Raw genomic sequence first — 72,089 nt, 5'->3', positions numbered from 1 at the left:
CAATGGAATTCTTGTTTCATTCAGAAATGATAAAAGATTTCATTTTTCAGTTCAAATATAAAAGTTATCATCTTTTTTAGTTTACTTGATGTTTTTGTTTTGTATAGAAAATGTGTAATGGAGAGACTTGGTCAAGTTTTACATGATATTGGTAACAGGAAGCACATCCAGAATGCAGTTCAAGAGTTCCTGCAATTGTGAATGCTCTTGAAAAGTTGGAGCTTACTCCAAAGGTATAAAAAATATATATATTTTCAAATCCAATCATTTCAAGACAATATTTTTAGTTTTAACATCTTATGTATGTACAAATTTAAACCAATAGTTTCAATTACTTATAAAAAAATATGGCACCTTTGGGTAGGACAAAAAAAAAACTGCAAAAGTCTTGATTTTTTTTGAACTATCTTTATGCTATTATACATTCTAACTCTATGCAAGATTCCATGATAAAATGAAGATTTATACTAACATGCAATCTTTATGCTTGCAGTTTCGAGGATCTGAAATTGTTCAACTTCAAAATTTTAGAACAGCTACAGCAGAAGATATTGCAAGTGTACATACCAAATCTTATATTTTTGGCCTTGAGAAGGTAATACAGATTTTCTTTTTCTTGACATGAACAAAAGAAAGAAATGAGAGGATTTGCAATTTTAAAACTAAAAATGATGGTGGTTATTGTATAGGCTATGGAGCAGGCTTCAGAACAGGGGATTATACACATTGATGGCTCTGGGCCCACATATGCCACTTCCACAGTAAGAATTTTATAGTTAAGATGTTGTGTATGTGCATAGATGATGTTATTAATTTGTTATTTCATAGGAATTCATCAGGACATTGTTGAATATAATTTTGTTTATAGCACTTATTAGTTAGAATGTTAGATATTTGTTAAGAATGAAGAGTTATTTATTTTGTTTTTTTCTCCATTGACTATGTTTAAAAAAACATTTTAGAAAATGGAATGAAAAAAATGAGGATGAACTTGTATAAAGTTGGGACTTGATGGAGAAAGCCTCGTTTGCCTTGATCATCTGTATCATATTTTATTTTTGTAAATAAAAGGTCATTATTGTAATTATAGTAAATGTATAGAATAGATCATGAAATGTAAAATTTGATATCTTTTCTTATAAAATATAAACAATGCAGACATTCAACGAGTCATTAATTGCTGCTGGAGCAGGCCTATCTTTGGTTGATTCAGTGGTAATGAACTAATAATGACTTAACCATTTGATTTCTTTGAAATTGTAATTTTTTTTAATGATATGAAATTGTAATTTTTTTTAATGATATGAAATTGTAGGTGGAAGCATCAAAAACGAGTGAGAATCCTCCGGTTGGTTTTGCCTTGATAAGGCCACCTGGACATCATGCAGTTCCAAAGGGGCCCATGGGATTTTGTGTGTTTGGCAATGTAGCAATTGCAGCTCGATATGCTCAACGTGTTCATGGATTAAAACGTGTTTTCATCATTGATTTTGATGTGCATCATGGAAATGGGACTAATGATGCTTTTTATGATGATCCTGATATATTCTTTCTTTCAACTCATCAAGTAAGCCAAGAATCCACTACTATTCAATATTCATGCAACAAACTTTCACAATCTATGCAAAAAAAACTGGTTTTTAGACCAAAAGATGCAAACCATGTTTCATTCCATAAATGCCTATGTTCTTTTTTTACCAATTTGTACGACAGTATTTCGCCTTTTTACCATTTTATTCAACAATGTTTAACCTTTTTTTACCAATTTATGTGACAATGTTTTGTTCTTTACCAATTTATGGGATAGAGTAAATTACACGAATGGTCCCTATGGTTTAGGGTAGTTTGCACGTTTGGTCCCTAACTTATTTTTTTAACTCGGAAGGTCCCTACTGTTTGTTTTTGTTACGCGCTAGGTCCCTGTCTTACCTAAAAAGACTATTTTACCCTTGACTTTTGAATTTATTTAAATAAACACATCCTCAACCCCACCCCCATCACCTTACATTACCCATCCCACCATTTTTGCCTATTTAAATAATAGTTTTTTAGGTAAGACAGGGACCAAGTGCGTAACAAAAACAAACAGTAAGGACCAAGCGTGTAACAAAAACAAACAATAGTGACTTTCTGAGTTAAAAAAACAAGTTAGGGACCAAGTGCGCAAATTACCCCAAACCATAGGGACCATTCGTGTAATTTACTCTATGGGATAATATTTCGTTTTGTTTTTACCAAATTATGCAAACCGATACGAATCGTGCAACCATGTTTCGGTAAAATGCTGCTTTAGGATGGAAGCTTCCCCGAAAAGACAAAACGTTGTTGCATAAATTGGTAAAAACATAAAAATCATTGTTGCATAAATATTAAATACCTTTTTATTTATATTTTGAAAATAGGATTTTATGAATTGAAATTGATGTTTTAGGATGGAAGCTACCCTGGCACAGGAAAAATTGATAATATAGGGCATGGAAATGGCGAAGGAGCAACACTTAATTTGCCATTAGCAGGAGGTTCGGGTGATATAGCCATGCGAACTGTCTTCCATCAAGTCATTGTTCCTTCAGCCCAAAGATTTAACCCCGATATAATTCTTGTTTCAGCAGGGTCAGATTTTCTTTCTTTCTTCCAAAATCATATTTATATATTGTTTCATGAATCAAATTTTTTTTTTTCAGATATGATGCACATGTATTGGATCCACTTGCGAATTTCCAATTCACAACAGGAACGTATTACATGCTGGCATCGAGCATCAAACAGCTTGCAAAAGAGCTGTGTGGAGGTCGATGTGTGTTTTTCTTGGAAGGAGGATACAACCTTAAGTCTCTTTCCAATTCTGTTGCAGAATCTTTTCGTGCTTTTATTGGAGAAAAAAGCATGGCAACACAACTTGATGAGTTTGGCTTCTTGTATGATGAACCATCTTTTAAAGTAAAGCAAGCCATTGATAGGATCAAACACTTGCATTCTCTTTAGAACATTTCCATGCCATATTTTCTCTTACTCTTGTATATCTTATGTTTAGATACATATAATTGTCACATTGTCATTTATCTATATGTTTAGATTTGTATAGGCCAATCAAAATATTGTTTTGATTATGTGAAAGATTAAATTACAACTTTTTGGAAAAGCTGTAAAAAAAATGATTACATAGTTGTTTTTTGAATTTGATTCATCATTTATGTATTCATGATCTATTGTGTATTGAGTTTTTTTGAGGGTAAATGGCAAAAAACATTCTTTTTACACAGAAATTCGATTTTGACACCGTGTTTTTTTTTTTGTCAATTTTGACACTATGTTTATTAATTTGTTACAATTCAGACCACTTGACCGGTTAACCAGGTTACATGCTGACGTAACATGATGACGTGACATGCTGATATGATATGCTGACGTGTCAAAATTGAATTTTTTTCTCACAAAAAACATTAAATTTTCATTTTTTTTTTTTTTCAATTTTGACACTAAATTTAATTTGTTCTTTCAACTTTGACACTATGTTTTTTTGTTTCAAATCGAACATCATTTTTTCCAATTTTGTTCAATGTTGACAATTTTTTATTTGAAACTGTAAAAATATTTTTTTAATACATTTAAACCGTATAAATATGTTTTTTTATTCATTTAAAAACCATAGTTTTGTATAAATACATTTTTTTTACACTCAAACCATATTTTTATGTATAAATATGTATTAGTTATATAAAAACTGTATTTTATATTAAATATGCAACTTTAAAATGTGTTTGGAGGTTTGGAGGCGTGTAGTCGATCAAAACTCGGATACCAAATTTGCAACCCATCAAATTTTTACATCTTATTAGAAGCTTATGATTAGTTTGATTCTTATGATATAACTAATGCTTTGAATGTAAGAAAAAAAAAACACCTTGTATTTAAATAAAAATGTGGTTTTTAAACGAAAAAAATATGTTTATACGGTTTAAAATGTAATAAAAAAATATATTTATACGGTTTCAAATGGAAAATAGACAAAATTGAACAAAATTTGATAAATGATGTTCGATTGGAAAAAAAAAAAACATAGTGTCAAAATTGAAATAAAAAATTAAACTTGGTGTCAAAATCGAAAAAAGTGAAAACTTAATGTTTTTTGTGGGAAAAAAAATCAATTTTGACACGTCAGCATATCATGTCAGCATGTCACGTTATCAAAACTGACACGTCATCATGTCACGTCAGCATGTAACCTGGTTAACCGGTCAAGTGGTCAGAATTATAACAAATTGAAAAACACAGTGTCAAAATTGACACAAAAAAACACGGTGTCAAAATCGAATTTCCGTATAAAAAAATGATTTTTTTTGTACTATTTACCTTTTTTTTTTGTTAACCAAAAAACGCATGTAAACGTTCTATTTGGTTATGATATTCTTATTTAAATAATGAGGACATAGAAGTGTGCAGAATATCTATAGACTACTGGATTAAAGAAATGTCAAATGAAGACAAAACAGTTTCAACTAGGTGTAGTTTATATTAAATCCGGTCAAAATTGTTCTAAGATGATAAGAAATGGCCGTCGATGGTCAAGAAATAGAGAAGCGTGGGTATACGATTCGTACAATGCGACAATTGAACCATGTTTTCACATTTTAAATTTCTTAAAAGTTTTAGTTATGTTTTGTAAGTTCAGCAAAAACAGTCCCTGAATTTTACATTTTTTTGTTTAATATATAAAACATAAAATTGAAATTAGGTTAATATCAATGTTTTAAAAACATATTTTTTAATTGAACCGATATGGTGACTGCTTCCCGGTTCACCCAGTTCGATCGCCGGTTTAACCGGTTTCTATAATTTTCATCTTTTTTCCTATTTTCCTACAAACATAGACATCTATACGTTTAAACATTAAAAATACAAGTCGTAGATCAATCAAAATACATTAAAAAAAAACACATAACCATAAATTTTACATCTATCCATGTATATCAAAAAGAAAATATAGTAAAATACGGAAACAAAATATAGCTTTAGATAAATACAAATATATTAAAAAACCTCTAACATTTATCATGTGTTTTTAATCTAAAAAATCTAAATAGATGTGAAAAAACGACAACGTTTGTTATGTAAAATAATTCATTTCCATGCGTTTTTATTTTATTTAACCGGTTCAACCGATTTAATTTAACATGTTCAACCAGGTTTTTGTAAAACCGACCGGTTCATTCCGGTTCAGAAATAGACATAAAACCGGTGCTAGTTGAACCGCTAACTTCTACGGTTCCCGACCCAACCGATTCGACCGCTTGGTTCAAACCGTTTTTTAAAACACTGGTTAATATGCTAAATGACCATTTTTTTCTTGAGTTAGACTTTTTGTATTTAATATAAATGGTTATTAACATAAAAGACCTTATGTAACACCGTAAATTTCAAAACAAATTTTCACATTTTAAAAACATATTTTCATTCATCAATATTATAAAATCTCATTGTTTCACATATCAATCCATAAACACAGCCCAAGATCATAATGTATAAAATCCCCTTATGTGTGTACTGATCATGTCGGCGCCTTTCCGCGATCCTCATTGGTACCTGAACACATAACACAAAACACTGTAAGCATAAATGCTTAGTGAGTTCTCCAAAATACCACATATAACACATATTAGCCACTCGAGGCTATAACTCTGTGGGCCCTCTGGCCGTAACTCTGTGGACCCCTGGCCGTAACTCTGTGGACCTTCCGGTCCTAACTCTGTAAACTTTGGAATACACACAGCATAAATCACATAGAAATAATGCAGTGCAACACATCATATACATAACGTACAAGATACTTTGTCACATAGCTCTAGTTACCACTCAAGGTAAGTATAGTGAGAAGGCTCACCTCGGATACTCGGTAAACCTTGAACTCTGAAATACTGCACTAGCCCCCGCCCAATCACACAAATAGTTACTCTAATTAATACAACTTTTAAAGGCTAGGCTAACCCCTTCCTATAAGTTCTCTAAGAAGGGTAAAAGAACATTCTACCCTTCCAATGGCTCACAAGTCCAAACATTGACTAAGCCCTAAAAGTCAACGAAGTCAACTCTAGTCAACAGTCAAACTTTGACCAGACTCTTTGAGTGTATACTAGCGACTCGGCGAGTCCACTCGGGGTCTCCTGAATCCTTCTAAGCCTCCCTTGGCATGATGTAGCACCTGATTCCTGGTATGTGGAAATTTGTATAAGTGTTTGCATTCTTAGCCTTGTACTCGGCGAGTTGTAGGCCCGACTCGCCGAGTAGAGTCGGGACCCGGGACACGTTTTAAGTTGGCGACTCGGCAAGTCCGTATTCTGGACTCGGCGAGTCACCGCTGTTGGATGAAACCCTAAGTTTCAGGGGTTTGCACCCTATTTAAACCCTCATTCCGCCCCAATCTCGCTCCCATTCTCCCTCAAAGCCCTATATCTCGTTCAAGCTTTGTTTCCTTGTGAGTTTAAAGCTTTTGGTGTGTCCTCTTGAAGTTTTGGAGTGGGAAGAAGAGTAGATCAAGGAGAAGAAGAGGAGGCCAGGCATCTTTGAGCTTTCTCAGTGTGTTTCCTAAGGTATAACTCGTTTTCCCCCTTGTTTTCATGCTTATTGTCCCTTATAGCTCCATTAAAGTCCTCTTTGAACCATTTCCAAGCTTGTGTATGTTTGAGGGTTTGTAATAAGCTGATTGACCTTAAGATCTAGGCATGGTTGAGCTCCAGGAGCTCAGATCTACTGTCTTTTTGGAACCATATTGCATGAAAGCCGTAGATCTACCCCTTTTGGTGCATTTTGGACCTTAAAACCCTCATGGTTGTCTATTTACACGTAAAGTTGGAAACTTTACGTGTTAATCAAGCCCAGGATCACGGATCTATGTATGGCATGAGCTGGATTCAAGCAAAATCGACCATATCGTAATTGCATGGTAACGACTCGGCGAGTCGGTTCGCGAGTCTCCGAGTTTGTCCCCTTTTCGTTGTGTCGAGTAGAGTAGTGAGTCCTGAGTGGACTCGGTGAGTTGGAAGCCGAACTCACCCATGAAGGAACTCGGCGAGTCAATGCCCTGACTCGGCGAGTTCAAGGAAGTCTTCTTAGATCAAGAACAGACTCGACGAGTTGTTCATACAACTCGGCAAGTCACGGCATAAAGTGTTCTTCGGATGAAGATGAACTCGGCGAGTTGTTCATACAACTTGGCGAGTAGGATGGAGGACTTGGACATCAGTTTAGAAGGAGAACTCGTTGAGTCAACGCCTAACTCGACGAGTAGAGACGGGATTCAGGTCAATCGATTGAATAGGAACTCGGCGAGTTGGAGAGCCAACTCGGCGAGTCGGGTCAACTGAAAGTTGACTCTGACCTTGGCTTATGACTTGGTCAGGGGTAAAATGGTCATTTTACCCCAAGGGACAGTTAGTAGTGATTGAATGAGTGTTTAGTGGGAATTATAGCCGGAGGATTTCCGGAGCAGCAGCAGCAATAGCAACAGGCAGTTAATTCCCACACAGATCAGCAGCTACGTCGAGGTGAGTTACCTTCCAGTAGCGGTGGGTCTACGGCCACAATGCCGGCCCACCAGTAGGAGTTGTATGTAGATGATTGTCTCTATGATATTCATCTAGGGATTACTACTACCTGTGTTATGCTTATGTGCTAGTGACAGTAGGGGGAGATAGTCCCCAAGATATCCGGTCGGTAGGGCCGAAGGGGTAGTCATACCCAGCCAAGCTAGATAGATTCGGATATTGTGATACATGTTATGTTGTAGTAGTAGAGGGGAGATATAGTTCCCCAGTATCCGGTCGAGAGGACCGAAGGGGAGGCCAGCACCCAGATATGCCAAGCAGTGTCCGGTCGAGAGGACCGAAGGGGAGGCCAGCACCCAGATATGCTAGGCAGTATCCGGTCGAGAGGACCGAATGGGAGGCCAACACCCAGGTATGCTAGGCAATGTCCGGTCGAGAGGACCGAAGGGGTAGGTCGGGCACCCAGATATGTCTGACAATATATGTATGTTATGTGATTATATGGTATGTGGTACAGTGGGGGAACTCACTAAGCTTCGTGCTTACGGTTTTCAGTTTTGGTTTCAGGTACCTCTTCTTCGAAGGGGAAGGAGCCGGCGCGGTAGCGGTACATCACACACACGCTTTGCTTTCCGCATCATGAGATCCTCCTGGGAATTTGTACTCTGACACTTTAATGTTTTATAAAAATGTTTCTAGACACGCAGTATCTTTTGTGAAATGATATCATCGTCGAGCCTTTTATTTTTAATGTTTTGCCATGTACTTGTTTTAAAATGACCTTTTTGGCTCGTATTTTTGGGGCGTTACACATGATGTACACAACGGGAAGGCTGGTCGAGTCCCTCCTCCACTCGTCGGGTTTCTCCGCAACGAATCGCGGGCCAAACCCGACTCGACTCGTCGAGTGCACTTATGGACTCGGCGAGTTACTCCCATGACAACACTGAAATGACCTTCTGAGGTCAGATCCGCTTCCCTACACTATAGATCTGACTTCCCCACAACCAATAACCACGTAAAGGTCAAATCTTGATCCACATGCAACGTGTACAAGGCTTTCCTTGGTGAAATGGCTTCTAAAATGGCAATCTAGTCTCTTTTTCCTCCATAAACCAACATAAAGCAGAATGGGGAAAGCTCTCTGGACCCCTATGGGTCCAGATCCGAAGTCCAACACAACAAGGGACCATAAACTCAACATTACAAGCTCTAAAAAGGGTATAGAAAACCCTAGATCATAGATCTTAACCCTAAACAAAAAGGAAGTTTGATTTGATACCTCAATAGTGTAGATCTGAACTTGAAAACCATGGATCCACAGCTCCCTTGACCTCCTCTTGCTTGGAACAACTTCTCATTTGCTAAAACACACCAAAATCGATCAATATGGCCTTATCTCACTCTCAACTCGCTCAAGCTCTTAATGGGCACTCTCTCTGGACAGGTAGCCGCACAAGAGGGCTATAAGGTCCTTTAAATAGGGCTCAGGCCAGGGGAATTAGGGTTTCAGCTTAGAGCGCGGACTCGTCGAGTCCCCCCCTTCTGAGTCGCCACGTCCCTTCATTAATCCAGTCATCAATCGCGATCCTACTCGACGAGTCTAAGCGTCAACTCGTCGAGTCCACCCTTTAAACTCAAAAATAAAAGATAAATTATAATACCTGGATATCTGGATGTTAAACCTTAATTTTGATTTTTTGTCGGTTTTGTCCCTGCAATAATTTTAGGTGCGTTAATGCTTAATATTTTGGAAAACTTGTTCATTTTTTCACCTCATCCATTTTTACCTTCTATAGCTGGTCACTGGATTACGTGGCACTGACTGGGAAGCCCTACATGTTGCTGACCGGACAAAGAAGCTGACATGGCAGCCATGTCATCACATTAGACAGTTAAGAAAAATGAAGCTATGTTTGAGAAAATGAGGATGCTAAGAAGCATGTATGTGTGTGTGTGTGTGTATATATATATATATATATATATATATATATATATATATATATATATATATATATATATATATATATATATATATATGGGATGATTAAAACAAAAGTTAAATATCAAGGTGTAAATATTAAATATTTTTTAAAAGTAAAAATTAGAGATAAACACACCTGAAGTGATGAATAAGTAAGTAATTTAATGTATAATAAAAAAAAAACTAATGAGATATTTTAAATAAATGGGTTGAATTACAAATTTCCAAAGATTTCTTTGGATACAAGATTAGATGTCTTATTGGTAAGTTTACCGTACCAGGGGTGGATGCAGAATCTCATAGTAAGGGTGTCACGAGAATGTCAGGGGTTGCACGATCGCAACATTTTTTTTTGAAAACTTTTGGAAAAGTTGAAACTGTGTCTGGAAAAGTCAGGGGTTGCACGGGCCACCGTGTGCCCTATACTAAATCTGTCACTGCTTTTCACTCTTGACAATGCAACATACAACTGCACATGAATGAACACTGATTGTCTAAAAAACAAACTCACCTTCGATAATGAACCAATTGTATCAAATGAATCAGTAATGAGAAGATAGATAAATCTAGTTAATGAACACTAGTTGTCTCAAGACAACCACCTGTCGTTAATGAACCAATTAGCAATCAAACATCTTCATTTTTTGGTTCAAGGATTGCTCTTTCTTGAAAAACAAATCAGATTCTTGACATTTTGAATAATAGAATGATAGAAAAATTCAATTAGTTAACTAATAGGATCAAATGAATCAGTAATGAGAACATCATCCAAGATATCAATAATTCTCTAACCATCATTTAAACCACCGACATTTCCTTGTCATATATTCAAAAACCAGTTTTCAAATGTCGTTTCTTCAATATCAGATGTTTAAACACTTAACCTCGTGTTTTTCGTTAATCTTAGGACAATGTAAAACAACTTTGAAAGTTAATAGACATTATTGTTAATAATATTTTTGCACGCATTTATTTTTTAGAAACCTAGATGTTTTTTCGTAACTAACCACCAAAAAGTGAAATTATCTATGAACCAATGTAATATTAATGCTAAAAATCCCAATAAATTAGAAAATATTATTAAATTAATTTGAGCAAATTTACCAACTCTAGCCAAGAAAAAGAAAGAAGAGTTTTGGTGTATCATCTCAGCTTGCAAGCCTCACCATCATCTTCTCTCACACACTCTAGACCTTTCTGAGTATTCTAGTTCTATGCTTTATGATTCTATGTGCTTAGATATAGGGTTTCATGTGTTTTTATTCATGTTTAGGCTAGTTGGAGTGTTGGGGTTCCATAAAGTTGCCAAATTTATGGATCCATAGAGTCCCTTTATTGTTAGAAGTGATGGATCTAAATTTTGATAGAGTTTTGAACTCTTGCATGGGATCTTGACCCCGTTTTCCACCATTTTGACCTAGCTTGAGTTCAAGACATGCATTGGACATGCATGTCTATAAAGGAACGATTTTTATGATCTTTTAGGAATATAAAAGCCTACTGTAAAGTATGGATGGGTGAGGTAAAAGATTAAGAGCTTAATGAATTAAGCTGGTTTGGGCAGTTCCCACGGCATGGAGGTTTGGTCTCCACGTCGTGACGATTGGCAGATTCTTGACTGTTTTGTCCTACATCCCCAAAACATGGCATAAGCTTTTCCATGTCGTGGAGACTGGCTGAGTGGCTTTGACTATTGACTCTGACCATTGACCGTTGACTTTTTGACCACATTCGACTTTACGTCAAATTAGGGTTTTGGGCTCTAGTTTAAGATGTGGTTCCCTGGTTGCTGTATAGGTAACCTGTAGAGCTGGTTTTTGGATATGTGATCAGTGCTATTTCTACTAGGTTGCGATGTGAGTTTTCTCACTATACTTTGTATTGTAATATGTGTCTTTGTGTGGAGGATGTTTTTATACTGTAATGATATGTTAGATTGGTATATCTGTATGATTACCTGTACTAGATGGTTATTGATTATTTGTTTGCATATGTCGATATAGTATGGTTGGGTTGAGGTGGTACGACTTTATGCTGTAGGCCAAACAAACCCGGGGTAATCCAATCCGAGGACTGTGGGCTCGGGGGCAATCTGGTCCAATGACTGTGGGCCCGGGGTAATCCAATGTTATATTGTGGGCCTGATGTGCATGCATTGTATATGTATTTATATATAGGGTATTTTAGGGGAACTCACTAAGGTTTGACTTATAGTTGTTGATTTCAATGTTTTCAGGTAGTTCTGATGATCGGGGTGAGAATATGACCGAAAATATTAAAATATAGGGGTTGCTTTTCAACCTCCATACTTTGTCTCCCATGCTTCTAAATGCTAGAAATACTTTACTTAGCACCTCAAGTGTGATGCCTCAAATGGTTCACAACAAACCATGAACAAGTGGATGATAATGAGAGAGAGGTTTGGAGACACAAAATCGATTATGGTTCTCTAAGAACACACATAGCCATCATTTTAGGGCTTAGGGAAATACATATATAGTGTAGAATTCCAAGAGTTAAACCCTAATCCACTTTCTTGGGCCTTAATCCAATAATCCATATGATAAGCCCTTTAGACTAACTCTTCATGGACTCTTACATGAACTTAGTCCATTACTAATCAGTATGGATCATTAGCCCAAACTATATATGTATCACTAATTTACTTAATCAGTCCCTGTTAATTTAATTAGTCTCTTTTGATCACTAAATTAATTCCAAATTAATTTCTGATCAATACTAATTAAATAATATGATTTCACAATTAATATATTATACTTATAATATAATAATAAATCATAAATAACCTCTTTCTCAAATATCCATCCTATCAGATTGTTCTGGTGAATGCAACCCAAAATGGACCATGCTACTCTCGGGTCAAGTACATATCAATTATAGTTATGGGCTTAGACACATAATCTAACAGTCTCCCACTCGGATAAGTCTAATAACTATAACTGAAAGTATGACTAAAAACCGACTAGCAATCATAAGTCTTAAAAGCCACTGTCGAACTCTAACGTGTCCATTAGATAAGGGATCATATATTCCTCCATTCAAGATATCGTATGGACTGAGACATGGATTATAATCATTCTCTCTGTCCATATGTCGTTTCCCAATTTCCGATTTATGACGACCGACTAATTGAACAAATCAAATCAATCCAGATTTAGCCAAGCACTTAGGGTTGTCATCACTAAATCATCGATGGGCCAAAAGATATCGCTTTTATCCCTTTAAGGGTATAAGGAATGGATAAACTTCAACTCATATGCTTGCTCTATTTACTCATCAAATCACACACAATAATATGTTTTATAACACCAAGTTACTGGTGCATTTTCATATTATTAATGTGCGACCAACTTGTAAACTGCAACTATATGTCTCCGTTTCAAGAATAAAAGATATTATCCTCTCACAATCACTCGTGATAAAATCCATGAAGTGATTCAGATGTGCATGTGTTTAATTCAATACTCAAATCTTATTATAGGAGTACTCATGAACAGTGCAGCAAACTTGTGCTATGTCTAAAACACCTAGACAATCTACAGTTAGATTCATGACAGTCTTGACTCAAGACCTACTTCCAAAGTATGATCTACTATGGATAGTTTAAATAATCTTATTATTCGGGAAGTCAAAACTGTTGAGTTTTGAGCATTCTAACACTCCTATGGTGTACATGCAACCCTATAAACCTTGGATCTATGTTTTCTCTATTATACATGCAAATAAGAACTTTCCAAGGCTTTAATCCTAACTAGCATATTATGAAGTTCTTATACTACAAAGTTCTAGTTAGATGACATACCTTTTGATGTAGCTTGATGTCTTCAAGCTTTAAGAGCTTAGCCCCAATAGTGTGGAAGCCTCAAATGGAATCACAAATCACCAAAACACCTTGGAAGACTTTTAAGAATATGAATACTTGGTTCTCTCTAGTGAAATCGGCTAGCCCTTCTTAGTGTACCCACACTAGCACCAATTTCACCAACCAAGGACATCTTTATATAGTATGGATACTAGGGTTAAACCCATGATCTTTCATTTCATATGATCCATGGGTTAAACACTCCATGGACTATCCATGAAAGCTTAGCCCAACCTAAATGAACTTGGCCCATTCCATATATATAAGAGTCCATATTTAATTAGTTCATTTTGATCACTTAATTAATTCTAAATTAATTCTTGATCAATACTAATTAAATAATATGATTCCATATTAATATATTAGAACTTAAAATATATTAATATTAAACATAAATATACTATTCTTAAAAGATTATCCATATAAATTGTGCCGGTGAAGTGCAACCCAAATGGACCATGCCCGGTCGGGTCAAGTACATACCAAATATAGTTATGGACTTAGAAATTAATCCAATAGTCTCCCAGTTGGATAAGTCTAAAACTATTATTGAGTATGACTTCAAAACCTAACTGGAAATCGTAGCTCTTAAATCCGCCGTTGAACTCTGATCTTGTCAACGAACTTGTCCATTAGATAAGAGATCATATATTCCTCCATTCCAGATATCATATGGACTGAGACATGGATTATAATCATTCTCTCTGTCCATTTGTTGTTTCCTGATTTCCGATTCATGATGACTGGCTGATTGAACAAATCAAATCAGTCCTGGCTTGGCCAAGCACTCACATGTGTCATCATTAAATCATCGAGGGGCCCACATATATCGCTTTTATCCCGAAGGTAAAAGGAATGGATAAACTTCGACTCATATGGCTTGTTCTACTACTTGTTGAATCATACACAAAGGCACGTTTTATAACACCGAGTTACCAAGTGCGTTTTCATGTAATCAATGTACAATCAACTCATAGTAACAACTCATATCTCTAGGTTTGAAGAATATAAGATATTATCGTCTCATGATCACTCGTGATAAAATCCATGAAGTGATTCCAATGAGCGCGGGTTGAATCCAATACTCAGAACTTATGAGCACTCATGAGTGTTGTAGCCCTTTGTCTAACATCTTAGACCTCTACAAGCCAACCCATGACAGTCTTAATTCATATCTACTTCCAACATATGACCGACTGTGGATGGTTGAATAACTTAGTCATTCCGGAAGAATAACCTAGTTTATTCTGGAAGTCAAAACATGAAAAATGAAACACAAGAATAACTGAATCTAGTATGGTATCAAAAACTATGAATATAAATAAAACACATTTTATTTATCACCATACTGATTACTCATTATTCATGGTTTCAGTTTTATCAACTTTATACTTGAATTAAAAACACTAGTTGTCCCATGCTCCAAGCATGTACACTATGTTTTTCTTAAACAATATCTTTTCCATACACCAAGTATGCACTCTATGTTTGTCTATGATTCTTACTTTGTGACTTAGATCGATTGAACATAAATCCAATGATCATCTTTTCACAGTCCCAAACCCTTACTGCAAATGCAAGAATTCCAAATTCATGCCATTTACCGAAATCTGTTAGATTCTAAACTTATATGCATTGATCCTCTTGTAATGATTATGCACAAATTCACTTGGCAACAATCATTATAGAGTATTCCAAAGGAGATCAACTCCTTGGAAACATCCTTCTTACATTAAGTTTCTTAATCTTACACAGATTGATTGAACAACTTTCTATCTTTGAACCATTTCCATATTCCATTTTGACTATCACTTCTGAACAGGAGTTGCCTCCTTACAGATTATGTCAATATGGTCCTTCCAGAATTAATACTATACTTCCAACTGTCCTTTAGCAACCAATCTTTGGTAAACCCTAGATTGTCCTCAACAATTGCTTAATCATTTTAGTCATATCCAATTCTAGACCTTTTCCCTTTTTAATGCCCCAGGCATTTGGAAAATTTTGGAAAGGATAAATATAGCACATGTAATCGATCCTATATCCGAAGCATATGGGACACGATCCATGATGTCTCACATAAAGACTAAACCAGTCTTTTGCTATAATATTTCCATTTTTATTTGCCAAGTTCTCATAATTTAGATTATAAAAAGGGATGCCGTAATCATAATCGAATTTTAGAACGCAAATAATGAACCCATATATAGAATTTCCTTATGTTAACCCATTCCAACATGAAATTCATATATATTTTTGACTAAATACGATTAAGACCTCAAACTAAGCTTTTATATTTGAGATGAAGTATAATTTCCTCTCCTTTAATTATAGCAAAACAACTTTTTCCCAATTGAGACCTTTTGTTTTTCTATAATTAACATTGCTAACTTGCAACCTTTCATACTCCCACTGACATGATGGTTATTAGCATAACACTTATGCTCCCACTAGCTTTGACATGTACACAGAAATTAGCTGACTTTCTTACCAAAGTTCACATTTCTGATACTAGATTGCTTTGATAAAACTTTATCAAAATCATACACCTTGCCTTAGATAGCACACTTGTGTGTCTAAACAATTATAAAGAGGGATGCCGTAGTCATAATGGTTAGACCTTTTTGCCACTTCTCACAAGTCCAGGTTAGTGTGCCGGTAAACCACACACGCTCCACTAACGACTTTGAGAATGCAAATATTACAATTGCTATCTAGCTAAAAATCTACTTAGTGAAAGTGTTTCCTCACCATCATTTTCATGAATCGGAGAGAAACCTTATGACCCTTAGATTTACTGGTGTATGTGTTCTTATCCATGTGAATTGTCAAAATCATAGTCACAAGACAAGGGTAATGACCAATCCAAACTCATATGGACTGAACTCAATCTCAATTTCTTGCCATCTGGCAGCTCAAGGGCCTGCCATTGCTTCCAAGTTGTTATGCAACCAATTGAGAACTCTAAGAACTCATATGCAAAGTCAACTTTAATTGGAATGGGCACAGAATATGTCAACACGATAGGTTATAAACCTCAAGTCGTGTGCTAGTGAAGAACTTCAGGTTTTATTCTTAATTAGTTCTTGAGGCTTTCAAGACCTTTAGGACTCCTATTGTCCTCTTGACATATAAGACTCCCTTGTCAAATATTCAAGAGATAGTGTGGACTCTAATAAAGACAAACACTTCACACAATTGGCCTTAGTTGGTCTTTGTTTTATCCAACACATCACAACTTACCAATTTCAAATGTCCAAGAGTAGAAAACTGTTACTCTTACATTTGACAAGTGTTTTAAACATTCTTTAAGATATGTCACTCAAATTACAATCTTGGAGTATGACTCTAAGACTTGTATTGGAACGAAGTATGACTCATCTTCTTGATTTAACCATTTCAACAATTCAAGTTCCTCTTCTTAGTCATAAGAATGCACTAAGATTTCCTTAGAGAACTAATTGTGCTATGGTTTCTTAATCATTAAGATGATTACAAAACTGATACTAAAGTACTCTCCCATCTTTTTAGATTTGAGAAACTTTTATCTTTCTGCCTAAGTTGATTCTTCTTATTTGCTCTGCCTTACATTGGAACCTTTTCCAATGTCTCAGAATTACACTTAAGCTTGTAAGTATAATCATATTTACTAAACCTTAGTAAATCATGACGAATAGTCTTATCCATCTTTTGTGGTGGACTTTGACAAGTGCACAAGAAAGTGTACTTGATCCCTTAGTCCTTCTCTTGACTCACACATCCATGTGAACAAGTAGTTAGTCTTAATTTTTCCAATGCTCGAAAGTTCTCATTCATCATACTATACAACTTGCATGATTCCAAGTTTCGGTCCAATTGAAACTTGGGTGATGAGAATCTTTCCTTATTTGGTAAATTTAGACACTACCACAAATGAACGAATCAAATTCATATTTCCAAAATTGCTATAAACATACAAACATCAAGTTTTCATGAATGCCATTGTAAGGAGATAAAAATAAAGTAAAACAAACTTTTATTTATTTTAAAATGCGGAAAAAACTTTTTCCTTACAATGTAACTTGAAATGAAAACTATGTTATTACTTGTTTCCTAGCAATATATCATAACTCCTAAGAGTAGCTCAAGAATCCAATCTTCAATCAAGCGATAGAAATCCATCTTCGCGATTAGATTTAAAATACTCTTTCTTTAAGTTTCCTTCACTTTTCCATTGATTCTTAAACATCAACATGTGGCCCAGTCACATCTTGTAATAAGAATTTCAGAATAGAAACTTAACCGAGTTAGATAGTGGACCTTACCTGAAATAGAGTCAAACTTATTGACTTTTCCATCCTTAGGTAAAACTAGTAGCTTCGCAACCAATGCCCCTTTCTTTGACAATATAAACATATGGACCCTTTGGTAATGGGACTATCTCAGACTTAACTTTTCTATTTACCATTTGGTCAACCGAGTTGACTATGGCCGATCCTTTTCCATTGGGAAGAGAGAGCTTTACTGGATATCCAATGTCATCATTGTCAATGTCCATAAAGTTTTAGGAAGTTGATCTTAGCAAATAGATAAGATCATTAAGGGTCTTGTCATATTCTGGTTCATAGGAGTCCCAAAGGAGCTCACTATGTGACTTAGAAAGTGATTGAACCACCAACTTTCTCAAGACTTTGACACCCAACTCTCCCGGCTTGTCAATATGTGACTACATCTCCAAAATGTGATCACACCTAGACCTTGCCTTGCCAATAGGGCTTGAGTGACCTTGAACTTGTGTGTTAGGGAGAATAATTGGAGAAGGTGGAGGAAGTGAAGTTCCAAGAGATTTGGGAGGATCATAGATGTCTGAACTAGACATATTTTGGGAGATATTCAAGATAGTTGATTAAAAGTCCTTAATATAACACCCAATATGAGATATTAAGGCTAGGACCCAACAAACTATTTTATAACTTGGAAGAGGGATGCCGTAATTCAAGCTATAGAATATTTGAAGGTAGGTGAATGACGATTCACCAATTTCCACCATGAAAACGAAATAATTTATAAGGTTTTAATTTGATTTGAAACTCCTAGATCTTTGAGATTCATTGAACTATTCAATGGCATGTTTCAATCTCGAGTGTGCCCTTCAGGTTTTGTGATTGGGATGCCGAGGATCACAAAAGAAGGTGTGAAGTAACCATGCAAATTACTTGGTACCCTTAAGTGTTTACCCCTCAATCGATGTGCCGGTTAACCACACACACTCCATCGATACTATGATAAACATTAAGTTACCCTTTGCCTACCTTGTTAAATATGAGTTAGTGTGCCGGTTAACCACACACGCTCCACTAACCGACTTAAAAAAAGTGCAAAGTGTAATTTCATGGATTAGCACCTTATTCACATTTTCCTAAGTAACTAAGATTGGGTATTATTAAGAGTTTAGTTACTTAGTATTTATCATTAATACTTTTAATGAAGGGAGAATTATAGTCCTGTCAAACCCGTTCGGCTAACGACCCTCCACCAGTCAAGGAAGCGGTGGGTGAGAATGGATACCCATTAAACTGCCATTTTATAGGCAGTAACCTTATACCCCCCTTATAGACCGGCTTCGTGAATGAGGCCTACTAATGGTAAGACTGACTTTACTCTTATACATATATATATATATATATATATATATATATATATATATATATATATATATATTTATATTATAAACTTATAATATTATAAAGTATAAGGGTTGAATTTTAACTTTTAAAATTGTAAGGGCTAACTTGGAATTAAAGTATTCATAAGTGAAAACTTTTCAAATTCCAAAACTTGAGGGCAAGTTTTGAAACTATTCACAACTAATTAATTCCATAACTTATGTGTTTAAAGTAGTTTTAATCCAAAAACTCTTCAAGTTCCATAACTTGAGGACAAGTTATGGAAGACTTTAAATTATTAAAGAATGTAACTTTTTCTTTATTTTGTAACTTATGGAATTAATTAAGGTTACATATTTTATTACTTAATGAAGTGACTCTTGAACCTCCATAACTTAAGGACATGACTCTTCATCTTTTGTAACCATTGCCAACTTTTATGAGTTTTATGAAACTTAAATGTGACTTTTCATATAACTTGAGGACAAGTTACAAAAACACATTTTAGAATCAACTCTTAGATTAATTTGGATTGAAAACAATAATTTCACATAACTTTCTATTAATCTAAGCAACTCATAAGAACAAGATAATTCAAATCAAAATTTTTTCATGTAATTAGCCTAATCACTAAACTAATACAAAACATGAATCTATTGACAATTATCTTTGAAATTGGATTAGCATAAACATTACCACATCAAAAATAAGTTTATAAGTCCAAAAACATCTTAGGGTAATGTTCCTAGTCCAATTCCAGCCAAAAAGGTCGAATATATGCTGTCTGGGGGTCCAACTCGTCGAGTGCACGAATCAACTCGGCGAGTTGGATGCATTTTGTCTTGGACTCGGCGAGTCTGCTGAGCAGACAACATCAAAACTCGATTTTTCAGCTACTTTTGCAAGTATAACAAGAAAACAAGCCTAGGATCTGATACCACTGTTGAGTTTTGAGCATTCTAACACTCCTATGGTGTACATGCAACCCTATAAACCTTGGATCTATGTTTTCTCTATTATACATGCAAATAAGAACTTTCCAAGGCTTTAATCCTAACTAGCATATTATGAAGTTCTTATACTACAAAGTTCTAGTTAGATGACATACCTTTTGATGTAGCTTGATGTCTTCAAGCTTTAAGAGCTTAGCCCCAATAGTGTGGAAGCCTCAAATGGAATCACAAATCACCAAAACACCTTGGAAGACTTTTGAGAATATGGATACTTGGTTCTCTCTAGTGAAATCGGCTAGCCCTTCTTAGTGTACCCACACTAGCGCCAATTTCACCAACCAAGGACATCTTTATATAGTATGGATACTAGGGTTAAACCCATGACCTTTCATTTCATATGATCCATGGGTTAAACACTCCATGGACTATCCATGAAAGCTTAGCCCAACCTAAATGAACTTGGCATTCCATATATATAAGAGTCCATATTTAATTAGTTCATTTTGATCACTTAATTAATTCTAAATTAATTTTTGATCAATGCTAATTAAATAATATGATTCCATATTAATATATTAGAACTTATAATATATTAATATTAATCATAAATATACTATTCTCAAAATATTATCCATATAAATTGTGTCGGTGAAGTGCAACCCAAATGGACCATGCCGGGTCGGGTCAAGTACATACCAAATATAGTTATGGACTTAGACATTAATCCAACAGTCTCCCACTTGGATAAGTCTAAAACTATTATTGAGTATGACTTCAAAACCTAACTAGCAATCGTAGCTCTTAAAGCCGCTGTTGAACTCTGATCTTGTCAACGAACTTGTCCATTAGATAAGGGATCATATATTCCTCCATTCTAGATATCATATGGACTGAGACACGGATTATAATCATTCTCTCTGTCCATTTGTTGTTTCCTGATTTCCGATTCATGATGACTGACTGATTGAACAAATCAAATCAGTCCTGGCTTGGCTAAGCACTCACATGTGTCATCATTAAATCATCGAGGGGCCCACATATATCGCTTTTATCCCGAAGGTAAAAGGAATGGATAAACTTCGACTCATATGGATTGTTCTACTACTTGTTGAATCATACACAAAGGCACGTTTTATAACACCGAGTTACCAAGTGCGTTTTCATGTAATCAATGTACAATCAACTCATAGTAACAACTCATATCTCTAGGTTTGAAGAATATAAGATATTATCATCTCATGATCACTCGTGATAAAATCCATGAAGTGATTCCAATGAGCGCGGGTTGAATCCAATACTCAGAACTTATGAGCACTCATGAGTGTTGTAGCCCTTTGTCCAACATCTTAGACCTCTACAAGCCAACCCATGACAATCTTAATTCATATCTACTTCCAACATACTGTGGATGGTTGAATAACTTAGTCATTCCAGAAGAATAACCTAGTTTATTCTGGAAGTCAAAACATGCAAAGTGAAACACAAGAATAAATGAATAAAATATGGTATCAAACCCTATGAATATAAATAAACACTTTTATTTATCACCATACTGACTACTCATTATTCATTGTTTCGGTTTTATCAACTTTATACTTGAATTAAAAACACTAGTTGTCCCATGCTTTAAGCATGTACACTATGTTTTTCTTAAACAATATCTTTGCCATACACCAAGTATGCACTCTATGTTTGTCTATGACTCTTACTTTGTGACTTAGATCGATTGAACATAAATCCAATGATCATCTTTTCATAGTCCCAAACTCTTACTGCAAATGCAGGAATTCCAAATTCATGCCATTTACCGAAATCTATTAGATTCTAAACTTATATGCATTGATCCTCTTGTAATGATTATGCACAAATTCACTTGGCAACAGTCATTATAGAGTATTCCAAAGGAGATCAACTCCTTGGAAACATCCTTCTTACATTAAGTTTCTTAATCTTACACAGATTGATTGAACAACTTTCTATCTTTGAACCATTTCCATATTCCATTTTGACTATCACTTCTGAACAGGAGTTGCCTCCTTACAGATTATGTCAATATGGTCCTTCCAAAATTAATACTATACTTCCAACTGTCCTTGAGTAACCAATCTATGGAGATTATCACAAGAAAATTTCCATGGAGATGAAGTCTCAAATTCATAGTACATTCCTTTGAACATCTTTCTTGCATTAAAGTTTCTAATCTACATATAGATTCTTAATTTCCAACTCCCATTTATGGAAACATTTCCATATTTTCCATATGACAACTCATTATTAATAGAAACTTATCTATTTATAATGATGCCAATATGGTCCATTCATTAGTATACTTCCAACTACAAGCGATCAATCCTTAGCAAACCTTAGATCGTCCTTGACAATTGTTTAACTACTTTAGTCATATTCGGTTCTAATCCTTTTTCCCTTTTAATGCCCTAGGCATTTGGAAAATTAGAACACGAGAATATCATAACATATGTAATCGATCCTACACCCAAAGCATATGGGATACGATTCATAAAGTCTTACATAAATACTTGACCAGTCTTTTGCTATAATATTTCCATATAAAATCCCCATGTTGAAACATTCAATATGGTAATCATATATATCCATGACTAAGTCTAATTAGTACTTCAATCTAAACTTTTAGATTCGAAATAAAGTATAAGTATCATCTCCCTTATTATAGCGAAACAACTTTTCAAACTTTGCAACTTTGCAAATTAGATCTTTGTTTCCTATAAATAGTATTGCTAACTTGCAACACTTCACATAATAATCATGCTCCCACTGTCATGATAATTATATTTTTATCAGCATAACACTTATGCTCCCACTAGCTTTGACATGTACTCAGTATTCAGCTGGACTTCTAGAAATCAATACTTGTTGACTTTCTTTCCAAATTTTAGATTTTCTTATACGAGATGCTTCGATAAGCCTTTATCTTAGCTCATACACCTTTTATAAGAAAGCTCACATGTGTGTCTAAACTATCTCAGAACTTACAAAAATAAGTTCTGAATGGTCGGACAATTTGTCATTTCTCACAATTTGAACTATGAAGAAGGATGTTGTAATCATAATCGAATTTGAGAATGCAATTAACACAACTGCTATCTCCTTAAAATCTACTTAGTGAAATCATTTCCTCACAATCATTTTCATGAATTGGAGAGAAACCTTATGACACTTAGATTTTATAGTGTATGTGTTCCTATCCAAAGTCGTGCATTAGTGATTTGTTATATCAGAAGTTTGGTTTATCCTTAAACAGGGTTTTGAGTTCGACTCATAAAGAGAATAGATAAACTCATGAATTGGAGGGGTATGCAAAGGGTTTAATAAAGGAACTACTTCATATATATATTAAACATCTGGAACGTTACATCTTTGTGGTCAGGAAAATTTTGACATATCTAAAGGTCTTCTGATTACAAGGTTAAGGAAAAATAAAAACTTTATCTGAGGTCCTATGCTATGACAAAATTTTGGAAGCCAGACAGGTATTATTTGTGACGTGAGTTGATTACATGGGCCTTAGATTCTGCCAACTGATGCTCCATCTCGAGCATACATAGTTCATGTCTTGCCTGGCGTCCCCGAAGTTCTATCACTTCGGTTTGAGTTGCCGTTAGCTCTCTTTGCAACGTTTCATTTTGATTCACGATTCTCCCATGAGCTAATCCTAATTGTCGGATGTGAACTGTATTGACTCTTGTGTTGGCATCATTCTCCTCAGTTCGATGGATGGTTGTCCTTCCATGTTCATCAATGTGAGAAATCCGGCGAACCAATATAGGAAGGAATCTGTCTGCTGAGCCTCCCTCGCTTAGATTATAGAAGCTTCAATCTCCGTTGAATGGAAGGGGTTGGCCCTGTTCGCGACTCCACCTAATCAGGTAGTTGCCCATAGAGGTGTCGAGCCATGAAATTTCGGTCGAGGATTTGGATTTTGAATTGGAGCCGCTAAGGGTAGGTTATTGTCCTCGGGATCTGAGTCTGATTCTTCTTGCATTTCTTCTTCGGGATCATTCTCTATCCCTTCTCCACTGTCTTGGTTTGGGTAGTAGGGATCTCTCGGTATGTGGAATCCGGCCATTATGTCTGTACGAGAATAGAGGTGTGAAAATTGTCCAAAAGCTAATGCATACAAGTTGGGGCTTTTATACTATTGCATAGAATATTCCTATAGTATTCTAAATATATTTGTTTTGTTCTAAAAGTTGTGTTTTTGGTAAGTTTTAGACTTGTTGTCCACTGCAGATACTCCTTGGCACACGTTAGTCAGCTCTCGGGCAAATATAGTTGATCAGGCTATATCCATCCGAGTTTCGATTACATGTTCCAAGGCATATCTGCACTGTACAACTTGTCTATAATACTTCTCTAACATCGTTATTTATGATACCGACTCTAGTGTGAAATGAATGCATGTATATTTTTATAAAATAAAATATTTTAAAAAGTATGACTCTTAATCAGAGTGTTTTTGCCCAGTTGTGTTTATAGTTGTATATCAAAAATTGGTTTTGATATACTTAGTTCTCTATAAACAAAGCTCTGATACCAATCTGTCACACCCCCAAACCTGAACGGCGGAAACGTTCGGGGGTGGATGACGTCATGTCCGGTATCATAACAGTTGTATAGTAAAGAAAGTACACACCACCATATTACATTGATTGAAAAGTTTACATGATTGTATTAATACAAGTTCAAAAGTTTATTACACAAATCATGATTACAAAATACGCAAGCAACGTCATCGTGTTTAAGCTTCAAAAGATTGCTGACAACCTGCCTTAGTGATTCCCTGAGAACACAAGTTATTTCAAAGAAAAAGTGTCAACAATAAAGTTGGTGAGTTTATAAGTAGTGGTTTGAATAAATGAATGCCATTCGAAAGTTCGTTTATGTATTTTCAGAAAATCCCATTATTTCTTAAATGTATAAATGCAGTCTTTAAATGTTCAAGACCGTAATCTGTAAGCACTAAACCATGCTCAAAATCTTATTATATAGTCTTACAGAGTAAAACTATGTGAAGATCATTAAGATGCGTAAAAGTAATCCATAATACTACTTTTATCGAAAAGATATGATACTTCATTAATCGTATATTCGGTGAGTTCCCATAACCATATTATAATATTTGACTGCATGCGGCGGTCTTCAGGCGTCGAAACGTTATGACACTTGTCACCCCGCTAACTGTAGCTAACAGTCAGGCTGCGGGATTATCAGTCCCGTATAGATCTATACACACTTGCCACGCTCTCCGAACGGGAGACTCTGGTTATAAGACAAGACTTACTGTTAATACCCCCATTGGGTATAGTGAAGTTTTGCCTCACGAATTCTCAATTATGTATCATATGTGTATGTTTGTTTTCGCAAAGTATCGTTTTTCAAAGTATTGTCAAAACCGTTGTAGTAATGTATATTACCGTGAATATAAAATGTTATAGTTGAAATGTTTTACTGTTGGTATGAAATCGTAAGCGTATTTATAAGTAAAACACATTTGTATCCTAAAGTGGGTAAAGTAATGTAAGATGTTTGCATGTTAACTAAACCATTTGGTAGTTGTAAGAACATCATGCAATGTATACTCAAAAGTTCGATGTTTTCATGCAAGTAAGGTTACGTTTGTATTTTTACTTGTATTCTCCCCCGTATAGTGATAAAAGCCTTTTAAAGACATTTAAAAATGGTAGAAAGGGGGGTATGAACTCACTTGTCCGGGTTGAAGAGAGTGAGACGAGAATCAAGCAGAATTTTGACTGCGGAAAGTTGTGTCTTCGGACTTCTCGGGGATCTCGGTAGCGTAAAACCTTCGTCGGGGCTCGGGTATGGAACCGAGGGTGTCGGGATGGCCTCTGGAGCTCACAAGTGAGTAAAAGTGAGAGAGAGTTTGAGAAAAGTGTGCCAAAACCCGAAGCTGATGGTATCGAAACTTCTCGTTTTTACGTCTATCCGTATTGCCGGTTTTGTCGGGAATCTTAGAATGGTCATAACTTCTTCGTTATAAGTCGGATTTTAGTGTTCCTTATATTTTTGGAATCCTTATGAAGAAATCTACTACATGGTATATCCCAATTATTCTTTTATAAAACTTAAAATTTGAACCTAATTTCGCTGGTGTTACATTATCCCCCCGTTAGAGAGAATTTCGTCCCAAAATTCGCATTTTGAATGGGACTCCATTTCTTGTGGGCAGATGTGAGTGCTTCTGGTCCGTTTGTTCTTTTATGAATCGCAATCCTAATGTGGGTGTTTCAGCGGACCTTCATTACTCCGCCTATCACTTCGGCTGATCGAGATCGTGTGGTTTTGGGTTTATTTACTTATGTTCTTCTAAATGTTAGCATATTCACTCGATGCATTAGGGCAGCTTCATTTTGAAGTTCATGGTTGAATTCACTCCTAGTTTTTGAGCTTGGAGTTGACTCGTTGTGCGCGTGGTATTTCTAAATGATCTGTTGGGGGATACAACGGGAAGGTTGCAGAAGGTATGGTACTCCTCACATGAGTACTTCGACATTCTGAACTAGAGAAAATTAGGGAGTTTGTGTCGGATTTGTTGATATTGGGTGAAAGAGTTTCATTATTGGTAGTGCACCCTACATGTGTGCTTTTAGTTTTATCCTTGTCATTCCTTTCGTTAAGCAACTTAATAGTTGGCGGTCGTTCTGATATTTAAATATGATGGACTATCGAAATATATACTTACCCGAAAGGGATTAGGAGATGAAGTGGAATCACTCACCCTTAATCTACAAGGTCTTGATTAATAAAAACCTTAAAGTACACTCGAAAGCCTTATAGCTCACCTACAAGGTGTCTTAGCAAAAGTTTGAGGTTTTTTTCGAACGAAAGGGAAATACAAAATTTATTGACAAAAATTTTTAGTGAACTTTGAATCAGAGTTATTGCTGTTTGGGACGTACCAAAATTGTTAATGGCTTTCCTGGTTGTTTCTTTCTGGCTTGATGCTTAACTCTTCCTACTCCTCTGTTATTCCTCTCTATTGAGCAATCTCGCTTGAAATGTCCTGTCTCACCACATGCATAGCAAGTTTGCTTCGCTCCGGCACTGGTGGTTGCAGTGATGTATTGGATCGGGGTCCTACAATGACTGACGGTGTGTCCTCTCTTGTTGCACTTATTGCAAGACTTTATCTGGCAGACTCCATTATGATGGTAGTTGCACTTGATGCAGTGCGGAAGGTTCCCACGATATGGTGTTGTCGGTGCGGAGGTAATAAGGTATGTAGGGGTATGGGTTGTTGATTGCTTTTTGGCGCTTCTTTGAGTTGACTTGCCTTTCCTCTCGCTCCAGGGTTTTCGTTTCGTGTTCTTCAGTTTGCACCTTGTGGTATTCTTATAGGTAGCTACTGGTAGGTGGCTTCGATTGTTTCTTTGATTAGGATTTTTGATATCATTTCCTCTCCTGCTTGAGTTGACAAAGTTATTGTATGCTATAATGGCTGCCACCATGGCTATAACTGTAGCTTGTAAAGTGGCGGTGTCCAATCACAGGAATGGGGTCACGTTGGTAAGTTGATTACACCCGGTCCTCCCTGCGCCGCTAGAGTTTGCTTGAGACGGTGCATCTGTTATTGCTGCAGTGATTGCAGATTGCACTATGTTGGGGTCATATTGGGGAGGTGGTGGTGGGAGTGTTGGGGTTGCGTTTATGTGTGCTGATCTATGAGGAGGAATTGTAATGATAAAGAAATAACAAGAAAAACTATAAGTTTTAATGATTCCAAAGTCGCGCATTAGTGATTTGTTATATCAGAAGTTTGGTTTATCCTTAAACAGAGTTTTGAGTTCGACTCATAAAGAGAATAGATAAACTCATGAATTGGAGGGGTATGCAAAGGGTTTAATAAAGGAACTACTTCATATATATTAAACATATGGAATGTTACATCTTTGTGGTCAGGAAAATTTTGACCTATCTAAAGGTCTTCCGATTACAAGGTTAAGGAAAAATAAAAACTTTATCCGAGGTCCTATGCTATGACAAAATTTTGGAAGCCAGACAGGTATTATTTGTGACGTGAGTTGATTACATGGCCCTTAGATTCTGCCAACTGACGCTCCATCTCGAGCATACGTAGTTCATGTCTTGCCTGGCGTGCCCGAAGTTCTATCACTTCGGTTTGAGTTGCCGTTAGCTCTCTCTGCAACGCTTCATTTTGATTCACGATTATCCCATGAGCTAATCCTAATTGTCGGATGCGAACTGTATTGAATCCAGTGTTCGCATCATTCTCCTCAGTTCGATGGATGGTTTTCCTTCCATGTTCATCAATGTGAGAAATTCGGCGAATCGATATAGGAAGGACTTTGTCTGCTGAGCCTCCCTCGCTTAGATTGTAGAAGCTTCAATCTCCGTTGAATGGAAGGGGTTGGCCCTGTTTGCGACTCCACCTAATCAGGTAATTGCCCATAGAGGTGTCGAGCCATGAAATTCCGGTCGAGGATTTGGATTTTGAATTGGAGCCGCTAAGGGATCTGAGTCTGATTCTTCTTTCATTTCTTCTTCGTGATCTTTCTCTGTCCCTTCTCCACTGTCTTGGTTTGGTTAGTAGGGATCTCCCGGGATGTGGAATCTGGCCATTATGTCTGTACGAGAATAGAGGTGTGAAAATTGTCCAAAAGCTAATGCATACAAGTTGGGGCTTTTATACTATTGCATAGAATATTCCTATAGTATTCTAAATATATTTGTTTTGTTCTAAAAGTTGTGTTTTTGGTAAGTTTTAGACTTGTTGTCCACTGCAGGTACTCCTTGGCACACGTTAGTCGGCTCTCGGGCAAATATAGTTGATCAGGCTATATCCATCCGAGTTTCGAGTACATGTTCCAAGGCATATCTTCATTGTACAACTTGTCTATAATACTTCTCTAACATCGTTATTTATGATACCGACTCTAGTGTGAAATGAATGCATGTATACTTTTATAAAATAAAATATTTTAAAAAGTATGACTCTTAATCAGAGTGTTTTTGCCCAGTTGTGTTTATAGTTGTATATCAAAAATTGGTTTTGATATACTTAGTTCATTATAAACAAAGCTCTGATACCAATCTGTCACACCCCCAAACCTGAACGGCGGAAACGTTCTGGGGCGGATGACGTCATGTCCAGTATCATAACAGTTGTATAGTAAAGAAAGTACACACCACCATATTACATTGATTTAAAAGTTTACATGATTGTATTAATACAAGTTCAAAAGTTGATTACACAAATCATGATTTCAAAATATGCAAGCAACGTCATCGTGTTTAAGCTTCAAAAGATTGCTGACAACCTGCCTTGGTGATTCCCTGAGAACACAAGTTATTTCAAAGAAAAAGTGTCAACAATAAAGTTGGTGAGTTCATAAGTAGTGGTTTGAATAAATGTATGCCATTCGAAAGTTCGTGTATGTATTTTCAGAAAATCCCATATTTTCTTAAATGTATAAATGCAGTCTTTAAATGTTCAAGACCGTAATTTGTAAACACTAAACCATGCTCAAAATCTTATTGTATAGTCTTACAGAATAAAACTATGTGAAGATCGTTGAGATGCGTAAAAGTAATCCATAATGCTACTTTTATCGAAAAGATATGATACTTCATTAATCGTATATTTGGTGAGTTCCCATAACCATACTATAATATTTGCCTGCATGCGGCGGTCTTCAGGCGTCGAAATGTTATGACACTTGTCACCCCGCTAACTATAGCTAACAGTCAAGGTGCAGGATTATCAGTCCCATATAGATCTATACACACTTGCCACGCTCTCCGGACATGAGACTCTGGTTATAAGACAAGACTTACTGTTAATACCCCCATTGGGTATAGTGAAGTTTTGCCTCACGAATTCTCAATTATGTATCATATGTGTATGTTTGTTTTCGCAAAGTATCGTTTTTCAAAGTAATGTCAAAACCGTTGTAGTAATGTATATATTACCGTGAATATAAAATGTTATAGTTGAAATGTTTACTGTTGGTATGAAATCGTAAGCGTATTTATAAGTAAAACACATTTGTATCCTAAAGTGGGTAAAGTAATGTAAGATGTTTATATGTTAACTAAACCATTTGGTAGTTGTAAGAACATCATGCAATGTATACTCAAAAGTTCGATGTTTTCATGCGAGTAAGGTTACGTTTGTATTTTTACTTGTATTCTCCCCCGTATAGTGATAAAAGCCTTTTAAAGACATTTAAAAATGGTAGAAAGGGGGGTATGAACTCACTTGTTCGGGTTGAAGAGAGTGAGACGAGAATCGAGCAGAACTTCGACTGCGGAAAGTTGCGTCTTCGGACTTCTCGGGGATCTCGGTAGCGTAAAACCTTCTTCGGGGATCGCGTATGGAACCGAGGGTGTCGAGATGGCCTCTGGAGCTCACAAGTGAGTAAAAGTGAGAGAGAGTTTGAGAAAAATGTGCCAAAACCCGGAGCTTATGCCCTCTATTTATATGGTTGAAAGAGGGATTACGTTGGGCGTACTCGTTACGCTGGGCGTACTTCGGTTATGTTGGGCATTCACATGCGTCATGGCTTACGACTCGAGCCTAACAAAGCGTAGAGTCTGCTAGCCGATGGGACGCGACACTGCGCCTGAGTACGTTGGGCTTACTCTAAATTACACTGGGCGTAATTTGAATTTCCAACTTCTAAATTCCGTAACTTTCGCGTACAAGCTCCGTTTTTCGCGTTCTTTATATCTACGCGTAGATGAGACTGAGCTCTACAACTTTCATTTAGACTCCGTTGGCTCATTTTGACTTTATTTTTAATTATTTAACTTTTAACGGGCCGGGACACGAAAAGTCCGTTAAAAATCCATAACTCCTTCATCCGATGTCCGTTTTCGTCGGACTTTTTACCGTTACGCTAATATTGTCGAGACCTTCGATCCTCATTTAGGTCGTTTCGGCCAAAATTCTCTCGATCTCTATTTCCAGTTTTGAGCTGTCTACTGCTAGGTCAAAAACTTCGAAAACTCATAACTTCCTCATACGAAGTCAAATTTGGGCGTTCTTTTTATGTTTGTTCACGGTTTAATGATATATATAACTTTCATTTAGATACTTAAGTCTAAAAACTATGGTATCGAAACTTCGCGTTTTTACGTCTATCCGTATTGTCGGGAATCTTAGAATGGTCACAACTTCTTCGTTATAACTCGGATTTTAGTGTTCCTTATATTTTTGGAATACTTATGATGAAATCTACCACATGGTATATCCCAATTATTCTTCTATAAAAGTTAAAATTTGACCCTAATTTCGCTGGTGTTACAAGACTTACGTGAAACAGAGTCATACGCTCTAACTTTACCATCTTTATGATCCTTCAGGTAGATAAGGAAGCTTCGTAACCAATTGTCACACCCCCAAACCAAGGATGGCGGAAACGTCCGGGGGTGGAGGACTTCATGTATAGTATCACAACAACGAGTATAATAGTGCTCAAAGTAAATACAACCATCATAAATATAATTGAAAAATGTACACCAAAGTATATGTTTACATGTTTCAAATCAATTACATTATGATCACAAAATGAACTGTTCGACGATTTAACGTCCCATCCTCAAAACGCTGTTGATTTCCTGTTTCACTGAATTCCTGAGAATACAAATAGTTTTGAAAAAGTGTCAACAATTAAGTTGGTGAGTTCTTAAGAGTTTTGTTTGATAATGAAATTGTTTTCTTTGTAAAAGCATCAAAGTATGTCTCCAGAAAACTCAGTATTTTCTTTATCAAGCGTGAAATGAATGCTTCTATATTATGTGATAATGAACCCTAGAAGGACCCGTAGATTCCTTCTATACTTAAAGAATATAAAATTGATTTTTAAATCGGCATAAAAACCCTTTTTGATTTGGGAAAAATCCCGTAAACTTTATGTGTAATGATTTGTCTTTAATACTAAGACCGAAAGCGTACAAGTATTTTACCATACTTAAAATAATTCATGTAAGTTTAAACCGACATAAACTCGTTTAGTTGAAAGAAAAACCCGGTACTTTGTAATGTACCCCTTTTTGTATAAACCCGGTACTTTGTATTCGTACCTCATTTATATGAATAACCCGACACTTTATAGTTGTACCCCCATTTAATGAATCAATCGGCACTTTATAGTTGTACCCCACTTAATGAATAAACCGGCACTTTATAGTTGTACCCCACTAAATGAATAAACCGACACTTTATAGTTGTGTCCCACTTAATGAATAAACCTTTGTAATGAGTTCGAAAATTAAATGGATCATAAACTATACCTATTATAGTTTATCCGAAACATTTGTAATGCAAAATAACCCCTTTTTATGAAAATACATTGATACTATGAGTCCATAAACTATTTCTATTATGTAGTATATGAAAAACCCATTTGTTTTGTGAGTAAATCCTTTCTTATGTAGTATAAATCGATAAACTATGCTTATTATAGCTTGTTCTATGTGTTCGAATGGATGATGAATTCTTATCATGAATGCCTAAATTTTCAGTTTATAATGCTAAACTAACAATAAAACACATTCAATATTAGAACTTATTGTTATACACTTTGCTCAACATAATACAAAGTGTTATGAAAGTTATAAGCTGTTAACTAGTTTTTAACCTTTCTTCACTATTTTAAAAAAATCATAGAAACATCATACGAAGTCTAAAACTGAATCCGTAAATTTTGAGAGTTCATAAAATGTGTCTAGTTTATTCATAATTTTTATCATGATTTTTGGAAGTCTTTAACTGGTGTTAAAATGTTCATATTCACGAACTGGTCCGAATTCGTTTACTAAATGTTAGGCAGTTTTGTAAAAATCACCATAAATTGTAGGAAAATTGTATGGAGATGTGCAAGTATTCATTTTAAAGATAAAAACTTGAAATACATGCACCTAAAATAGTTTTGAAAACTAAAATGTTTAAGTTTCCCAAAACAGTCCGTGAATGAAGTGAAACTTTTCTGATGAAAGTTGTTAGAAGAATTTAGTTGTGTTCTTGGTGTTTTAACTTGTATCCCCCCCCCCCCCCCTTAAAACTTAAGAAAACATGAAAAGATGGGGGTATGAACTCACCTTGTGTGATTTCAGTGGATGGATGTTGAAGAAAGGAAGTATTCAACTCAAGAACACTTAGAATGTTGCTAGAAGATTTGTAGATCTAACACCAAATTGATGGGATTTGTGTAAGCAATCCATGATTTTGAGTAGGAGGATGTGAAATAATCATAATAGGGATGAAGATACTTACCAAAAGTAGAAGGAAAGCCTTGGAAAATGCCTTGGAAATATCGAAATTGAGAGAGAAGAGTTGAGAGAAAAGTGTAAGATCTTTTGGTGGAAATGAGAGAAAATGAGTGAAGTGAGGAGAGAGGGTGGATGTTCCATCCCTAAGAACGTGGGAAAATGGTTGAAATGATTAGAAAGGACATTGAAATGACTAGGGATGGGTGAATAGTGACTAGGGGTTGTACTATGAAGGTATGGGGAGGTTGCTTGTATCCTTGTCCAAAGGATAAGTCAACACTCCACCTAAATATCTTACCAAATAGATTTTATTCTTAGGCCATGATTTTCCCCAAAATATAGTTAAAATATGAATATTTAGGGTTTATTATGTTAAAATACGAGTTTGGGTGAAAATCCCGCGTTAAAATCTCGAAAAACGGGCTCAAAACGCTAAAAATATTGGAAACCGGGCCAAAACTGCCAAAATCCGAAATTCAGGCCGAGGATGAGAAGGTTCGGCTCCTTAGGAGCTTAGAACCGAAAGTGGGGTTTCGGTTGTTCATGGGACCGAAAGTAGGAGATGGACCTAGAGAAGGGAGAGAAGGAACCGAAGGTGCGAAGGGAGCCGAATGTGCGAGGTTCGGTCATCAGGTGAGTTTCGGTCCTCGGGGTTTCGGTCCTCGGGGTTTCAGTTCTCGGCTGCTGAGGTTTTGGTTTCGGCTGCTTCTCGGTTTCAAAGGTTTCGGTTCTCCTAGGGTTCGGCTCTTAGGACGGTCTCGACTCCTAAGAGGAGTTTCGGCCCCTTAAGACTATTTTTCGCGTAGACTTCTGTTTTCGAGCTGTTTTGGTCAAATTCGAGGGTCGGGATGCCCTAAGTGATTATAAAAAATTAAGAGAGATTTGGGAGAGATTTTACATTCTTGTAGAGATTTCTCATATAGAGAGAGTTTTGGGAGATATTTGACATTCTTGGAAAGATTTCTCATACAGAAAGAGTTTTGGGAGAGATTTCACATTCTTGGAGAGATTTGGGAGAGATTTCACATTCATGGAGAGATTTGGGAGAGATTTCTCATATAGAGAGATAGAGTGAAAATGATTGAGAGAGTTTTCGTTTGTGACCTTTTTGAGTGTCTGGCTTCACAATGCAAGATCCGTAAACTCCGTTAAGCCATGTTTAAGGTTCCTACACACTCCCGATGAGTGTGCAACATTGTTTTATCGGTTTGGTTCGTTACTTACCATATTTTTAGGTATACGAACTTTTCAATTGATGATTTCTCATTAGAATAACGAGTTGTACAGTAATAACATAACGTAAACCCTAGTACACAAGGGTTAATTGAGTCGACCGGTTTGACTTTTTGTCTTTAGTTGACTTTGACTTGACCAAAAATTGACGATTGTCACACCAATGCCCTTTCTCTTGGCAGTAGAAGCAAACAGATTCTTTCGGAATAGCACACGAGACAATCTCAGACTTAGTCTTTCCCTTCCCTTAGGAAGAGAAATCTCAGACCGGAAATTGACGGTTGTCACACCAATGCCCTATTTGCTAATTGCTGCCAAATCAAAAACGATTTGGCGCACTGGTAATGTGAATTTGGTTGGAAGATCTACTTCCCTAACTTCCATGGACATTGATGGTTTAATTAATAAATTATACTCTTAATTTAATTAAACTTAAACATGTTATTATTATGGATCTATTAATCTTCTCTTTTAGTTAAACACTTTAATTAATTTAATACAATCCTTAAGAGGCATTTTGAATTATTCAAAAAGACATCAATATTCTAAATGTAAAAATTCAAAATTAAAAACTATTTAATTAATTTTTAAGTTATGAACCTAAGAGTTGCATCTTTTGAAACCTTTCGATTACAAGAGTTTTAATGTTTCAAAATGAGACTTTTCAACTTTCAAAACTTGAGGGCAAGTTTTGTAACTCTTGAAAAACTTTTCGGTTCCCAACTTGATGACAAGTTTTGTGACTCTTTAAAAAACTTTTGAGCTCCAAACTTGATGAAAAGTTTTGTAACATCTTAAAACATTTAGATCAAATTTAAAGCTAAAAAAATAATAACATATTCTTTATCGTTTACCAATTTGACCTAATGCAACTCTTATATCAAGATAACTTCAAGTTAAATAATCAAATAATTGGTATATCATATAAACTAGCAATTATTTTATAATTTGACAATTTATCTTTTAATTGGATGAGGTTAATCACTACCATTTCAGAAAAATAGATTTTATGATATAAAACAGTTTGTGGTAATGATCCTAATCCAATTCTAGCCAAAAACCCAGAAAAACTGCAAAAAGGCTATCCAACTCATAGAGTCAGCTTATGGACTCGTCGAGTTCATCATGAACTCGTTGAGTCCTTCTTTCAGAGTTCAGTTTTTCGACTTTTTCCAGCTTTGAACAATTAAGCAAGCATCAATATAACAGAAAACTACACATGTCTCTAATACCACTGTTGGGTTTTATATACTACAACACTCCTATGGTGCACATACAACCCTAAATGCTTTGGATCTAAGTTTTCTCTAGTTATACATGCAATAAAATTTCCAAAGCATGAAGCCTACAACTAGCATACAATTTGATGGTTGAATCATAAAACTAGTTAGATGATTACCTCTTTATGTAGCTTCTAGTATTTGGCCTTTAAGAACTTAGCACCTCAAGTGTGATGCCTCAAATGGTTCACAACACACCATGACTAAGTGGATGATAATTAGAGAGAGGTTTGGAGACACAAAATCGGTTATGGTTCTCTAAGAACACGCATGGCCATCATTTTAGGGTTTAGGAAAATACATATATAGTGTAGAATTCCAAGAGTTAAACCCTAATCCATTTTCTTGGGCCTTAATCCAATAATCCATATGATAAGCCCTTTGGACTAACTCTTCATGCCTTACATGAACTTACTCCATTACTAATTAGTATGGATCAATAGCCCAAACTGTATATGTATCACTGATTCACTTAATCAGTCCCCTTTAATTTAATTAGTTTATTTTGATCACTAAATTAATTCCAAATTAATTCCTGATCAATACTAATTAAATAATATAATTTCACAATTAATATATTATACTTATAATATATTAATAAATCATAAATAACATTTTTCTCAAATATTCATCATATCAAATTGTTCTGGTGAATGCAACCTAAAATGGACCATGCTACTCCCGGGTCAAGTACATACCAATTATAGTTATGGGCTTAGACACCTAATCCAACAATTTGAACCATTGAATTTCTCCAAATCAAACTTGTGAGTAGACATCTTCAATTATAGGAATACAAACCGCAACTCTGATACCACTTGTTAGGAAGAAAAGCGGATAACTAGCAAAACTATAAGCACACAAGACACAATATTTACGAGGTTCGGTCAAGGCAAACCTAGGTCCATGGGTAGTCTTTTATTTCAGAGCTCTCAAACAAAGGTTATAAGTACAATTACACAGAGATTCGCCTATCACTCTAGAATTCAAGATGCAAAATGACCTAGCATGCATCCCTATTTATACTTGAGGGATTAGACCTAAAACCCTAATGGGCTAAGCCCATAGACCCATGAAAGGTGGAAACCATTCATATTCCGCCATGCAACATCTTCTGGAACATTCTTCCATGTCATACAACCCATGAGCATCAACAACACACATGATAGAACACCTTGTGCCATTGTGGAGCATCATGATGTACAAGTGGCATATCATGAACACAAATGGCCCAACATCCATCATTGTGGCACAACATGGTGTAATCCTTGAGCAATACCAACTTTTGAGCATCCTTGAACGATCTTGAGCATCATGGAGGACTTCATAGCATACATGGCTCATCAAGAACCAAGATGGTCCATCTTGCACCATCATGGCACAACAAGAATATGGATGACACAAGTAACTTCAAGTGTGGCACAAGAACATCAAGATTTAAACAACAATACTACCATGCACAACAGGAACATGCATGGTGCAACAAGGCCATGCATGGCACAAGAGTAATCCTCATGGCGCAAGAAGAGTAATCCTTGGTGCAAAAGGGATCCTCATGGCGCAATAGGAACCCCTCATGGTGCTAGAGGGAGTATCATGGCGCAAGAAGAGATGGCATGGTGCAAGAGCATCCTTCTTGGCTCATCCCTTTAATATATGGTGCAACAAGGTTCCCATGTTGTTCCATATCACTCCCAAGTGCTCCAAACCTCTTCTAGGTGCTCCAAAACTCCTTCTACATGATCTGTTTCTTTAGCACTTAATCTGTTCCTTTGTCGGACGATCCATTCCTTTCTCAGATGGTTCGTTCCTTTGTCACATGATCCATGAAGCCCAAGTGCTCTAAATGCTCCATAAACATAATCCAAATGCTCGAGTCACATTTAACTTATATATATATATATATATATATATATATATATATATATATATATATATATATATATATATATATATGTGTGTGTGTGTGTACTTGTCTTCATATTCAAACATATATTATTTGTGAGTTGTGACAAAGGAATTTAGATGATACATATAACATGGTGTTTGTATATCATGGTTCTTGGATCTTAAGGGTAATCATAATAATTACCAAAATAAAATTTAGGACTTCATTTTAATTTAAAAACATTTGAATGTGTATGGTTCTCAATTGGTTACTGGTCTCGAATATTATAACCAATTTTAAAAATTGAGATTATTTTGAAAAAATATATATATTTAGGTCTAAATTTTAAACATAAATAAATAAATAATGCAAAGTATAATGTATTTTATAGAAACAAAAACACCTGGTTTACCTATTAGTGACCTACTAGGGTCCGAAGCAACAAGTAGCAAATAAAACTTAAAAAGTTTGAGGTTTAAAAAGAAAAAAATCAAAATATCACGTCTTTTATGGAAATAACCTATAAACCATAATAAAATAGAAAGCTTCTATACAAATAGTCACGTGCCTACACAACAATTTTAACAAGAATATCTTGTTTTACGAGGTTTGAAATGACAAGATGCCCATGCCTTTGGGAGCGAGTCTGGGGGACTAAACTTGTACGGAATGGTCACCCTTTTGACTTGCCTACAATTATGCTCTTGGTGCCATTTAAGCTCTTGCCAACGTGATCTAATACCAAACAAAACAACATGTGATCATTTTTGCAATCTTTGAGAGAGGGAAATGGAAGATGGAAGGCAGGGAAAAGTAAAACTAGAAAACCCGTGTTCAAAGAACAACGAAATTAATAGTAGCAGTAATAATAACAACAAAGAACAAGACAGGTTCTTGCCGATAGCAAATGTTGGCCGCATCATGAAAAAAGTGATCCCGGCAAACGGGAAAATCTCAAAAGACGCAAAAGAAACCGTCCAAGAATGCGTCTCAGAATTCATCAGCTTCATCACGGGGGAAGCCTCAGATAAATGCCAACAAGAGAAGCGGAAGACGATCAATGGTGATGACATTATATGGGCAATCACGACATTAGGGTTTGAGGAATACGTGGATCCACTCCAAAAATATCTTCTCAAGTATCGAGATTTGGAAGGAGATAAGGGTAACAATAACGGACCTAAACAACATCATCAACAGCAACAGCAACAACAACAACATAATACAACAAACAGTTTGCCATATGAAAGCGTCTATTCTTCTTCTGCGGCAAGCATCATTTCTCAATCATATGGTTTGCCGTTTTCTCCAAGTTCAATTCAGACACAAATACATCCACAAGAAAGCATTGATTCTGTTGGACATTGGTAAATGAATGTTCTTATGATTCATAAATACAATTTGTAACTATGGATTTAATTTTCTTAGAGTGCTTAATTACACTTTGGAATAGATGGTTTTGTTTGAACCTAAATCCCGAAGGCGTAATCTCGTGTTAAAATGAAAGGTCAATACGGATATTCCTACTAATATATTAAACAATAACATGGCCTACGTCATACAAAGCCTTTTTACTCAAAATTATCCTACTTTTGAACTATTTTTAAGTCGATTAGCGTTCTTTATCAATGCATTACAAGTTGTTCCTCGTTGTTATTGTTGGAAAACCTATACCATGACCAAACAAGAACATTTCATACTTGTCAATTGAAGCTGACAATTTTTCTCTTTACATATTCATAATTACCAGTGTAGTGTAACATCAAACTCGAATTTAGCACTAAAAATGAAATTAGACATGTTTTTGACATATACAATATAAGAGTTGATAGAAGCAATGACTATGACACTAGATTTCCCACTTTGCAATCACGTTTACTTGTAACTTGTTTGTTAACCGATATAGTCATAAAAATTGCTTTTTAGTTTTTATATATATTTTTATGCAATTCATGTTGATCCCCACAGAAAGCCCCTCACAAATGTTCCTGTAGTACATATTATACTTGACATTTATTGAGTTTAGGCAAATGTCATGTCGAATTTTCAATAAAAGTGTTAGAAAAATTTATATAAGAGATCTTGCAAACTCAGACCATTCACATTTGCAATTGGAACCTGTGTTATGCTCCCTTCAGAGCTTCCAAATCGGTAACTGGTGAGGTAGGCGTTACATTTGAGTTCTATGCTTGCTTTGGCAGATAACAGGAGGCTAGATTCAACCAAAAACAAGTTGTTTTGTTGTAGCTCTTACCATCTTATGGATGTTTTGGATGTAGTGAAATAACTTGTATACAAAGTCTTCAATAATAAGCGAATGTAGAAGGGATCTCTTTTCGACTCTGTATCTGAATCTGATGTGGCTTAACTTTGGATTTTGAATAGGCACAAAAAATTTAAAACAAGTGGGTTTGATTAGCTTAAAAACCCTCATTTGCTTTGGTTTGATACATGTTATATTTTTGTTGGGTTTGGCTGATATAACTCAACGATAGTTGTAAATGAAAAACTTAAGCGAACAAAATGAATAATCATGATCCATTTTTAGTTTTTTTTTTTTTTGAACAACAAGTATGTCATATATTCAAAAGGTTCTAGCAAGTAACTAGAACCAAAACAAAACATTAATTACAATGAAGACTCCATCCAAACATTCCAATTAACATTTATTTTGGAAACTCTGTTGTTTACCCAATTGAACGAATTCAAAACTATGTAATCAAAAATAACATCTCTACGAATTGGTTTGTAATTGAACAAAACCGAATTTTTATGTCTCCATAGCACCCAAACTGTAACAAAAATAATCACCTCCAAACACTGTATCTCTACCAACGACATTGTGAGTCGTTAACCCAAGAAAGTCATTGAGACATGGAACTTGTTTGAGGAAAAATCACATTGCACCACCCAGCCACTAGCTTCCATATTTTAGCCGCCACTTCACATAAGAAAAAATGACGGCTGGTAGTTTCAATCTCGCATTCACATGTTGGGCACCTTAATGAATTTAAATCCAAACCTTTTTTGAAAAATTAAACCTTGTATGAAGTCTATCAAGGATTAATCTCCAAGTAAAAATATTCATTTTCTCATGACTATTTTACACCGAGTAATGCAATCCCCACTAAGTAAGGTACCATCATCAATATGAAGTCTAGTCGTATTAATTGTGAAAGTACCTAGTATATCTAACTCCACCAAAATAAGTCAATGACCATCTAAAACATGAACACCTTGCATCACCTCCATCGAACATTGAAGTTGTTCCTCTTCCCTCCCTCCTCAGGCCTTCTCCACGACCACCTCCATAAGTCATCAAGAAATCCATCACATACTATAGGCAATTCAGATTAATATCAAGTCTGAACAAACGATCAAATCTTGTAGCAAAAGGTTGCTCACCTACCCACACATCATTCAAAAAATGAATAGAATTCCCCCTAACCCAACCGTTTTTGTAAAGTAGATACCGGAAGAAAATTATTTTCATGTAACTTCCAAATGGAGCCTACTATCTTAGTGATATTTCAATTTATACTCATATATTTTAGGCAATATATTTATGTTTTTAGCCACATTTAGTGATTATTTTCTATAAATAATACTTAATATGTTTGTACTTCGTTTTAGTAGTGGCAAAGACATTCTCAAGGAAAAATAAGCTAAAAGCTAAGGTGGACATTAGAAAATTAGAAGCGATCATCAAAGAGAAAATTTATACAGAAAAGTGATTGTCGCGTCATGGTTATATGTATGCCACAGTGTGGTGATGAGTCAAGACATAGAAGATTCACATATGTATTGTATAGAAAACTTGGAGGCTACGTGAAGAAATGCCCACTACGACGTGGTGAGCCATATGTCATGATGTGGTGGCGTGATTTTTGGAAACTATATATATTCGATTATGCATCATTCTAAATGGTAATGTTGTGATTATTTGTAATTTTTGACGACCAGAAACCTAAACCCTAAGAAGGCCAATCATCCAGTTTGTTTGATTTCAACATATTTAATCTAGTTTACTTCATGTTATTTCGTTTTTATGATTTAGTTATGGGCTAATAACCCTAGACATTTGTTTAGAATAGATGATCATTGATATTATGTGTTGATTTCGATATTATTGGATTTATTTAGTTGGTTTTCACTTGTGTTTGATCGATCGATTACCTAACATATTAAAGTTCTTATTTTTATCACGTATCTGCAAGTTATGTGTAGTTAGATGATCATTTCAATTGCATTAACTTGATATTTAACTACTTATGATCATTAAATAGTTACATCTAGAGATTGAACAAATCCTAGGATTAGGTTATATTAATTAGTATATTTGATTGTGTTAGAAAGCATTAGATATCTATGTGATGTGCTTGATTGATTGTCTTGATGATAGATAAGAAATCGTTATATTATATCATTCATAGTCTGAATACATTAAACGCTAGGAAATCCGAACAAGATAACTAATAACATTAGAATTCGATAACCAACAAAATAGTCAATTGCATAAGAAATCAACCTTAGGAGAAAGGTGATTCAAAGCTAACCGAAAGCGGTCTTTAATCTTGATTTAAAATCACATATGTTTTGTTTTCTTTAGTAAAAGTAAGAGTAAATTACACGAATAGTCCCTATGGTTTAGGGTAATTTGCGCGTTTGGTCCCAAACTTATTTTTTTAACTCGGAAGGTCTCTACTGTTTGTTTTTGTTACTCGCTTGGTTCCTGACTTACCTGAAAAATACTATTTTGCCCTTGATTTTTTGATTTATTTAAATTAACACACCCCCAATCCCACCTCCTTCACCTTACCTTACCTACCCCACCATTTTTTCCTATTTAAATAATAGTCTTTTTAGGAAAGATATGGACTAGACGTGTAACAAAAACAAACATTAGGGACCAAACACGTAACAAAAACAAACAGTAGGGACCTTCCGAGTTAAAAAAAATAAATTAAGGACTAACCATGCAAATTACCCCAAACCATAGGGACCATTCGTGTAATTTACTCTAAAAGTAATTGTCGTTAATTCAATTACTTTTAGTTTATGATATAAGTTTTCTCAACTTGTAAAATCCCCCCCCCCCCCCCCCCCCCTCCTTTACAATATTTCCATAGTTTAATTAGTAGCAATAATTTTTCATTGAAATCATACTCGTTTCCCTAGTGTTCGACACTATTTCTTACCTTAACCTATATTATTTCGCGACTAGGTACGTTGTCTATTTGTGTTTTAATTGGTTGAGATTTGATAGGAATTATAAATAATAAAATTAGTAGTAAATCACACATCCTTACCCCACACACCATTCATAAAACATCCCGCAGTGGGAACATCCAACCTTGGCATGTCGCCATATATAGCCTTTATGAGTCTAACCCACCCTGCATTGGGTTGAGTAATAAATTGCCAACGTCATTGTTGAAGTAACGCATAATTAAAGGTTGTTAGACTACCACTTACAAGACCACCTTTATCAAGACTTGGCAAAACACAATCCCACCTAACCCAAGCAAGGTGTCGATCAAAACGATCCCATCCCCAAAAGAATTGGCTTCTTAGACGTTCCATATCCTTCAAAAGACCTTCTAGTGTCTTAAAAACATGTAATAAATACTAATACTTCAAAGAACCGACTTTATCATGTAAGATGACCTCCCATCAACAGACATTTGACCAACCGATTTGAAATACGATTCTTGATGTTGTTTATAATAGGATCTCAACTACTCTTTCTGCTCATCTTTGACCCAATAGGAAGGCCTATATAAGTAAATAGCAATTTCCCTGTATTACAACCATTAATGCTAGTAATACTTTGCACTTTTTCACACTCCACCCTCACACCATAAATACTTGACTTATTCATGTTTAGTTTTAATCCAAACATCAAAAAGAAATTATGCAAAAGCCGAGTGATATTTACCGATCTTTGAATGCCCAACTCTCTATGCAATGCCGACACTCCTACAGATACTCCTCGGATCATCTGATTAACCACAACCCTTTCCGCAACCCGATGGAACCCTTCCATAGCTAAAATAAACAAAAAAAAATGATAAAGGACCGCCTTGTCTCAGGACAGAGTGCAAAGAAAATTCAATTTTGGGTTTAATTAACTTTTGATCCGGATATTTTATATTTGTAATCACTAATCACTATGCCTTTTGTAAAATAAATTAAATGAATCAATTTTTTGCATTTATCAAAGTGATCACCAACTCTGAAATATTATTTCCGAAAAATCTCACTCCTAAAATCTGAAATGTTCATTATTACCAATTTTCAACTAGATGTTCATTATTACTGATTTACCTCTTACTTTGGTCCAATAAGAATCTTTCATACTAACATTTTTACCCTCTTCTTGGGTCATGTACCTCTTACCTAGTCATTTAAAAAAAATATTAAAGCCTCTATTCCCTTTTCTATCCCTAAAATATACATGCACGCCTCCAACAATTGCTTCGTTGCTGCACAAAGAAGGCGGATAAGTTATGGACATCGACAACTTTCCGTAATCGCTTCCTAACCAAGTCGGCTGTGGTTCTTCACCCCGATTGCAGGGAGACCATAACTCGAGTTTTCACCGGCTTAGGCAAGTTCGTCGTCTCAATTATTAACGATTCTCTCATAGGCTAGTTATATGATTTTCTTTATGAATCATGCTATAGGATTGAGCTCCTGACTCTTTTTTTCTTTAAAATTATTGCTTTTGGGTGTTATGGGTAAGAAACTCCATCGTAAAAAGAGATATGATGATTGATAGTGCGAGCAAATTGTTGTTATGATTTCGACATAAATAAGAATTGTGGTTCTCCTGGGTTCTCCCTCCCCCAAATATTTCCATTGTTCCTGAGGTTATTGAGATTATTACCGGAAGAGAAGGAATCATGGATGAGGGAAAATCCATGGACGAAATTATCAATTCTGGAATTATCAATAAATTTTGATTTATTTTGCAATCGGATTGTATCTTATGTCACTATAGTTTCAAATCGTAAGATTGATTGGTTCTCATTAATTCTCCAAAACTTGATTTCTTGGAATAATATCTTTGTTCTCATTAATTCTTTGATCGGTTATGTTCCTATATATATATATATATATATATATATATATATATATATATATATATATATATATATATATATATATATATATATATATATATATATATATATATATATATATATATATATATATATATATATATATATATATAGGGTTAGGATCAACTATGAATCGTAATTATTGTGTGAAAGTATGATCAAATTCTGACGATTAGATGAAAATAATGAAAGATTGTGATTTAAGGTGAATGGTATTAACATGTAGTATCATTTACATTATAATTACACTTAAATAAATGTAAGAGTAAATTAGTCAAATTGATTAACAATAATTTATGGCAAGTGAGAATCTTAGGGAATGAATTTGATTAAGATTAAAAAAAATTAAATATTATACATTTCAAATTAATTACGTTATCATTTGATATGATTACAAAACCTGAATATTTTTTTATAAAAAGAAAATTGATTATTTGTATTCTTTAAGAATATTGTATAATAACTTTTGTATATTGAAAATTATTTACGTGTCGAATTCTTTAAGAATATGAAGATATGGTCTAATCTATTCTTGACGAATATGTAACATTTATGTATTAAACTCTTTAAGAACATGAGAATATAATCTAGTTTATTTTTTAGGAATACATAATATTCATGAAACATGATACAAAGTCAAGAACAAATTTTAAAAATATAAAATATATTTGCTTATATATTATGAAAATTGTTATTAGTAAGTTTTTTTTTAGTTAAAACTTCATTCCTGACAATGATAATGTTACAAATGACATTCTCATAAGACATTTTTGACGAAAAGAACAAGTTTTTGCAAGAGCATAAACATTCTTGAAGAATAATAATATATTCTTGAAGAATAAACACTAATTCCAAGTGCAAAACCGAATAACAAAAATTTTATGTGTAGATCTGTAGTACCACAAAAGTTTTATGCAACTAAATAAATTTGAAGAATTCAAACATTCTTGAAGAATACAATGTATAATTTTTTGTTTTACTACCACCATCAACTACTGTCTAAATTTTTTTATACAACTCATTGTTGCAGAAATTGGGATTAATCGGTGATTAATCGTGGATTAATCGTTTGGCGTTCTCCAACCGTCGATGATTAGGGCATTGATCGGAAATTTAGGATTAATCGGGTTTGGCGGGATTAATCGGCCTTGGCTGGATTAATCGGTCAACAAAAGTCAAAAAAGTCAAAAAAAGTCGAAAAAAAAGTCAAAAAATTTTAAAAAAATTCAAAAAACCAACTTTCTTTTTTTACTCCAAAATTTTCAAATTTTCAAAATTTCAAATATTATACCAAAATGTTCATATTTTCGTATTTCCAAATTACAATTTTTCTTATTTTCTAATTTTGAAGTACTAGTTTTTCTTAAGATATATTAATATTTAATTAATTTTAATATTTTATTAATAATATATGGTCCCTGATTAATCCTCGATTAATCCCCGCCAAGACCAATTAATCCCTTAACACCAGTCGACCGTCGAGCTACCGTCAAGCAATTTTTACAACCTTGATACAACTATAATAATTCTTGAAGAATAATTAACCATTGCAAGCCACCACCATCAAGCTATTGTTCATCATTGTCGAGTAGCAAAGAATGAGATTAGAACATTAAATTTATAATTCAACCACATAATATTAAAAAATTGAAAAATAATTTGAAGATAATTCATAATAAAATTACAACCATACAACATAATTAGTTACGTGAATTGATAAAATCAATTCTCAAATTTGAAACTCAAATCTTCGTTTAATGTACTAAATATTATTCCAAATGAATTAATAACCATGAAACTAAAATTAGTTGAAATTGAAAGTTAAATTCTCATACCAATAAATGGATGAATAATAATTTATATTTTTTTTTTATTGTTATTACATAAATCAAAGTATATGGACTATTATGAATTGAATGAAATAACGTTGAATTATAGAGAAAGCAATTGGAGGTGTTATGCAATTTCATTTTTCCCACTTAGATTTGCTTATTTAAATGATGTTGTTAAAGTTTCTTTTATATCATAAAATGTCAATGATAAAATCATATGGACAGACTAACGAGGTGATCGATGAAAATAAAACTGAAGCGGAACAATTCGAGGAGAATGGTCGTGATGGGGAGGCTAATCATCGTAATATTGGTCTAGTGTAAAAAAGAGATTAATAAAGATTAATTCCTAAAACGGTGGATTTGAAATCAAATATATTAATTATGTTTCCAAATTTATAGAGATTTAAATTTTATAGTAATTAATTTAATTAATCAAATTAGTATAATGTCATTTTAAAATGATTGGACCATATTTAGTCCTACATTCACACAATACTTATATATATATATATATATATATATATATATATATATATATATATATATATATATATATATATATATATATATATATATATATATATATATATATATATATATATATGGAAAAGTGAATATACCCTTAAGGGTATATAGGCTTAGGTACCCAAACACACTATAATACATCGTTTTGTTTGATATATTCATTATAATGTTCTTAAAATTCAACCTCTAACTTGATTTACTTTCAATATTTTTGAAATTTCACTATTATCTTCCTCTTACATCACATCTTTATGTCGAACACCTACTAGACTATATATATTATAGTTAAAAATGAAAATTATATAAGAGGAATATAAATGTAAAATTTATAAAAATCTTGGTATTAAATCAAGTTAAAAGTTGAATTAAAACAACATTGGACAATTTCGATGTGTATATGTGATACAAAACAACGTAATATGGTGAGTTTGGGTATCTACGCTTATATACTCTTAAGGGTATATTCATTTTTCCCATATATATATATATATATATATATATATATATATATATATATATATATATATATATATATATATATATATATATATATATATATATATATATATATATATAATATATATATATATATATATATATACTCTAGCATGTGGTATGTATGTTTTCATTTTAAGTCAATATTTATTGTTTAAAAGCATCACATGTTCCATGTTTGATAGATTTTTAATACATTTTACCTTCTTTATCATATATATATATATATATATATATATATATATATATATATATATATATATATATATATATATATATATATATATATATATATATATATATATATATATATTCTCATCGTGAGAAATGATCATTTGAGCATATCTAAATAGATAATATGTTTACATATAGATCCATAGTTACATTTCATTTAGGAATAGGCCTAATCCAGCATGCTTTTTACATCTCTTGTTATTTGGTATCCTATTCGTCTCTTTGGGCTTCTATTGAATCGAGAAATAGGCTTGACCGTCCATCTTTTAAGCTTGATTCAAATAATCAAATAATTTTTTATTGACCACAAATATAGTTAAACTTAGAGGTCAAAAAAATCTAGTGGAATAAATGAAATCGGTAAAAAAAACCCCTTGATGGTCATACAAAAAATGTGCACTTCACCATATTTCACTTATTTTACATATATTGCACGAATGGCTACAATGATTTCAATACATTCTACATGTTGTTAGTTGGTTTCATTGATATTGTTAGTTTGTAAGTGCTTGATTGCTGACTCCACTTGTATATTTAGTGCTTTAGATGTTGTACCCTTGATTGTACATTGTTATTTCTAGATTCACTTTGTAGATGTTGGTTTCATTTATGTAGAAAATAGTAGCAAAAAGAACAAAAGAGTAAAGTTGTCACTTTTATCATTCAATAGTCGGTCAGACGCATAATCAGACATGATGGTTTCAGGTGTAGATTTAGTTCGACTTCAGACCGGTCATACCCCTTGAATCAGTCAAACTCAATCAAACAAACAACTATCAAACAACCCCTTATAATGGAAAAGATGGTGAAACCATTAGATTAACACATTATATATATATATATATATATATATATATATATATATATATATATATATATATATATATATATAAAATCCAATTTTTATAATATAAAAAATAATAAATAATGCAGTCTAACACTATATTTAGTGTTATACTATTCACCAACAGTGTGTGTGTGTTTGTATATATATATATATATATATATATATATATATATATATATATATATATATATTTTGAGTATAGTGCTGAATTTTTTTAGCGTAAATGTTAATGTAAAAGTGAGTTTAATTTAGATTTGATAGGAAATGCCCTTAACAAAACTCTACAGAGTATACAACCCTATAGAGTTTTAGAAAGAAAAGTGCATGACATTGTAACTTATCATAAACAGCACTAACCTTAGAAGTTATCAAACCTTATTTTCATTTTGGTCGTATTCTTCAAAAACATTGACATCCATAAACCACTTTCATCTCTCTAGTTTATAAGTTAATTAATCGTAGAAAAATAATAAACTTCATCATTTGAGCAGCCAGTAGCCTACACATAGAACCCGCCCCAAGACCATCAAATGAGAGATCTATCATAGAGCAACCATTAATAATTTTGTTATAACCGTAGTTGTCAAAATCACTATCCTGATTAAAAGATTATACGATCTTAGGTATGAAAAACGAATCAGATTGTATATTTAGAATATATTGCACGTAAAATCATAGGTAGGATCCTAGGATTGAAATCCAATCCTACCTTCCCTTGATTTCTTTTTTTTAAATGAAATTTTTTTAACCACTTTATGTCTTTTATCCTTTACCAATTTACCGTTTATCATTTTGTCTTAGTGACTTATGACTAATATTTTAAAGCTTTTATAACTTTTGAACAAAATTTTGAATGTTTGAAATATTTTACATGTTTTAAAATTATAAATTAAATTTATGTTTTATTTTATGGGATCTTAGGATCTCAATCCTAATGTTACGATCCCGATCTTAGAAACTCAAAAACGACCATACGTAAGATCCCGATCTTAACAATCTTGGTTTAGACCTTCTTGGTGAAATTCTGCAACTCAACCACTAAGCTTCTATCGGAGGGGCAACATGACAACATATATAACTAATATTTATCTCAATCTATTTTATATATTAGGAAAAGAGTTCCACAAAATAAACATAATAATTTTTTTTATAGGAAACTAAACACAAATGTCAACAAATGGAGCTTAACCTCTCATGCCAAATAGCAAACCCTTCATGGCATTCTTCTATTAGCTCCCACCTACATTCTTCGAAATGGACACCCACTAGCCCCAAAGATATAGCACATGTGGTTCTAGGATGGCATATGTTCATAATATATCAAGGGTTCAAATCTCAACAACCGCAATGTGGATTTGGGCTACTTACGAGCAACATGTTGCATTTACCTGATTTACATGATGCTAATGTGGGTCACCTCAGAAGTAGCTAAAACTTCACCTCAAAAGAAACTTTGAGTTATATTTCGAAACTAAAGGAACTCTTACTATTTATATGTATGCCTTCCTAACAAAAGAATCCACCTTTAAGTTTTTTTATTTTTAATTGAAATATTTTGACTTACATGCATGAAGGTTGAAATGTTTGATTATTTATCAGAAGGGCCATGATGTAAAGCCATAACAATGGGAAAATGTGCAACTTTAACAGGAAAAGAGGAAGGGTTATTTCTTTTTTACTTGATGAGTTTAATGTGTTAACAAAAATAGGAAGGGTTATTTTGAGTGAAAACTTGGATTTATGTAGTAAGGGTAAGACACTAACCCTTTAATCATTTGTCCTTCATCTTTTTTCCTCCCAACTTCTCTCATGTTAAAATTGGTGTTTTGTAAAAAAAAATGACGTGTATTATGAAAATTATTTGTTAAAATGTAAGAGTAAAATGGTGAATGTACCCATACACATACAGGACTTAACGAAAAGAAAACAAAAAAAAACAGCCACCAACTGTCAGCATTTTGTTAGCTTGAAGGAGGATTTGGGTATAGAAATACTTTTATGAATATATAATATTGTTACTCAAATATAAAAAAATGGCATTTTTTAGTAAGAAAAATGTCATCAACCATCAACATATTTTACCTTCTATGCTGCCCGCCTGCCCGGGGATAGATAAATGATTGCCCAAATTCCAAGACACCTCAGTTCTTCACTTCTTGTTCATTTCCTGAAAACATAACCTCAAAAACAAAAACAAAAAAAAAATCTACCTAAAAAATTGGCAAGTTGAGATTTTGTAATCATAAGATGTTAAAAAACTAGGAAATAACATGCTTCAAACATTTTAAAAAACCAGTCATGGGTTTTACTACATTTTTAAAACAAGACCATTAAACCAAGTAAAACTAAAGAAAATACAGTTTTTTTTATTCTGCTCTAGAAGCAAATGATGACTCTTTTGCTACATATATAATAAAGACTTCTTTTGCATGACTGGCTGCAACTTCAGAAGAATCACCAGACTCCAAAACTAAAAGATTGATGCATCATCTGCACAATGAATTGTAAAAAATCATAAAAACTTGATTTCAAATTTTAAATAACTTTGAACTTGTCATATATGTAATGTAAATGTACCCCCTGAAATTTTAAAAAGGTAAGTAACAAGATTCTCCGAATATAATCATAACCAACAAGTGTAAATATGTGTGTACATTTAATTAAAAAAAAACAAATATAACTCAATGACATAATAAGCAATTTTAAAGACAATTGACCAAATGCCCTTACATAAAGTGTGTATATATTCAGTAGCTCAAGTTATTGCAACAAAATTTATAAAAAATAAGAGAATAAAAGTGGCAAATTATGAGATCGTATCATGCAACTACGCAAGATTGATGTCAAATGTCAAAAACAATATAAGATCGTTAACTTTCTATAGACCACAACTTCTCTAGCCACCTAAAAACAACACAACCGAGGATGGGCCTTCAAATACTAGTGTATAATCTACTAATTCATCACTAAAAGATTCAAATAATATTTAATTTGAAGTGCATCCTATATCCTTTACTTTTAAAGTGATCTCATGTGAAGTGTGGATTTGCACAAATCTACAGTTAGTTACCTATTTACCCTGTCATCCAAATCTAATCAGTAAAACAGGAAATATATAGTCTAATTTGACAAACAACAGAATTTGTAAGCATACTAGTATTTCAAGAAAAAATATAACCTTTTACTCACCTAGTGACCATGACCCATGTAAGATGCACCACCTTGTTGTGGCCTACTGCCGCCTTGACCCATCTGTGGATTGGGATACCCACCTTGCTGTTGATAGCTTGCAGCTCCCTGATTCACATATCCAGAATTGTTGACATGTGGCATACCCTGTGGATTTGCAGGGGTGCCAAGTCCTCCAAGAAGATTAGTAATTCCCAATCCAGCTCCCTGAGAGGCAAGAAGTGCAGTCAACGCCTGCCCCAAAGCAGGAGTCAATGCAGGAGGAGGAACTGGTGGAGTGAACCCCATAGTGGGTGCAGAAGGAGCCATCAAATGACCTTGTCCTGCTCCTGCACCACCTCCTCCCATGGAAAACTTGGCCTTTTTTGAAGGATGATGATGATGACCACCATACTGATTATGATGTTGATGATGATGCTGGTGTTGCTGTGGATGGAAACCTTTCCCCATTTTCACACCATCAACAGCCTTCTGGCAATTCAAAATATGTCCTTCAAAGTTCTTGTGTGGCTCTTCAAGAGCTTTTTTTGCACTTTCGATGCTCTTATACACAAACAGTGCAAAACCTCTAGGCTTTCCCGTCTGCTTGTCTAATCCCAATGGCCCATCTTCAATCTCCCCAAATTTCGAAAAGAACTCTAGAAGTTTTTGAGGATCAATCTCAGCTGATACATTGCTCACGAATATCTTCCTCTGTGTGTATTCAGACACTGGAGGGGCGGTTGGTGGAGGCGCTGGGACTGGTCCGGCAGAAGCAAGCTGACAGGAGGTAATGCGATTCCCTATCTTCTTCTGAGGTTCTTTCAAAGCTTTTCGAGCACCACTTCTGTGCTTGAAGAGGATAAATCCGTATCCTTTTGATTTTCCAGAGACCTTGTCTACCACAGCCTTACAATCCTCGATCTCGCCGTACTTCTTGTACTCGCTAATTAGGGTTTCGGTGGTGGTATCCCATCCTAGACCATGAACGAATATCTTCCTGTGAGCAGGGTCTGCATCGGCAATCTTCTCGACACTTTCGACAATGTCAGGGTACTTGGAAACAGCCTCCTTCAAGAGTAAAACGAGTTGTTCCTTGGCAAACGGCTCGAGAAGCTTCTCGACAGGCTCGTCCGACAAATCTTCTATTACCTGTCCGCCTCCGCCGTTCGTTTCAACCTTAACTTCTTTCACCTCGTTTCCCGTCGTTTGTTCATCTCCTTCTCCTTCTTCTTCTTCTTCCTCTTCCTCTTCTTCTTCCTCTTCATCCTCATCGACATCGACTTCTTCTACTTCTTGAAGATCTTCCTCTCCTTGTTCATCGTTTTCTTTATTCTCGTCCAAATTTTGAGGTTGTTCGTTTCCATGCTCTAGCTCCTCCTTTACAACAGCATCACTGACGGTTGGATCCTCAACCGGCACTTGTTCTTCTTGTGAAGATTGTGAAGAACGAGACTTTCGCTTCTTGGCCATGGCTGATTTAGGGTTTCTTTCAGGTTTGGTGTAGGGAAGGGCTTCGAGAAAATTGTATCTTTGTTTCTTACAGTATCTTCGTATGGTATGCGAGGGCTTTAATTTGTTTCCGTGTAGACATTTCGACTTTACTAATTAAACTAAAAATAAATTATATGATTGGTCCCATGCGGGTTGGGATAGTTTACACGTTTAGAGGATCTTCGACCTTTCGCATTTTGTTCTAATTCTGTATCTCCGTGTAAGGTTACTAAGGTTTTTTTTTATGCGTATTACACCAATATGCAGGCCCGGCCCAATCATATGGGCGAGTTGGGCTTAAGCCCAGGGCATAAAAAAATAGGGGCATAATTTTTATCCAACAAGTAATAATATACATATATAATTTTGGCCCAAAAATTAAACCCACTTACTTAATCCAAGAAAAACAACGATCAGGCATCGTATCTTATCTGGGGCATCACCGCATCACCGAAATTCTTGAGAGCCAAGTTGAAGAAGCACAATCGTCAAATTGGTTATCCAAAATCTTTGAAAATCGTACTGTGGAAATCGAGGAGTCGCCTCTGCCCTCTCGATAGAACGTTCAAATCGATTGAACTATTTGTTGTGCAGTTTGATCTGGCGATTCCCATTCCTTACTCTCAATTCCTGATTCTATTCTCTCTAAAGCTGATACATTCAATCGATATTTTCAACCTTCCATTTTCTGATTTATGAATACTGAGTTTGATTCCTTTTCAACCTAAATCAAGAGACAACAAACGAAGGGAATGATTTCTGATTTGCCAATTTCTATTCTTTATTCTCATTCACACGATTTTTGGGTTAGTTTTTCTTCAATTGACTACGATTTTTCTAACTTGCTGCCATCAATCATCGCTTCTTAGGTCTTAATATGATTATTGTGATTTGTTATAGGAGTTGTTGACTTGAATTTTTTTTATTTTTTTCATAGAGACAACGAACGAAAGAAGGTGGGGTTTCTGATTTCTCTTTTGCTCTTCAACTGATTAGGGTAAGTTCTCTAATCTCTCCTTTTTCTTCAAATGATTTTTTTTTCCGTTTGAACACCAAATATGTTGCATCAATCTATCACATTTTAATATGGTTTTTTATGGTTTGTTTTAGGGGTCAAGAGTTTTTATTCTTACCTGTTGGATTTCATTAGTTAGATTATAATAAAAAAACGTAATTTGCTGCTTTGTTTCTGATACAAATTCCAGCTTCAAATTTTGTTGCTTGGTTTCATATATTTATGGTTTATTTCAAGTATAGTTTTTGATTACTATGGTTTGTTTATGACACAATTTCCTGAAATCATTTTCTAAATTTTTTGTTCTTGTTTCTGTGATGTGAATCAGGACTTGTTAGGCTGATTTCTGTTTATTTTGAAATCTTATTGTGGGTTTCTCGAAATCCACTGCTTTGTATTTTAGTCTCTAGAAATGTATAGATTTACTTCATTGTAATGTTATTAGTCACTAGTTAAAAATGGATTTGTAGGCGATTTTTGTAGGTTTTGTTTGTATTACTTTTTTGAATATTAAATTTACTACATTTTTTAAATATTTTTTATATATTTGTTTTCTCGATCTACGGTACATATATAAAGGGCATAAATTTTTTGTCTCGTCCCGGGTAGTAAAAAACATTAGACCGGCCCTGCCAATATGGTTATTATTACCGTTTAAAAATAGTCATTTTTATCGATTTTTAACCGGTAAAGATGACTATTTCTAAACGGTAATAACAATCATATTGGTCTAATACGCACAAAAAAAACTTTAGTAACCTAATACGGACAAACTGAAAACCTTATTACCCTCCTACGTCAATAACCCTAATTATTTACAAACATGCTTACTAATCAATGTGACTGACTTGTTTGACTGAAAATAGTTGCTTCTATTTAAACTTATCTCACAACTCTTTCAGAACTTCTAAGTCCAAAAACTCATATGATTGATGATCTTCATTACATAAATATGCAACATTTTATCAATAACTTCTTTTTGTCATTTAAATGTTTACATGAACACATCCATATGTACAAATACAATCTCACTTTGATACCTCCCATCAATGTCTACATTTAATAACGAATGGAAATGTAAAACCAACAGGGACTTGCAGAGGATGCTTATTATCAATTATTTTATAAAAAGATAAACCACAACATGAACTAAGAAACTAAAGTTGCAAAATTAATCAAAAATCAGCACATAAACAAACATATACAGACTATATACAACACATAAACGGAAGTTTATAGAGCATGAAACTTAATGACAGGAAAAGTAAAAAACTCAAAGGAGACTTTATAAAAAGAAAGATCACCCTTAGTTGCCGCAAATGGTTGAAGACATCAACAAGAAGGTCAATCTGACCATAAAATCCACATGTTGTCTGATCATGACTTCAGTACATGAACTACCGAAACATAAGAATTGCAATTGAACTCTATTAGCAAATGGAACTAGGGTTCCAGAGAAGATGACAAAGGGTTTAAAAAAACAATTGGACCATTTCTCGATTTGTGTGTGTCATCCTTGTGCAGGGGTCATGCTAATCTTCTCTGTATCATTCCAATTTTTATCGGATGTCCCCAAAGGGACGACTATAGATGAAAAGCTTCGTCATATAGAAGAGTAGCAGGTTATATGGGACGACACGAGTTCTAAACGAACTAGTTTACTGTTGATGGTCATATATTCCCAATGTCTTTAAACTTAGGGTCAATGACTTAGGAGGGTAATTAAGTTTCCAGTTTGTCCGTATTAGGTCACTAAGGTTTTTTTTTTTTGTGCGTATTAGACCAATATGATTGTTATTACCGTTTACAAATAGTCATTTTTACCGGAAAAAACCTGTAAAAGGACTATTTATAAATGGTAATAACAACCATATTGGTCTAATACGCACAAAAAAAAAAAAAAAAAAAAAAAAAAAAAAAAAACCTTGGTGACTTAATACGGACAAACTGGAAACCTAATTACCCTCCTAAGTCACTATCCCCTATTTCATTTATCATGTTTTGGAAGAAATCTTCTTTGTTCTAATAAATGAATAAGTTTATTCTCCTATTGACAAGTGTCATTATATTAGAACTCTCATTAATATTATATGTCCCCTATCATGTCACTTGTCGACATATTAATTATCCATTTTAAATTTTAAAATTTAAATTTCCTACCTATATATTACATTAAATTTTAAATTTTCACTTTAATTATATTACATTAATAACATTTGATTAAAAAATAAAATAAAATTAATACAAATTATAAGGTGATATAACTTTACGTATTTATTTAAATCAACGATTATAATTTTATATAATTAAAAATATATATCTTAAGTAATAATTTATTTAAAATAATTGATTAATAATTTTAACTTTTTAATATGTAAGTTTAATTATTTTTATAACCGTGGTTCTCACGGGTTATAAACTAGTGAATAATATAACATCATATTTGATGTTATACTATTCATTTCCCCCAAAATAAGGATGAATTTTGAGCTGTCGGTTTTACTCCCTCGTTTTATATATTTATATATTTCTGGTTTTTTATCTACTAATTATTATTTTAGTGTAATATTTAATACTTATAATATTGTGTTATATATTAAATTATATTAATTAATTATAAATATAAAGATTGTTTTTTGTTTAACAAATTCATATTAAAATTTAAATACATATTTGAAATTGTAAAACACAATAACGTATTTTACAAAAGCTTATAATTACGTATTATAAATATAATCTTATTTATTTAATATTACTGTAATGAAAAAATATAGATTATATATTTGTTAAAACCAAATTAATAGAAGGGGTGTGTTTGACAATTTATATAAGTTAGAAGAATGGAATATACCTTTTGGGAGTAAAAATTGAGTAGGGTTGGAGATGAAACACTATTTACCCTATTTTTTACTACATTTTTTTTTGGGGGGGGGGAGGGGGGGGGGGGGATGGAAGTAGGTTGGAGATAGTCTTAATCCCTATTTTTTGTTTGAATTCGTACCTTGTTTAGGGATGTTAAAGAGTCTCGTGGAACCTCGAACTTGTGGGACCCAAATTCTATATGGGGATATTTGTTAAAAAACATTGGGGGCAAAGGAGGGAGCGGGGGCAAGGTTAACCCCCGTTTTAATTTCGGGGGTGGGCAGTCCCGTCCCGAACACCCATGGGGTTTCATTAATATATTATATATATTTATATATAATAATTATATAAATATAATAAATAATAGTAATGATTTGAACTTCCAAAATTTAACAAAAAAATTATGTTTTTAAGTTGTTAGTATAACATTTTTGAGATGTTATAACATTTTTGTTTTTTACATGTAAAATTATTAGGTTATAAATAGCTATTTTTAACCCAAAAAATAGCTTTTTTAAAACCACAAAACTTACTTTATGTGACAACCCGAAATTTTTATTCGGTCAAACCCTAAAGTCAACCATTCTAAATTATAAGTCAAGTTCATTTTTAATTATTTTTAGAAAATTTAAAGTTCGTTTGATTATTTTAATAATTTATTTTTAAACGGGCGGGTAAAAGGATGTGCCGTCTCGAGTCTTGAAAATTGAAAACCGCAAGTACAAGGTAGTTAAGGAATTCCCGGCCAAACTTTTATGTTTGGGCCGAAATTTAATCCAAAAACCGCAAACTCATGCTTTAAGCATGAGTTTACTCCCCAAAGTACTTTACTTCTCATTTTCACCCTAAAGAGTAAACTCAAAACATTCTCAACTATCATCCCGGTTTTCACCCGAATTCCCGAAAACGTAAGTACTTCTTGGCTTGATTTGTTGTTATATCATAACAACTAGTGTATATACATCTTTTAATCCATCAAATTTCATGTTTTGATTAGAATTCCAAAACACCAAGAACACACACTAATGTTCTTGGACTTTTAGTTCATTTCAAGCTTGCACAAAGTAAGTACTTCAATCCATGAGTCATTTAAAGCTTGCTATACATATTAATATCAAGGAAATGTCCCAAGAACACCAAGAACAAGGTGTTCACGGTTTTAGGAGGCTCCCAAAACCGTAAACACCAAGTAAGGTGCTAAAGGGTGCCTTAAGGTGCCTTGATGCTTCACAATGCCTTAGGGACTTGTCTAGATCCATACTTGATGAGTTTATCACACAAAAAGCACAAGAAACTCACATTTTATATGTGTTTACGATTTGGGGATCTCCCAAAACCGTAAACACCCCAAAAGGTGTTTAAATGTCCCATATTTATTCCTTATGTCTAGAATCTAACCTAGACTATTACCATGATTGAGCTAAGGACTTGAAAAACCCCCAAATACCATAAACTTATGAGTTTAAGGTATTAAACTCAAAGGAAAATGGTAAAGGGACCGTAAACTCCATGTAGGAGTGAAATGGTGCCCTAGTTCCTTCTATGATCACATACATCAATTAGACAAGCTTCTAGGGACTCTTAAAGCTTCAAACAACAAATGGTCACAAGAAGGGTGAGCTTACGACCGTAAACCCTTTTGGTTATGACCACAAAACCGTAAACTCCTTAAAGGAGTGTTCCATGAACCCCAAACACAATAGCAAGGACCCATAACACTTAGATGCAATCCTAGGGACTTATAACACTTGTATAAGGTGTTTAGCATGTCCTAGGGGTTCTTAACTTTGTTTATTAGTTATATAAAGTCTAATTGGATACATATATGTGATATTATATGTTAACTAGGATCATAGAGTGTGTTCAAGACTTCACTTGACACCTAGCAATCCTACATCTTCAATTCATCAGTACCCCTCACTACAGGTGAGTTCATACCCCTAATCAATGGTTTAAATGTTTTTAAATGCTTTTATGGGGGGATACAACTTGAATAATTATAGTTATTACATCAATCACATGTGATTAATAACTATCAAATCAGTAGTTTACTTATTGTTCAAACTGTTTATCAAACTGTTTTGCTTCAAACTATTTTACAAACTCTTTTACTTATCAAATACTTTTACTTAAACACGTTTATACTTATTATCAATTGTATGCCTATGTATGTATAGTTATATAAGAAATGTTTAAAGGGATGAGGAAGGCCAACTCGCTTGATCTCCTTTTCCTCGTTGGGATGTTGTTTGAGGGCATCGGTTATCCGTCCGAAGGCCGTCTAAATATTAGTTATATATTATGTATACCTATATAGTCATAAAAGTTCTTTCAATCAGTCCATACCTTTGGGTAGCAAGGGTTTACAATCATAATCATACATTACTAGTAAGCTACCATAGGGGTAGCACAGGAAGATACTAATATTATTACTAGAACAATGAAAACATACAATAAGTCAGTTGATTCATGAGTTAATACGAGTAATACACACAGTACATTACTATACATACTAGATAGAGAGAGAACACATATTACAACTAACACACACAGAACATTACAGTACATACAGGCTAGACAGAGAAAGAGTACACTACTACAGCAAGCACATTCATTACATATACATTCATGCAGTTATGTGAGCCATTGAACGGGTCATGGAACTTCCTGCCATGACCATTTTTGTATCCAGAATCTCCTTAATTGGGGAGCGTATGAGTTTGCGTATAGATCTATACTGGATTGACTATCCTACACCTTGTTGCTCGCTACAGTGGGACTTGCAAGTCTACGAGTGCCAAATGTCATTTCTTACGGCGTCTTACATCGTCGTTTTACTAGAGTCAGTAGCCGGATACAGGTCGATCACATTCCATTTTAAATACCTTTTGTTTTAAGGTAGTTAGTACACCAGTAGTCACTTGTTACAAATACTACAGTACTATTATATTTTCCCATTACATTCACTTCATGAATATTCACACGATGCACGGTATTGTAAAAACTATATTTTTGGTTAATGATAGTCGGATTTGGGAAAGTACACACTCTTACAAGAGACATACACATAGACACTAGATGCCTTAGTAGAAGGCTACCATTAGTAGGAAACATAGGGTTTTCTAGGAGAGTTCAAAACATTATACAAAACATCTTACAAATGCTTTCATACAAACACATACATTAATATACTTATGATCTCACCAGCTTAAGCTGATACTCGCTTTCAAAATAACTTGTATTCTCAAGTCACCACTAGACAGGTACCAGTGCCAGGATTTTGAGAAGACGGAGTCGTTGAAGACTCGTCTTTTATTTTGATATGTATATTTTTGGTGTCTATATAACTTGACAGAACACACATGTATGAAATTATATTCTTAATGCAATGGATGATGTTGTTGCTTGTTGACTACTATTCATTGTTGTGATACTATACATGACGTCCTCCGCCCCATAATGTTTTCGCCATTCATGGTTTTGGGGTGTGACAGATTGGTATCAGAGCATTGTTTATAGTGAATTGAGTATATCAACCCATAAAAGATATACTAACTATAAATACAATGGGATAAAAATACTCTGACCAAGAGTTTATACTTTAAATATTAAAATATTTAATTAAGTTTACATGTCTGCATTCATACTAAAATCAGGGTCACTAGGACAGAACAAAAGTATTACGATTGTTGGACAACACAAGTAGACTTACCAACAATACCACAATGAGAATAATAGAACCTAAACTTAAATTACTATAGGAGTAGTTTACATTATTTTTGGTTACTTATGTGCTAGATTCTTATACCTCTCTTCTCGCGTACATTTAATGGCTAGATTCCACCTTCCCGGAGACCCGTACTATCCCAACCACGGCAACGCAGGATGGCTTGAAGTAGAGTCCGATGATGAGCATCAAATCCCTTTGGATGATCATCAAGCCGAAGGCTTCTCGGATGGATCTGACTCCGAGCCCGAAGTCAACAACATACCTCAAGTAGGTCAAGCCCCGAATAACAACCCTCGCCCAGCATTTCAAGGACCCACACCCTTGTGGGCCACAAACTTGAATACGTGGAGCCAGGAACAGGATCAACCCATTCCCTACAACGGTGACAGAAGGTTCTACAACCTCACTGAGGGAGGTTCTGCTGACCAAGTCCTACCAGTCATGATTCGTAGGATTTCACAGAACACAATAATGGGTCAATCAACTATCAATCAAGTCTTGGAGATTGACGCCAACTCTGGTGTCAACATTGTCCGCATCCGCCAGCTGGAGTCTGCTCACGAAAGGGATCTGGTTCGTAATGCAGCTCTTTAGAGGGAACTCACTGAAACCCGAGCCGAAGTCAGTGAACTTCGAGCTCAGCAAGCAAGAGCTGATAGGCGCATGAGGGACATAAAACGTCTCATGTCGGGATCAAGAACTCACTCTGGCATTTCTCGTCGCCGATAGATTTTCATCAACTTCTCTCTTTTGGATATAACCTAGTTATGTAAAACTCTTGTCTAATTCCCTATCTTTGTAAATCATAGGCATGTTAGGTCTTGGTTAGGTTAATTCTGTCAAAATTTTCTCATTTTGGTTGATGTAAGGCTTCTTTCAGTTGGCCGTTTTTCCCGAACTTGTTACATCTGTAATTCCAGTAATATTGACAGATACCTAATCTTATGGGAGTTATTATCCAAATGTGATCATCTATTAGTTCTAGATCTACATTCAATCGCATTGTTGGGCTATGAAGAGTTAGTCCATGAGTCATTCTCATCAATTCTTCCATTAAATTCTTATCAATATTTTCATCTTCATAAACTTTTAGATCAAAGATGTCGCCTTGCAGAAATCCAAGGAGAAACCTCAACAACGAAACACCACCTCCTCAACCACTTACTCCTCAGTTCGACACGACAGCCTTAAATGCTGTTGTAGTTGCAGCTGTGGCTACAGCCATGGCTCAATATCATTCATCTGGTTCCACTGGAGGAGGAACCCTTGTCCTGTCAACTCATGGTGAAATCCTGGTGCGCTCGAGAGAGTGCACATACAAGGACTTCATCAACTACAAGACTTTGTCCTTCAAGGGAACTGGCGGAGTCATTGCTCTCTCGCAATGGTTCGAGAAAACCGAATCGGTTTTCGAAATCTGCTCTTGTCCCGAGGAGAGCAAGGTGAAGTTCGCTGCTTGCACCTTTGAAATGAAAGCCCTAGCATGGTGGAACAACCATGTTAAGCCCCTATCTCTAATAGGGGCTAATGTTATAGGCTGGGAAACTTTAAAAGACCTCATGATTGAGGAGTACTGCCCGAGGGGCGAGATTCAGAAACTAGAGGAAGAACTATGGAGCCTAACCATGAAGGGCTCCAACGTAGTCGTCTACACCGCCAGATTCTGCGAGCTGGTGGCCCTATGTCCCAACATGATTCCGTCAGAAGGAAAGAAGATCGAGAGATGCATATGGGGGCTGGTGCCACCATACCAGGGAAATGCATTGGCATCACACCCCACTACATTTGATAGTGCCAAGTGATTGGCACAACGGCTCATAGACCATGGGGTTCGTACCCCGGCCGCAACAACTACCCTGGCCATCTCAGAACCCGCAAAGATCGTTGATTCCAAGCGGAAGTTTTAGGATGACAAGAAGAAGGCTAAAGCTGCCAAAAAGCAGCAAATCATGGCAGTACATGCTACGATAGCACCTGCCGCTGCTGCTCTGGTAAAGCAGTATGCTGGAAGTTTGCCTAAGTGCAACAAGTGCAACTTCCATCACGTCGGCGCCTGCCGAGAGATGCAGTGTCTGAACTGCAATGGGAAGGGGCACACTGCCCGTTTCTGTAAAGCTCCGGCGAAGCCAATCAACCAAGCCCCCGGTGCTGGAGTGGGCCAAACTTGCTACGGATGTGGCAAGGTAGGCCAATTCAAAAGAAACTGCCCGAAGGCAGGGTTTGCCGGTGGAGCGGCAAGAGTTCTGGCTATAGGCCATGAGGAAGCGGTTGCCGACCCCACAGTGGTCACTGGTACGTTCCTCCTCGATAACTGTTATGCATGCATTCTATTCGATAGTGGAGTGGTGAGGAGTTTCATGAACCAAAAATTTGCCCAATTACTTAGGCAAAAATCACGAGCACTTAATGAACCGTTCACTGTAGAAATAGCTAATGGTAAGACAGAGAGCACTAGCAGTATATTCATAGGGTGTATCCTAACGTTAGATAACCATTCATTTTCAATCGATCTCATGTCGGTCTCCATTAAAAGTTTCGACGTCATTATCGGCATGGATTGGTTGAGTCTTCATCGTGCCGATATCATGTGTTACGAAAAAGCTGTTCGCCTTAATCTACTATCTGGCGAAACCTTAGTAATTTATGGCGACAAATCCGACACGAACCTTCGTATCATTTCAAGCATTCAAGCTCAAAAATTCTTGCGAAAGGAAGGTCGTGCATTCCTTACTCATGTGGTCGATGTGAGCCAAGAAACGAAAGACATTCAGAACATTCCAGTAGTACACAATTTTCCCGACATCTTTCTAGAAGAACTCCCAGGATTACCTCCGCAACGTCAAGTCGAGTTCCGAATCGACTTAGTTCCAGGGGCTACCCCAGTAGCCAAATCGCCCTATCGTCTAGCACCTGCAGAGATGCAAGAACTGCCCGGTCAACTTAACGAACTGCTCAGCATGGGATTTATAAGACCAAGCTTCTCACCCTGGGGAGCTCCAGTCTTGTTCGTCAATAAGAAAGACGGATCATTTCATATGTGCATCGACTACAGGGAGCTCAACAAACTGACGGTCAAAAATCATTATTTGTTGCCTCGTATCAACGATTTATTTGACCAACTTCAAGGGGCGAACTTATTTTCAAAAATCGACTTGAGATCCGGATATCACCAACTACGAGTACAAGGGGAGGATGTTCCAAAGACAGCCTTCCGAACTCGTTATGGGCACTACGAATTCGTAGTGATGCCTTTCGGATTGACAAACGCGCCCGCTGTATTCATGGACTTAATGAACAGGGTGTGTCGTCCTTACTTGGATCAGTTCGTCATCGTCTTCATCGATGACATACTTATCTACTCTCGAAGTTAGGAGGAGCATAGTCAGCATCTGCGTCAAGTACTAGAAACATTACGTTCGGAGAAGCTCTATGCGAAGTTCTCGAAATGTGAATTTTGGATTCGACGAGTCGAATTCTTAGGGCACGTGGTTAGCGAAGAAGGTATACACGTGGACCCTTCCAAAATCAAGGCCATTGAGAACTGGTCAGCACTGAAGACGCCTACAGAAATTCGTCAATTTCTAGGCCTCGCTGGCTACTATCGCAGGTTTATTTAGAACTTCTCCCGTATTGCGAAACCTCTTACAACACTGACCCAGAAGGGCGTGGCCTTTGACTGGGAAGAGAAGCAGGAAAGAGTATTTCAAACGCTCAAAAGAGCCTTGTGCCCCGCACCAATACTATCCCTTCCCGAAGGAATAGAAGACTTCGTTGTCTACTGCGATGCGTTAAATCAAGGACTCAGATGTGTTCGGATGCAGCGAGGTAAGGTCATTGCCTATGCCTCGAGAAAGTTAAAGACACATGAGGTCAATTACACGACCCATGATCTTGAATTAGGAGCAATTGTGTTTGCTCTGAAGATCTGGAGACATTACTTGTACGGAACGAAAAGCACTAGCTTTACAGACCACAAGAGCTTACAACACATATTCGATGAGAAGGAGCTCAACATGAGACAACGACGGTGGGTCGAGCTACTTAGTGATTACGAATGCGAAATTCGTTATCATCCGGGTAAAGCCAACGTAGTAGCAGACGTCCTAAGTCGGAAGGAATATTCTAGTCGTAGAGTCAAATCATTGACCATGACTATCCATTCACACTTGTCCACACAAATTAAGACGGCTCAGCTCGACGCTTTAAAGCCTGAAAATGTGGCGGGTGAATCCCTGAGAGGGATGGGTAAGAACTTGGAGGTTAAGGATGGCGGAGCTTATTATTTCATGGACCGGATCTGGACCCCGAAACTCGGTGGTTTTAGAGACATGGTCATGAACGAGGCGCACGGCACTCGTTATTCCGTGCACCCGGGTTCAGATAAGATGTATCTGGATCTTAAAAAGTTATACTGGTGGCCTAACATGAAAGCAGAGATTGCTACTTTCGTGAATAAATGCCTTACTTGCGCGAAGGTCAAGGTCGAGTACCAGAAACCCTCCGGTCTATTACAACAGCCGGAGATATCGGAATGGAAGTGGGAGCGGATAACTATGGATTTCATAACCAAGTTACCCAAGACAACGGATGGACTTGATACCATATGGGTCATCGTCGACAGATTGACCAAGTCTGGACACTTCCTGCCGATCAAAGAAATAGACAAGATGGAAAAACTTACAAGAACTTACATTAGGGAGATTGTACGACTGCACGGTGTTCCCTTATCCATTATCTTGGACAGAGATAGTAGATTCACTTCGAGGTTATGGCAGTCGTTACAAAGTTCCTTAGGAACTAGGCTGGACATGAGTACAAACTATCATCCACAGACCGACGGGCAAAGTGAGAGAACTATCCAAACCTTGGAAGATATGTTGCGAGCCTGTGTGATCGACTTTAGGAAAGCATGGGATACTCATTTTCCCCTTGTCGAATTTTCCTACAACAACAACTATCACACGAGCATAAAGGCTGCTCCATTCGAGGCCCTCTATGGCCGAAAGTGCAGATCTCCTCTGTGTTGGGCTGAGGTGGGTGATACCCAATTAGCTAAAGGATGAGTTCCTGGAAGCACTCTCACAGGTCCGGAGATCATTCGGGAAACGACGGAGAAGATTGTTCAGATCCGTGAACGATTGAAAGCCTCCAGAGACCGACAGAAAAGCTACGCTGATAAACGTAGGAAACCGTTGGAATTCCAGGTGGGTGACCGTGTTCTATTGAAGGTCTCACCATGGAAGGGATTGATACGCTTCAGAAAGCATGGAAAGCTAAATCCAAGGTACGTTGGGCCTTTCGAGATTCTCGCAAGAATCGGCCCAGTAGCTTACAAACTTAACTTACCGCGCGAACTCAGTAACGTACATTCTACCTTCCACACATCGAACTTGAAAAAGTGTCTATCCGACGAGACTCTTGTTATTCCACTCAACAAGATCGAGATCAACGAGAGCCTCAACTTCGTGGAGGAACCAGTAGAGATCATGGACTGAGAGGTTAAACAAATGAAACAAAGTCGTATCCCGATAGTGAAGGTTCGCTGGAACGCCAAGCGAGGACCGGAATTCACTTGGGAGCGTGAGGATCAGATGAAACTGAAATATCCTCGTCTTTTTACGTAATTATTTGTAATGACTTAATTGCTTAAACTTTAATTTCGGGACGAAATTCCCTTTAACGGGGGGATGATGTGACAACCCGAAATTTTCCTTCGGTCAAACCCTAAAGTCAACCATTCTAAATTATAAGTCAAGTTCATTTTTAATTATTTTTAGAAAATTTAAAGTTCGTTTGATTATTTTAATAATTTATTTTTAAACGAACGGGTGAAAGGATGTGCCGTCTCGAGTCTTGAAAATTGAAAACCGCAAGTACCGCGTAGTTAAGGAATTCCCGGCCAAACTTTTATGTTTGGGCCGAAATTTAATCCAAAAACCGCAAACTCATGCTTTAAGCATGAGTTTACTCCCCAAAGTACATTACTTCTCATTTTCACCCTAAAGAGTAAACTCAAAACACTCTCAACTATCATCCCGGTTTTCACCCGATTTCCCAAAAACGTAAGTACTTCTTGGCTTGATTTGTTGTTATATCATAACAACTAGTGTTTATACATCTTTTAATCCATCAAATTTCATGTTTTGATTAGATTTCCAAAGCACCAAGAACACACACTAGTGTTCTTGGACTTTTAGTTCATTTCAAGCTTCCACAAAGTAAGTACTTCAATCCATGAGTCATTTAAAGCTTTCTATACATATTAATATCAAGGAAATGTCCCAAGAACACCAAGAACAAGGTGTTCACGGTTTTGGGAGGCTCTCAAAACCGTAAACACCAAGTAAGGTGCTAAAGGGTGCCTTAAGGTGCCTTGATGCTTCACAATGCCTTAAGGACTTGTCTAGATCCATACTTGATGAGTTTATCACACAAAAAGCACAAGAAACTCACATTTTATATGTGTTTATGGTTTGGGGATCTCCCAAAACCGTGAACACCCCAAAAGGTGTTTAAATGTCCCATATTTATTCCTTATGTCTAGAATCTAACCTAGACTATTACCATGATTGAGATAAGGACTTGAAAAACCCCCCAAATACCATAAACTTATGATTTTAAGGTAGTAAACTCAAAGGAAAATGGTAAAGGGACCGTAAACTCCATGTAGGAGTGAAATGGTGCCCTAGTTCCTTCCATGATCACATACATCAAGTAGACAAGCTTCTAGGGACTCTTAAAGCTTCAAACAACAAATGGTCACAAGAAGGGTGAGCTTACGACCCTAAACCCAAGGGTTTAAGACCATAAACCCTTTTGGTTATGACCATAAAACCGTAAACTCCTTAAAGGAGTGTTCTTTGAACCCCAAACACAATAGCAAGGACCCATAACACTTAGATGCAATCCTAGGGACTTATAACACTTGTATAAGGTGTTTAGCATGTCCTAGGGTTTCTTAACTTTGTGTATTAGTTATATAAAGTCTAATTGGATACATATATGTGATATGATATGTTAACTAGGATCATAGAGTGTGTTCAAGACTTCACTTGACACCTAGCAATCCTACATCTTAAGTTCATCAGTACCACTCACTACAGGTGAGTTCATACCCCTAATCAATGGTTTAAATGTTTTTAAATGCTTTTATAGGGGGGGGGAGGAATACAAGTTGAATAATTATAGTTATTACATCAATCACATGTGATTAATAACTATCAAATCAGTAGTTTACTTACTGTTCAAACTGTTTTGCTTCAAACTGTTTTACAAACTCTTTTACTTATCAAATACTTTTACTTAAACACGTTTATACTTATTATCAAATGCATGCCTATGTATGTATAGTTATATAAGAAATGTTTAAAGGGCTGAGGAAGGCCAACTCGCTTAATCTCCTTTTCCTCGTTGGGATGTGGTTTGAGGGCATCGGTTATCCGTCCGAAGGCCGTCTAAATATTAGTTATATATTATGTATACCTATATAGTCATAAAAGTTCTTTCAATCAGTCCATACCTTTGGGTAGCAAGGGTTTACAATCATAATCATACATTACTAGTAAGCTACCATAGGGGTAGCATAGGAAGATACTAATACTATTACTAATACAATGAAAACATACAATGAGTCAGTTCATTCATGAGTCAATACGAGTAGTACACACAGTACATTACTATACATACTAGATAGAGAGAGAACACAGATTACAACTAACACACACAGAACATTACAGTACATACAGGCTAGACAGAGAAAGAGTACACTACTACAGCTAGCTCATTCATTACATATACATTCATGTAGTTATGTGAACCATTGAACGGGTCATGGCACTTCCTGCCATGACCGTTTTTGTATCCAGAATCTCCTTAATTGGGGAGCGTATGAGTTTGCATATAAATCTATACTGGATTGACTATCCTACACCTTGTTGCTCGCTACACTGGGACTTGCAAGTCTACGAGTGCCAAATGTCATTTCTTACGGCGTCTTACATCGTCGTTTTACTAGAGTCAGTAGCAGGATACAGGTGTAACGCCGGAAATCACTCAGCCTCACTTCACTCACGTTGTTTCACTCTTGATCTCTGCCTATCACCCTCTCGTTGCAAGAACAAACAACAAATAAAAGCGTCAACAACCTTAAGTAGGGGTAGAGAGTGGGAAGTAACCGTAGGGTAAGGAGGTAGGAAACAATGGGAAGAAACGGATGAAGGGGCACGAGAACGACACATTGTAGGTTACTAACGTACGAGGAGTTATTTCCTTCCACATTTACCATCTTGGTCCCTGACATTTTATGCCTTATAACTTTTTACCCCTGTTCATTCTTTCATTTGAACTTTAGTTTCCAAAACTACCTTGCACCCTTGACTTGTTAATACTTCAATTTGTTAAATCAATTCTCATATTACTTAAATACATTTTTTTTTACATTTTAATTGTTAATTATATCACATTATTAACTAAATATTTTTAATCATTTAATTACTTCATAAACTGCGATAATCATTTAAATATTGATTAAATCGTTATAATAATTTAAACATCAATTAAATCTTTAAAATATTTATTAATTTCCTTTTTTGTTCATATTATTATATATAAAATATATAATCCCACGCGAAACACACATTCGACTTAATCCAATAACGAGAGACTAATTTCACTAATGGAAAGAATTTTTGGTCGTTACAATTCTCCCCTCATTAAAATGATTCCGTCCTCGGAATCTCTAAATCACTGCGTCATTTGTTCCTATGTTGCCTCGTCAAGTGATACTCTTAAAACGAATCAGTATCCTAGGAAAAGTGGGTTCACCAAAATAGATATCACACATATCAAACCTTTCTCGTGTTGCGACTGGTTCAAACATAGTTGCATCCATATCTAACTTCGAGAATCATGGAGTCCATTGTATACCACAAATGAGCACATAAATGCAATAATGCCATATATTCACTAGTACGAGAATCATCAGATAACACAAGATCACAGATAAAACACAAGCAGAGATAACATATAATCATGTATAGAAGTAACTAAGAAATTCTGAAAGTTACCTCACCAGTTGTCATATTAAAAGCACGAGCTTTCACCTTTGGTGCTTCATCTTTCTTCCCACCAACACCCATTTCAACCTTGGGATTGGGACATTGGGCACTGATATGACCCATTTGTCTGCAGTTGTAGCACATCAGCTCAGTACTCTTACAATCCTCATGACGATGTCCCATTTTACCGCAACGTCTACAGCTCATGGTACTACCGTTGCATGGACCTCTATGTGAAGAGTGACATTTCTTGCAGTACTCCGGCTTGTCACCCTTCTTATCTAGGTGACCCTTCTTCTTTGAGGACTCAGATGAAGCTTCCCACATGCACTTTTCCACGGACCTCGTTGTGGTACGATCACGAATGGCTATATCATTCTCTATCTTACGGGCCTCATCCATGGCCTCGACTAAAGTGGTCTTCAATCTCATAACTGTATGGTACTCAAATGGTAATCCCTCCACATAATGACCAATCAACTTCTCCTCGGTCGGGCAATAATCAGTAGCGAACTGTGACTTCTCAGTGAAGGTAGTGTTATATTTAGCAATCGTCATGCTACCTTTATGAAGAGTCAAAAACTCTCGTTGAGCCTGTTGTATGTTACCTTCACTGCAGAAATGATCTTTAACCTTCTTACTAAGAATCGCCCAAGTCATAGCCCTCCGAGTGGCCTCAGTGAGTCGTGCGTCAATAGTGTCCCACCACTCGAGTGCTTCCTTGTCAAACATTCGCACAACATAGTTCACCTTCTGATCCTCTGGAAATTCACCAGATCGGAAGGTTTGGTCCATCTTCCTAATCCAACGAAGGCACGCCACAGCACTTTCGCCCCCCTCAAAGGTGGGCGGCTTACAGTCCATGATGGTTTTGAATGAACTCCCTTGGCGTCTGACATCTCCAACGGCCTCCTGCCTTGGCACGGAACGACTATGTGCCTCATCATCAAACGATTGATCTCCACCCTCGTTCTCGCCATCAAGTGGAAAAAGTCCGGCGGCAAGCATCATTTGCCGCATCTGCTCCAACGTCCTATCCCGCTCCTGGATTTGCTCTGAAGGTCAGCAATGATGGCAGCACTGACTGTGCTGCGTGCGCTCTGCGATGGTTGGGCTCGTGGCTGTCGGTTAATGGGTGAGGGTCTGAAACATGAACGGTGTTGTCCCGGGAGTGCGGTTATTCTGGCTACCGCCCGCCCCTCCAGCATTCACATTCTCCTCAACGTTCAACATTATCCTAATTTATAAAGAGTTTCTTTTTTTAGATGCATATACAAATATTAGGAAGGGAAATTTATTAAGCAACTTGAAACAACCCAAAAATACGACCCAAAATTTTCAATTTTTATCATAACAAAAACATGAAACCAAGTATCTCATAACAACATCATACGTCGCGTGTTTCAAAAAAAAACCATGATAAAATACTGAGAGAAGGAAAACTGTGTCACAACTGTATCCAAACATATCAACTAACGGAATCAACTCCCAGGACAAAAACTGAAGCTACGGTGTGTGCGATGCCATCATCCTGAGCTCTTCCCTTTGCTTGCGGAAGTACCTGAAACCAAAACTGAAACTGTAAGCACGAAGCTGAGTGAGCTCCCCCAAACTACCACATACTATACAATACATATAAGGCACATACTGGGCCTTGCCCACTGCATCAGACCGAAGTCTGGAACTAGCTGCATCGGACCGAAGTCCGGAACTGACTGGGACCTTGTCCCCTGCATCGGACCGGAGTTCGGAAGTAACTGCATCGGACCGAAGTCCGGAACTGACTGCATCGGACCGGAGTCCGGAACTAACTGCATTGGACCGAAGTCCGGAACTGACTGCATCAGACCGAAGTCCGGAACTGACTGATCATAGCATAGCATAACAAATATCAACTAGTATAAACACATACACTGCATACTGCATCGGAACAGAGTCCGGAACACATAGCACAAACATGCTTGAATCACAAAGACATCAAACACTCTAACTACTGCATCGGACTAA

At 35.6% G+C, this 72,089-nt stretch overlaps 4 protein-coding genes and 1 non-coding gene across 10 annotated transcripts in view; 2 read left to right on the top strand and 3 right to left on the bottom strand.

The window, feature by feature from the left end:
- LOC111894239 (histone deacetylase 14, chloroplastic) overlaps window positions 1-3,198 on the top strand; it is a 4,286-nt gene extending 1,088 nt beyond the window's left edge. Inside the window, exons 3-9 of the mRNA XM_023890315.3 lie at window positions 159-233; window positions 494-595; window positions 690-761; window positions 1,159-1,215; window positions 1,316-1,567; window positions 2,432-2,613; window positions 2,685-3,198. Coding sequence (XP_023746083.1) covers window positions 159-233; window positions 494-595; window positions 690-761; window positions 1,159-1,215; window positions 1,316-1,567; window positions 2,432-2,613; window positions 2,685-2,985 — 1,041 coding nt within the window. The 3' untranslated portion in view covers window positions 2,986-3,198. The remainder of the gene's footprint in view (window positions 1-158; window positions 234-493; window positions 596-689; window positions 762-1,158; window positions 1,216-1,315; window positions 1,568-2,431; window positions 2,614-2,684) is intronic.
- Window positions 3,199-38,440: 35,242 nt separating this feature from the next.
- On the top strand, window positions 38,441-39,215 carry LOC111894356 (nuclear transcription factor Y subunit B-7). Its single transcript, XM_023890433.3, has one exon. It carries the CDS (start codon window positions 38,487-38,489, stop codon window positions 39,066-39,068), a length of 582 nt encoding a protein of 193 aa, XP_023746201.1. The 5' UTR covers window positions 38,441-38,486; the 3' UTR covers window positions 39,069-39,215.
- Window positions 39,216-49,832: 10,617 nt separating this feature from the next.
- Window positions 49,833-53,504, bottom strand: LOC111894242 (UBP1-associated protein 2A). Of its 6 annotated transcripts, none has more exons than XR_006188041.1 (3): window positions 51,947-53,504; window positions 50,840-50,937; window positions 49,833-50,191 (listed from the first exon to the last, which is right to left on the bottom strand). XR_006188041.1 is itself a non-coding variant. In XM_042899133.1 (2 exons), exon 1 carries the CDS (start codon window positions 53,396-53,398, stop codon window positions 51,947-51,949), a length of 1,452 nt encoding a protein of 483 aa, XP_042755067.1. In that variant the 5' UTR covers window positions 53,399-53,504; the 3' UTR covers window positions 49,833-50,937. The 6 variants fall into 6 exon arrangements, 2 of the variants coding, with proteins under 2 accessions (XP_042755067.1, XP_023746085.1); XR_006188040.1 differs by having other exon boundaries at window positions 49,833-50,145; XR_002851146.2 differs by having other exon boundaries at window positions 50,840-50,924.
- A 2,408-nt stretch (window positions 53,505-55,912) lies between these two features.
- On the bottom strand, window positions 55,913-56,016 carry LOC111894371 (U6 spliceosomal RNA). Its single transcript, XR_002851201.1, has one exon. It is a non-coding gene; the product is annotated as a U6 spliceosomal RNA (small nuclear RNA).
- A 14,054-nt stretch (window positions 56,017-70,070) lies between these two features.
- LOC111894316 (uncharacterized) lies at window positions 70,071-71,093 on the bottom strand. Its single transcript, XM_023890401.1, has one exon. It carries the CDS (start codon window positions 71,091-71,093, stop codon window positions 70,071-70,073), a length of 1,023 nt encoding a protein of 340 aa, XP_023746169.1.
- Window positions 71,094-72,089: the final 996 nt, after the last annotated feature.

This window comes from Lactuca sativa, chromosome 2, assembly GCF_002870075.4.
Source record: "Lactuca sativa cultivar Salinas chromosome 2, Lsat_Salinas_v11, whole genome shotgun sequence".
Classification (NCBI taxonomy): Eukaryota; Viridiplantae; Streptophyta; class Magnoliopsida; order Asterales; family Asteraceae; genus Lactuca; species Lactuca sativa.
This window is presented reverse-complemented; position numbering and strand designations above follow the sequence as displayed.

Bases quoted from the DNA above. Each gene is read 5' to 3' on its own strand.
- LOC111894356 (XM_023890433.3), top strand. From the start codon at position 38,487: ATGGAAGATGGAAGGCAGGGAAAAGTAAAACTAGAAAACCCGTGTTCA.
- LOC111894242 (XM_042899133.1), bottom strand. From the start codon at position 53,398: ATGGCCAAGAAGCGAAAGTCTCGTTCTTCACAATCTTCACAAGAAGAA.
- LOC111894316 (XM_023890401.1), bottom strand. From the start codon at position 71,093: ATGATGCTTGCCGCCGGACTTTTTCCACTTGATGGCGAGAACGAGGGT.